This window comes from Microtus oregoni, unplaced genomic scaffold (assembly GCF_018167655.1).
Source record: "Microtus oregoni isolate MIOR12 unplaced genomic scaffold, Mior012 000016F_ref0000370, whole genome shotgun sequence".
Classification (NCBI taxonomy): domain Eukaryota; kingdom Metazoa; phylum Chordata; class Mammalia; order Rodentia; family Cricetidae; genus Microtus; species Microtus oregoni.
Window position 1 is genome coordinate 35,426,311 of NW_024543075.1, and position 54,217 is coordinate 35,480,527.

General features: G+C 42.1%; 1 protein-coding gene across 1 annotated transcript; it reads left to right on the top strand.

Moving 5' to 3' along the window:
• The first annotated feature begins 13,824 nt into the window (after positions 1–13,824).
• Positions 13,825–35,980, top strand: Tmem41b (transmembrane protein 41B). Its single transcript, XM_041666611.1, has 7 exons — positions 13,825–14,164; positions 22,854–22,971; positions 25,384–25,512; positions 26,801–26,894; positions 27,770–27,874; positions 30,062–30,200; positions 33,194–35,980. The coding sequence occupies exons 1-7, from the start codon at positions 14,044–14,046 to the stop codon at positions 33,361–33,363; spliced, it is 876 nt and encodes a 291-aa protein (XP_041522545.1). The 5' UTR covers positions 13,825–14,043; the 3' UTR covers positions 33,364–35,980.
• The last annotated feature ends 18,237 nt before the right edge of the window (positions 35,981–54,217 follow it).

A 54,217-nucleotide genomic window follows, 5' to 3' on the forward strand; every position in this document is an offset into this window, starting at 1 on the left:
CTCAACAAACGAGATATATCCAAAATGTGCAACAATTGACAGAGACAACTGACTACCTGGGCAATCACCCAAAGTCTTGTTTGCAACGTTGAGTCAACCAATTTTGGCTAAGGCCTAACATAACTGACATACCATTATTAAAGGCAAGGAACTTTTCAAAACTATCTTACCCTGTCTTGGCAGGATATGACAGTTCTGTTTTATCCATTGATGCATGCTCTGTATCTCTGTCAGTGGTTGAGGTATGGGCATTTCTTTGCCCAAAGGCCAGTTCTGCCAAATAGAAAGGCTCCAGATGGAGTGTCTTTGGTGCTCAACATTCTCTCGGGAATAGAGCGGTGTTGCCAGGAGCAATAGTGTCTCACTATCACGAAACTCTGAGTTAGATTAAAGGCCATTTTCTACAGCTCTTTGAAGAGGTCGAAGATTATCTATCTATACTGAGTATAATCTCTATATATCTAGAGAACCTGATTAGTCTAATTATAAATGACAAACTTAGATGACTATTTATCTATATATTTATAAAGAAATGTTTAATAAGACATATATATATATAAATTAATACTTACAAAATATGTCCATCCATCAGTAATTAAATATTGAGGGTCCCTCAATTTCTTTGAAGATGAGTATTTTCCTGTGGAGATAAGAAAAGAACCCTGCCTCCAACCTATCTGTATTTCTTACCATCAGTATGTTCGCCATCCTTATGAAAGAATTGTTATTTATCTTTTCCAAGTGGCGTCCAATGTGGGCTATTTTGCCCCTGACTCAAGCGGGTAGCCCGCTAGCTAACACAGCTGTTTTTTAGTTCGTGACTCCGGCCCCAGTGCCGAGTCCGAGACATACTCGGCCACACAGGCCCATTCTGCCTGCCTTGGCTAAGTTTGCAGCGGAACCCCACTGCCTGAATTAGCAGAAGCTCAAGTACCTGCGGTTTTGCAACAAAAGCTGCCACTGAGCAAACACTACGTACAACAGAGTTAGTATAAGGGGTTTACTCGGGGAGGGGAAGCAGAGGAGTGAGAGGGTAAAAGGGCAATAAGCCTTCCATCTATCAGGACCACTAGCAGAGCGCTGCAAAGGTCCCGTTCCCGTAAAATATCAGGATATAGAATGCTGGGAAGCAGATTTTTGCTCTTATTCCCCACAAGCAAGGCAGAACAAGCAAGCGAGGATTGAACGAGAAAGGCGCAAGCGGCTCTGGAAAGTCGTCACTTAGGGAGCAGGGGCTGTAGGACAAAGCCCGAAGGACCAAGAAAGGCAAAGGTCACCCAGTAAGTGAGGGCTAATGAGGGGTTCCCTTCTTTATGCTATGAATATGTTTTATTACCAGTGGTTATTAAAAAAGCTGTTACGGCCAATGGTTTAGTACAGTAAAGCCAGATGAGAAATCCAAACAGAGATATAGAGAAAGTAGGCAAAGTCAGAGAGACACCACATAGCTGCTGAAGGAGAAAGATGCCAGCCGCCAGCCAAAACCTTACCGATAGGCCACTACCTCATGGCGATACACAGAATGATAGAAATGGGTTAAGATGTAAGAGTTAGCTAGAAATATGCCTAAGTTATTGGCCAAACAGTGTTGTAATTAATATAGTTAGTGTGTTATTATTATTATTTTTTTTCGAGACAGGGTTTCTCTGTGGTTTTGGAGCCTGTCCTGGAACTAGCTCTTGTAGACCAGGCTGGTCTCGAACTCACAGAGATCGCCTGTCTCTGCCTCCCAAGTGCTGGGATTAAAGGCGTGTGCCACCACCGCCTGGCAAATGCTGTAATTTTTAAAAGTAATGTGAGAGGGACTGGAGAAATGGCTCAGCAGTTGGGAGACTGGCTGTTCTAGAGGATCTGAGTTCAATTCCCAGCACCCACATGGCATGGCAGCTCACTACTGTTTGTAACTCCATGATCTGACATCCTCACATAGACACATCCACACCAATACACATAAACAATAATATTTATTTATTTATTTATTTTACAAAAAGTGGTGTGAGCGAGAAAGATGCCATACAACAGAGTTCACATGGAGGTGTTTTTACTGGGGGATAGAGAATGAGAAAAGGAGGAAGGGAGGGGAGAAACCAGCCTCTGGGGACAGGAGCAGCAGAAGAGAAGAGAGAGGGAGAGAGAAAGGGAAAGACAAGAAGTGGGTAAAGCCCACCCTTTAAAAGGGCACATAGAGGGCTGGAGAGATGGCTCAGTGGTTAAGAGCATTGCCTGCTCTTCCAAAGGTCCTGAGTTCAATTCCCAGCAACCACATGGTGGTTCACAACCATCTGTAATGAGGTCTGGTGCCCTCTTCTGGCCTTCAGGCATACACGCAGAAAGAATATTGTATACATAATAAATATTTAGCCGGGCGGTGGTGGCAGAGACAGGCGGATCTCTGTGAGTTCGAGACCAGCCTGGTCTACAAGAGCTAGTTCCAGGACAGGCTCCAAAACCACAGAGAAACCCTGTCTCGAAAAACCAAAAAAAAAAAAAAAAACATAATAAATATTTAAATAAATAAATAAGTTTTTTAAAAAAATAAAATAAAAGGGCACATAGAGAATGTGCACAGGAGGTGCTCTTAGTGGCCACAGCTGAGGACGGATCCTGCCAGGAACCTAGGGGAAGGCTAGTACAGATGCCTGAATACTAACAGCAACTGACCAGAGAATGACGTTTTCCTCCAGAGTTATAGTTGGATCTGTGTGCTAAAGTTCCCAGAAAAGGCTGCGTTAAAGATTCGACAAAGCAGGGTTGGAGAGATGGCTCAGTGATTGAGAGCACTGGCTGCTCTTCAGAGGACCAGGGTTCAATTCCCAGCACCCACGCAGAAGCTTACACTTGTAAGTTCAGGCCCGGTGGATCTGGCACCCACATTCAGACAATTCTGCTCCTGTAAGTAACCCCAACAAAACTCACTAGGTAACCAATTTCGACTTTGGTGGTATCTATCTGTGCTTTGGTTTGTCCTGGAATGCATATCTGGGATGAACAGACATGTTTTGCATCTCTCCAGGTAAAGTTTTGTCACAGAACACTGATTGACTATAGAATTTATGTGACTGCAGAGAACAGGAATGTTGTAGGTTGGAGCTCAGACCCTTAATAGCCATTTATTTCCTACTTCAAAGTTTGACCTAACATCCTGATGAATAGAAGGTAAAATTCTTTTTAGAATGCACAAACAGGTCGGGCGGTGGTGGCGCACGCCTTTAATCCTAGCACTCGGGAGGCAGAGGCAGGCGAATCTCTGTGAGTTCAAGACGGCCTGGTCTACAAGAGCTAGTTCCAGGACAGGCTCCCAAAGCTACAGAGAAACCCTGTCTGGAGGAGAGGGGAGAAAAAGAAAAAAAAAGAATGCAGAAACAGGTCCCTGCTTCCACCCTAAGGCTAAGAATCATCAGATAAGATCTGAGGCCTGAGGTAGAAACTTCCCTTTTCTGTTGTAACCTCCCTGCTGTTCTCGCTGATTATTTTCAGGAACATCTTTTGTTTTACGACTTTCTTTGTTCTGTTGATAGAGAACTTTCATGAGCATGGTGGTGCACATCTTTAATCCCCACACTAAGAGCCAGAGGCTGGAGGTTCTCTGTGAATTTGAGGGCTAGCTTGGTCTACACATAGTGAGGCTCTGTCCCTAAAAAACAAAGCACCAGCAAACCCTTTACCTAACTTGTTACCATGTTGGACATGGTTTCTGGAGTAACCTAAATCTGCTCATCTTGGGCCACTGTCACTCCTATCTGGATCTGCCCCCCCCCCCCCTTTGAGAGAAGCACTGTGTTTTTGCACCAACAGGTCACTGGGAAGCACTTAGGAAATAACTGCCTGGGAGAGTACAGGATGCTCCTGGGTACCTGAGATGCAGAAAGGAATAATTAGCACAAGGAATCTGTCCTTTCTTAAGTACTTTAGAATTGACAACCCTGGCCCCTTTTTAAATTTTTAAAAAATTATATCTATGTATGCAGGGTGAGTGCAGGTGCATGTGTGTTAGTATATGTACACACCTGTAGAGGGCAGGAGGTGCATGTGTGTTAGTATATGTACACACCTGTAGAGGGCAGGAGGGCCTTGTACTCACAGAGGAGCAATAAGAGAGTCAGGAATGTTGGCCGGGCGGTGGTGGCGCACGCCTTTAATCCCAGCACTCGGGAGGCAGGTGGATCTCTGTGAGTTCGAGGCCAGTCTGGTCTGCAAGAGCTAGTTCCAGGACAGGCTCCAAAAACACAGAGAAACCCTATCTCGAAAAACAAACAAACAAACAAACAAAAAAAAAGTGGAAAGAGAGTCAGGAATGTTAATCATGCAGAGTGTCTCCTCAATGGAGGAGATAAAATCAAATACCTGCATTCCATCCAAAAAGCTGGGAGTGCAGGTTGTTAATGACCTGGTGACGTTTTTTCTATCTGTTGGGACAGACCACACTCTAATTACCCAGAATGATTATTCCAGATTCCTCCCTCCCCAGACCATTACTCACCTTAGGGGATGTGTAACATGCAGTTTTTGTGGGCAGGGATTGTATGTGTGTCCCCATGTAAAGACCAGCAGTCTGTATAGTTGTCTTCCTCTATAACTCTCTTGCTAGGTTACAGACTCTCTAGCTCAGTGGCTCTCACCCTTCCAATGCTGTAGCCCTTTAGTGCAGTTCATGCTGTGTGTTCATGTTCAGGTCAGACAACTCTTCTGACCTTTGAGGAAACTGTGATGAAGGAAGCACAGCAATTATCCTCTCCTGGGCTCTGCATTCCAATCAGAGAGGCATGACAAAACATACCTGTATGCTTTATGAGATAATGGGATAATGGGGGCTGAAAATATGTTTGACAGAAAAAAACCAATATAAGTATAAAACAAAGTTTTTCTTTCTCTCTTGGTTTTTTGAGACAGGGCTTCTCTGTGTAGCTTTGGTGCTTGTTCTGGAACTTGCTCTGCAGACCAGCCCTGGCCTTGAACTCACAAAGATCCTCTGCCTCACCACCTCACCAAGTACTGGGATTAAAGTAACCACAGTTAATATAAGGCAGGTGAAACTTGAGCTTTTTTGTTTGTTTGTTTTTTGTTTTTTCAAGACAGGGTTTCTCTGCCTTGCTTTGGAGCCTGTCAGTCCCAGAACTAGCTCTAGTAGATCAGGCTGGCCTTGTGGCCTTGAACTCACAGAGATCCACCTGCCTCTGCCTCCCGAGTGCTGGGATTAAAGGTGGGTGCTACCACCACCTAGCTAGGCAGGTGAAACTTGAAAGGGGAAGGCAGGAGGATCAGAAATTCATGGCTGTCTTTTGCTTCATAGCGAGTTTGAGACCAGCATGGAATACAAGAAATGGTGACTCAAACATACATAAATAAAAACAGGACAACACAGTCTGATCTGCTCAGATAAACTGGTCTCTTTAGAGATCTTTTTGATGGGGAGGAGGAGGACGAGGTTCTCTATGTAGCTCTGGATGGCCTGGGACTCCTTATGCCCACCAGGCTGTCCTTGAATGTGTGAAGATCCTCCCTCATTGCCTCTAGAGTACTTGGAGTGTCGACTTGAGCCACCATGCGAAGGAGACAGACCTCTTCACTGACCTGAGCAAATTACAATACTTATAGAAATGGTCCAGAAGTACATACACATCAAAGTTTGAATAGCTTTGTTCAAAAAAATTAAAAAGAAATAGTTTTCTGTTTTAGTTTGCTTTTTTTTTTTTTTTTAAAGATAGATTCTCCTTCTGTAGCCTCAGCTGGTCTTGAAATTCATGGCAGTCTTCCAGGTTTATCCTCCCAATTTTTGGAATTGCAAGCATGAGCCACCATATTTGGCCCAAAGCCTGAACAGTTTGGACTCTTGTCCAGCATGCTCCCTACCGACATAAATGAAAAGGCAGCTGGAGCTGCCTGTGTTCTTTTCACACACAAGTGATGTCAAGCCAAAGAATTTGGCTTGGCTGGTTCCCCTTAACTGGAGCTGTCATTCTCCTCTGTACAACGCTGTGACCATATTTGAAGGTGCCAACCCTGTCTGCGCTGTACCCATAGTGTAACTTCATTCCAGCTTCACCAGCTGCTTTCCAGGCACCTGATCCCACTGGCTTCTGGTCAGCCTCGCCTGATGCTGTCTGGATACTGGCACTTAAAACTGCGTTTTGAAGTCAGACTTGGTGGCATATGCCTGTAATCCCAGTACTCTGGATGTGGGGCAGAATCCTGGTGGCGAGGAGCAGACACTGACTCTTTCTAGATGCTTGGCTTGGGCCACCACATTCTTGTCTATTTTTAGGACAACATCCTTTCTTTGGCTTCCTGAGAAACTGTTCTTCTTTTTCTGTTCCTAAACTGTTTCCACTCCTACTTTAGACTGAGGCATCTGTACATGGGAAGCATGAAGCTCAGGGCTCCAGGGTTTTTTTTTTATTTAATTTAATTTATTTATTTTTCACACAGCTAAGGAAAAGGTACAAGTTATACTAACTTGTTCTGACCAAAGATGTAAAACTGGATATCAATAACACAACAAAACTTGCATGCACTGTAATATTACAAAATTTAAAAAAAACTTAGTCTGTGTAGTGAAAGCTGGCCTTGAACTCTCTGTTCAGTAGAGGATGATCTTGAAATATCAATATTCAATATCAATATTGAAATATCAATGACACCACCGTCCGGCCCCTTTTACTATTTTAAATGTAGTGCTAGGACTTGAACCCAGGGCCTTGTGCACGGTAAGACAAACAGTATGCCACTGAGCTATCTTCCTACCCCTTGGCCTTGACCTCTCTATGCAATAGATGCAGTAGAGGCTGATCTTCAACAATAAGAGCTTTCTTTTTAGTGTGTGTATGTTTGGCTTTGAGTCTTGCTATAAATCTAGGGCTGGATTGGGCAGTTGTGGCGCATGCCTTTAATAATCCCAGCACTCAGGAGGAGAGGCAGGTGGATCTCTGTGAGTTCCAGGCCAGCCTGGTCTACAAGAGCTAGTTCCAGGACAGGCTCCAAAGCTGCAGAGAAGCCCTGTCTCAAAAAACCAAAAAACCAAGAAAGTCTAGGACTGGACTGGAACTCACTATGTAAGTTGGGCTAGAGCCTCAAACGCCAGACAATCTTTCTGCCTCTGCTTCCCACATTCAACACTTCTCTCCCTTTTCATGTTTCTAATTCTGTGATCGCAAGCAAATCACTGGTCCCTTAGCAGGAGATCTTTCTACAGCCTGCAGTCTTCGGCCTGCTGTAATAACTGTATTTACATATTTGGTGATAAAGGTATTCTTGGGGATGATCAGATCAACGCAGACTTCAAAGTCAACCAAAGAGGCGGAGTGTGACACATGCTTAATAATCCTGGCACTTCAGAGGCTGAAGGTCAGAACAAAAATTTCACGGTCAGGCAGGGCTGCCAGGATAGACCCTGTCTCAGGAAATGAAAAACAAAGCCAATGTAAATGAAAAGAATGTCAGAAGAGGACAGTGATAACTTAGACTGATACAAGCCAAAACTAGGTGGAAAGGGGCTGGGGACGTACTCAGTTGGCAGAGTGCTTGCCCAGCATGCCCTGGATTTGATTCCCAGCACCACACAAACATGGTATGGTGGCATACAGCTGTGACCTCAGCACTCAGGATGCGTAGGAAGGAGTGACAGAGGTTTTCAATTATCCTCAGCTACACAGCAATTGTGAAGTCAACCTGAGCTGCATATGACCTGCTTCAAAACAACAAAACCTAGGTGAAATGTAAGTTCGCTGAGGCATCTTGGTGCAGGAGAAAGAAGGATGAAGAAATAAAGAACTGAAAGGCACTACCACTCCTAGCTGGGAAAACATTTTTTCTTTATTGGTTTTTTTCAAGACAAGTTTTTTTTTTTTGGGGGGGGGGAGGTTGTAGCTTTGGCTGTCCTGAAACTTTCTCTGTAGAACAGGCTGCCTTTGAACTCACAGAGATCACCTGCCTCCGAGATTAAAGATGTCTGCCATCCACTGCTGCCTGGTGGGAAAACTTTCTTTTAATTCATTCTTTAGCACTTTGGGTTTCTCTACTCTGTCATGAAGCTTCATTTTCTTCTGCTACCATCTTTCAACAGTTCCTACATTCCATGTCTACTCATGACAAAGCTCTTAATTTCATTGGTCAGTAATGTCTTTATTTCACCTTCACTTATAAAAATATTTCTGCTGGAGTTAGAGTTCTTGGCTAGAAGTATATTTCTCTAGCTGGGCGGTGGTGGTGCATGCCTTTAATCCCAGCACTCTGGAGGCAGAGGCAGGCGGATCTCTGTGAGTTAGAGGCCAGCCTGGTCTACAGAGCTAGTAATAGGACAGGCACCAAAAACTACAGAGAAACCCTGTCTTGAAAATAAAAAAAAAAAAGTGTTTCTTTATACTTTAAAAATATTGTCCTAGGGGAGAGATGGCTCAGAGGTTAAGAGTACTGACTGCTCTTCCAGAGGTCCTGAGTTCAATTCCCAGCAACCACATGGTGGCTCACGGCCATCTATAATGAGATCTGTGCCCTCTTCTGGCATGCAAGCACATATAGAAGGAATGTTGTATACATAATAAATAAATAGTTTAAAAAATTGTCCTATCCTCTTCATGTTCATGCTATTATTTTTTTTGAGAAGTTGGCTCTGTATGTGTGTGTGTGCAATTTCAAGTGTGTGCATGTATGTGGATGTTCATGTGTCCTCTAGTCTCTCCATGGTTTGTTTTTGTTTTGGTTGATTTTGCCTTTTTCAAACTGGGTCTCACTATGTAGCCTTGACTGGCCTAGAACTCACTACATAGACGAGACTGGCTTCTGAGTCACAGAGATCTGCCTAGCTGTCTCTCAAATTCTGGGATTAATGGCCAGGGCCATCACAACTTGCTCCACTTCCTGTTTTTTTAAAGTGTGTGTGAGTGTGTGTGTGTGTGTGTATGAATATTTGCCTGCACATGTGTGAACAGACACTAGGAGAAGGTGTTGAATCTCCTAGAACTGGAATTATAGATAGTTGTGAGCTACCATTGGGTGTTAGGAACTATACCCTATACTATGAAGGAAAAGCAAGTGCTTTTAACTGCCAAGGCATCTCTCCAGGTTCATGCACCTTATTTCTTGAGATAGAGTCTCTCACAGGACCTCGAGCTCGCAGATTTGGCAAGACTAGCTGTCCAGCAAACATAAAACACCCTCCCATTTTTGTCACCTCAGCTCAGTGCTAACACTACAGGTGAGCTTGTTTTTTATTTGGGTGCTGGGGATCCAAATGAAGGTTTGATTTTTGTTTGTTTGTTCTGATTTTTGAGACTGGGTTTCTCTGTGTCGTCCTGGCAGTGCTGGAACTCACTCTGTTGACCAGGCTGGCCTAACTCACAGAGATCCTCCCTCTGTTTCCCAAGTGCTAGGATTAAAGGTGTGTACCACTTCCCTCCCATGGCCCAGATGAAGTTTTTTGATCAACTTTTCTACCTCCCCATCCCAGGGTCTCCTGAACTACAAGTTCAGGACAGTCTTGAACTTCTTTTGTAGTTTTTCTTTATTTTTGTTCTACTTGTGGTTAATTGCACTTTTTGCTATTTGGGCTTATTGTCTCCTTTTGTTTTTTGTTTTTTTTTCCTTCAGTGCTAGGACCAACTCTAGGGCCTTGTGCTTACTAGATAAGTGGTCTACCATTGACCTAAATAATCAACTCTTCCTCCTCTTTCATTGCTGCTTTGCAGTACTAAAAATTAAACCTTGGGCCACACACTTTAGTCCAGCACACTACCATGATTTTTCTTTTTATATTTACCTCTTGTATATGTGCACACTCAGGGCACTACATTAGTGTGGAGGTCAGAGGACAACTTGTATGAACTGGTTCTCTCCTTTCACCTTGTGGGTTCCGGCTCTCCAACTCAGGTTGCCAGGCTTGGCAGTAAGAACCTTTACACACCGAACCATTTCACTCTTAATTAGAGCAAATGTTTGGACCCAGAGACAGGCCTTATGATCGGAGATTCCAGCAACAGCATTACACAGGTTTTCTCAGACTCTACTCTCTCCCCACCAGCCTGCTCCCCTCCAGGAACTCATCCATTCCTTAGCCCTGGCTGGCCTTAACCTCACCCTGTAGATGGAAACGGCCTCTAACTCCTGAGCTGTGATGACAAGGTGGGGCATCACACTTAACTCTTTTGTTGCTGTTTTATTTTATGGCAGTCTCATGTAGTTCAGGCTAGCCCATAACTTGCTATGTAGAAGAGGACAATCTGGAATTCCTGATCTTCCTGCCTCTACCTTCCAAGTGTTGAGATTACAAACTTAAACCACATGCTTGGCTTTATGGTTTTAAAGTTTATGGAGACTTCAAAGGAAAATGAAGAGCCACTTCTTAAGAGTGGTCATTAATGGAAGGCCTTATTAAAAGTAGGTAAACAGTCCTGGTTGGGACTGGGATATAGCTCCCTGGTGAGTATAGGCCTATTATGCAGAAGACCCCTGGATTCAGTTCCCAACACTGAAAACAAAATACTTCCACTGAATGGATTTTTTTGTTTTTGTTTTTGTTTTTTCGAGACAGGGTTTCTCTGTGGTTTTTTGGAACCTGTCCTGGAACTAGCTCTTGTAGACCAGGTTGGTCTCGAACTCACAGAGATCCGCCTACCTCTACCTCCCAAGAGCTGGGATTAAAGGCGTGCGCCACCACCGCCCGGCTCTGAATGGATATTAAAGAATTTACTTAACCTAAAAAGTTTTGTATGTGTGTGTGTTTTGGATTACAGCTTGTTCCCATGTTTGTCATGTGAACTGAAGAGTCAGAAAAAAAAAAAAAACCCAAACCAGCAGGCTGTGTGTGGATCCAGGGCCAAGTTACCTTGGGCTGTCTTCAGTCTCCTTAAGAGCCATTTACTGAAGCCATTCACTAGGCCTGGTGGTGAATGCCTCTAATTCCAGCACTGGGAAGGCAGAGGTGGCAAGTGGATCTCTGAGTTTGAGATAGCTAGCCTGGTCTATAAAGCAAGTTCTAGGACAGCCAGGACTACACAGAAAAACCATGTCTCAAAAAACCAAAAAAGAGGGTTGGAGAGATGGCTCAGTGGTTAAGAGTGTTGCCTGCTCTTCCAAAGGTCCTGAGTTCAATTCCCAGCATCCACATGGTGGCTCACAACCATCTATAATGAGGTCTGGTGCCCTCTTCTGGCCTGTAGGCATACATGCAGACAGAATATTGCGTACATAATAAATAAATAAATAAATAAATATTTAAAAAAAAAAGAACATTTCACCTGTTTTTGACCTAACATCTTTATGATTATCAGGTAAAACTTTTGGAATAAATTAACTCAATACATAAGCTTCCACCAATCAAAAGCTAAGAAAATCATCAGATAGTATTTGAAACTTAAAATAGATTTCCCGGGGGCTGGAGAGATGGCTCAGTGGTTAAGAGCATTGCCTGCTCTTCCAAAGGTCCTGAGTTCAATTCCCAGCAACCACATGGTGGCTCACAACCATCTGTAAAGACGTCTGGCGCCCTCAACTGGCCTTCAGGCATACAGACAGAATATTGTATACATAATAAATAAATAAATATTAAAAAAAAAAAAAATAAAATAAAATAGATTTCCCCCACTCTGCTGAAACCAATACATACATACATATATATATATATCATACATATATATGTATGTATATATGTGTATATATGTACATATATATGTATGTATATATATATAGAAAGATTAGGTAAAGGGTAAATACATATATTTAAATAAATACATATAATTTATTTGGCTGGGCAGTGGTGGTACATGCCTTTAATCCCAGTACTTGGGAGGCAAATGCAGGTGAATCTCTATGAGTTTAAGGACAGCCAGGGCTAAACAGAGAAACCCTGCCTCAAAAAACCAAAACCAGGAAGAAAAAAAAAACCACCAAAAGACTTTATTTATGTTTATGTGAGTGCCTGGATGTCTATGCCTCATGTGTGCACAGATGGCAAAGTAGTTCAGAAGTGGGCATTGGATTGCCTAGAGCTGGAGTACAAGCAGGTGTGCACTTCTGTCGTGGGTGCTGAGAATTGAAGCTGGATCCTCTGGAGGAGCAGGCAGTTCTCTTAACCACTAAGCCAGCACTTCAGTCCCTGTTTGTTTGCTTGCTTTGGTTTGTTTTTGCTTTTTTGAAACAGGATCTCACTGTGTAGCCCTGTCTGTTTTGGAACCTGCTACTTAGACCAGGCTGGTCTGGAACTCACAGAGATCTGCCTGTCTCTGCCTCCTTAATGCTAGGATTAAAGGCGTCTGCTACCACCAACCACCACGGGCTTGAATAAACTTATTCTCTTCCAGGTGACAGTTGTTTTTGTGTTTTCAACTACGATACCAATGTTAATAGAAATGACTGTTTTCTTTTCATGGAATGATTTTTTAAAAATTTTATTAGTACTACATTTATTACTGTATGTGTGAACGAATGTCATGTAGAAATCAGAGGACAACTTGCAAAGATTGGCTCTCACCTACCACCATGTAGGTCCTAGAGATCAAACCCAGACTGTCAAGTTTGCAAACACCTTTACCCCCCCTCGAACCGCCATCTCCCGGGCTGTCAGATTGTTTCTTTTTTTTTTTTTTTTTTGTTTGTTTTTTGTTTTTCGAGACAGGGTTTCTCTGTGGCTTTAGAGCCTGTCCTGGAACTAGCTCTTGTAGACCAGGCTGGTCTCGAACTCACAGAGATCCGCCTGCCTCTGCCTCCCGAGTGCTGGGATTAAAGGCGTGCGCCACCATCGCCCGGCCAGATTGTTTCTTATAAACCTTATAAACGTAAAATGTAATTACTGAATAGAAAAAATCCAATTTTCCACCTTTTGGTCCAATTAAAAAAAAATAAAATGACAAGTTGGTTTCACGAAGAAAGTCCCCAGTTTTACTTTCTTTTTTTTTAAATATTTATTTATTTATTATGTATACAATATTCTGTCTGTGTGTATGCCTGCAGGCCAGAAGAGGGCACCAGACCCCGTTACAGATGGTTGTGAGCCACCATGTGGTTGCTGGGAATTGAACTCAGGACCTTTGGAAGAGCAGACAATGCTCTTAACCTCTGAGCCATCTCTCCAGCCCCCCAGTTTTACTTTCGATACCTGTTTTTAAAGACGCTAACGAGGGGGAAACCAGTTAATGTGATGGGGGATGCTCAGTAGCAGATGTGTACTTTGCCTGCCCAAGGTCTCGGGTTAAATCTGCAGCAAAACCAAAACCCTAAAATTTAAAAGCGGGGAATCTAATATACTTACCAGTGAGAAGCTGGATAGCTGTCCTGAGGGGCAGGAGTAGAAAAACTGTCAAGAAGATTGTCTGGGTTTAGAAAATGCCAAATACAATGAGCTAGGGTGTATTTGCTTGTGACAAGAGGGTGGACGGCGGGAAAGCTTGTTTTGAACCAGAAAAGCTAGACTCTGATCTCATTTCTGTCGCTCTGTGACCTTCATAAACCTATGAAACCTTGTCTCTGAATCTGGGTTTTCACGTCTCATGTTTTAAATTTTCCACGATCTTCAGACTAGGCATGCAGCTTCCATGGCGCTTGTGACCCACTTGCAGAGGAACCTTCGGAATCTTAAATCCGGAAGCGCCAACTAAACGCGTGCCGGCACTTCCGTCGGCGGGAACAAAGAGTCAGAAGTCCCCCCCCCCCCCCCCCAGGCCTCACTTCCGCGTGACGAAAGCAGCGCAGAGACGTCGACCCGCAGACTGCAGACCCGTGACTCGGCACTCGACTGCTCATGCGCCTCGCTGCGTGAGGTTGGTAGGCGTGGCCCCGAAGGAGGCGGGGCCCGCCCTGACACGTCTCGCGGTCACTGGGCCTGCGGGAGCGCGCGAGGCTCGTGGGCGGGGCTGGCCGGGGCTGGGCGGGCCGTCAGCCGAGCTCGCTCCGAGGCTCGGCCCAGCGTCTCCCTGCCGAGGTCGTCTCGGGTGAGGGGGTCGCGCCGGAAGTGGCTGTGCGGCGCGCCTCAGTGTTGGTAGGAAGCTGCGGGAGTAGTTTAGTCATTCAAGGGGGCGCGGCAGCATTGGGTGTTCTTCCTAGCCCCCTGCCACAGCCATGGCGAAAGGCCGTGTCGCCGAGAGGACGCAGACGGGGGCGCGGCACTCGACCCCAGTGGGGGACCGGGCAACGGGGACGCGCGGTTCCGCCACGCCAGGCAGCGGAGAGCACCTGAAGGGTGAGTGGACCTGCGGGCCGGACCTGAGGCTACCCCAAAGGCCGGAGGGGCGAGCAGATCTCAGGGAAAGACCGACCTTTCAGCTCCCAAGGACTGCAGCAGGAGAGTAGTGTACTTTGACTGGGGGACCTGTGTCAAGCTGTACTTTCTCAATAGACTCCAGTTAAAAGAAGCAGTGACGCTGACTTGTTGAAGCTCAGAGAGACAATGAGGTTGGTTACCCTGGCTACCTTCCAGGCAGGTGTTAAAGAGACTTGAGGCTTTTTTGCATTGTTTTCCAGGTGAACAAACTGAGGGATATGCAGGTACATGACTTGTGCAGAGTCACCGAGACAAGCTAAGGTAGTGATTAGAGCAAGGACTGGACCTTCCAGGTGCCACTTGAAAGTCTTAGATCCCATGCTTCTGTTTACTGTTCTTTGTAACTTTTTTTTTTTTTTTTTTTTTTTAGTTTTTCGAGACAGTGTTTCTCTGTAGCTTTGGAGCCTGTCCTGGCACTAGCTCTTGTAGACCAGGCTGGCCTAGAACTCACAGGGATCCGCCTGCCTCCGCCTCCCGAGTGATGGGATTAAAGGCGTGCGCCACCACCGCCCGGCTTGTTCTTTGTGACTTTGATTTTTGTTGATGTTTTTGGTTTTTTGAGACTGGCTTTATCTGTGTAGCCCTGGCTGTACTGAAACTTTCTCTGTAGACCAGGTTGGGGTCGAACACAGATACCTACCTGCTTCTTCCTGGCGTGCACTGGGACTAAAGGTGTGCGCCTTCTCCGCCCAGCCCCAGACCCTGCCTTTAAAAACTAACAAACAAATATTATCCAAGCTGGGCGGTTGGTGACACACACCTTTAATCCCAACACTTGGAAGAAGGAAGCAAGCGGATCTCTGTGAGTTTGAGGCCAGCCTGGTCTACAAAGTGAGTTCCAGGACAGCCAGAGCTGTTACACAGAGAAACCCTATCTCAAAAATGGAAAAAAAGACAGGGTCTGACTATGTAGGTCAGGAACTCACAGAAATCCACTAGCCTCAGCTCAAGGAGTATGCCATGTCACCACGCAGAGCTGGATTTATTAATTTTGAAAAACTCAGTAGCTAAATTATTAAACAAGAATAGTAATAATAGGATCTGGTAAAAGTTACTAAGGAAACTCATTCAGAAGCTTTTTTTCCTACGATACTCACCATCTTGAAATGTCTTGGAAGCCGGGCGATGGTGGCGCACGCCTTTAGTCCCAGCACTCGGGAGTCAGAGGCAGGCGGATCTCTGTGAGTTCGAGACCAGCCTGGTCTACAAGACCTAGTTCCACGACAGGCTCCAAAGCCACAGAGAAACCCTGTCTCGAAAAACTAAAAAAAAAAAAAAAAAAGAAAAAAGAAAAGAAAAAAAAAAGAAATGTCCTGGAGCTTTAAATATTGTAAACGTAGAAAGTAAATGCTTTGATTTTTGTCCTGGCATGAAATTATTCGGTGCTTCTCAGCAACTGAAATTATTACATTCTTTTTTGTTGTTGTTTTTGTAGGTTTTTTTTTTTTTGATACAGTGTTTCTCTGTGTAACTTTGTAGCCTGCCCTGATACTCACTCTATAGATCAGGCTGGCCTTGAACTCAGAGAGCCACCTGCCTCTGCCTCCAGAGTGCTGGGATTAAAGCATTCTTTTAAGTGCTTTTGAAGCGCAAACGCCTGGAGTGATCCTTTAAGATGTTTGCAGCAAATTTACTGCTGTCTTCACCACCACTAATGGCCAAAATGGTGGTCTTGTGAGACTGTGTAGTGGGAGGGCTGGAAAGATGGTTCAGTGGTTAAGCACACTGGCTGCTCTTACAGAGGACCCTGGTTCCATTCAGGGCACCCACATGTCAGCTCATCACCATCTGTAACTCCAGTTCCAGGGTATCTAGAACCATCCTCTGGGTAACATGCATCCCCTGCCCCCCCACACAAATAAATATTAAAAAATATATTTTAAATATGCTCTCAGCTGATTTTAAATGTATATTGTAGTCGAATAGGTTTATGTATTTGCATATAGAGTGGAACTAAATAATTTTGTATAAATAAAAGAACTCTTAGGGGGCTGGAGAGATGGCTCAGTGGTTAAGAGCATTGCCTGCTCTACCAAAGGTCCTGAGTTCAATTCCCGGCAACCACATGGTGGCTCACAACCATCTGTAAAGAGGTCTGGTGCCCTCTTCTGGCCTTCAGCCATACACACAAGACAGAATATTGTACACATAATAAATAAATAAATGAAATTAAAAAAAAAAAAAGAACTCTTAGGGACAGATGATTGCTAAAGCCTAAGTCTCCTCTTGGTTTTTGAGACAGGATTTCTCTGTGTAACAGTCCTGGATGTCCTGGAACTTGCTTTGCTTTGTAGACTAGGCTGGACTCGAACTCATTAAGATCTATCCGTCTCCCAAATTCTGTGATTAAAGGAGGCGTGCGCCACCACTGCCCAGCCCTAGATCTGCTTTAAGTGAAGGGAACACTGTTTTGAAGATTCAGCTGTGGAGAGAGAATAATCCAAGCTCTAGGTAATTGTAATTTGGCTTGAGATAGTTAGCCTTCAGTTTTGTGGGTTTGTTTTGTTGCTGTTGTTTGTTTTGGAGTTACTAAATAATAATAATGTCTCAAAACTTCCAGAATTCTTTTTGTGGTGTTTTCTTTTATTAAATGACTTGCACACTATACATACATAAGCCAAAGGGCAGAGATTTTTCTTTTTTCCCCTCTGCCGTTTTCTAATGTTAGGAATTTTTTTTTGGGGGGGGGACTTTTTCGAGGCAGGGTTTCTTTGTAGCTTTTTGGTTCCTGTCCTGGCACTAGCTCTTGTAGACCAGGCTGGCCTCGAACTCACAGAGATCCGCCTGCCTCTGCCTCCCGAATGCTGGGATTAAAGGCGTGGGTCACCACTGCCTGGCCTAGGAATTCTTTTTGTAGCAGAGAGTCTATGGTCCTTTCACATGATAGGATTTAGTTTACTTAGTATTCTGCTGCAGTGGTGCCATTAGTAACTAGTTAGCAACCAATTTCCTAGGATTGGAAAAACAACTTTTATTGATTGTAGATAGCAACTTGCCATTCAAAGAAAAAAGGCAAAGAAGTAAAGATTCTAATAACCTTTGATTGAAAACTACTTAGTGATAGAATCTTCTTACAAATTCTGTAATACTTCAGTGTTTGGTTTTTGTTTTGTTTCGTTTGTATCCCAAGCTGCCCTGGAGATCCTACCTAAAAATGGGCCACTATATACCAGGGATGACACTTTTTTGTCTGTATAGACCAAGCCTGTACCAGGCTGGGTTCCATCTTTTGGCAGTCCTGTCTCTGTCTTCCCACTACTGGGAGTGCAGACAGGTGTCACCATCACTGACCTTCTCTATGAGTGAGGTTTTTGTTTTGTTTTTTCTTTCTTCCCTTTTTTTCTTATTTTGGCGTGTGTGTGTGTGTGTGTGTGTGTGTGTGTGTGTTATATATGCATGTCTGTGGGTGCCTACACTTGGGAGATGGATATAGGATACAGGAAAGGAGTTCAAGGTTGCCTTTAATTACATCTTTGAGTTGGAGGTCAGCCTGGTCTATATGAAACCATATAGCAAAACAAAAATATAGAAGTACAATATGATTAATATTTTTTTTTTGAGCCTTCATTCATGTGTTTTTACTTACTGAGAGGGATTCTCACAGTTGACTTAACTGGAACTCACTGTGTAGACCAGGCTGGTCTCAAACTTACAGAGATCCATCAGCTTCTGCCTCCTTAGTGCTGAGGCTGTATTGAAGATGTTGGTGAATGGAAACAATTCACAGAGCAGGGTCTAGAAGAAAGTCTGTTAACATTTAACAAAAAGATAATGATAAGACTAGGGAAGGTGATCTTGTGAACAGACTTGGGATAGAATGGGAGGGTTCACTAAAGTAAGAGGCAGAGTCCTTGGGTACAGGGACAGTGTTGTGACAGGATTCCTGTCTGTCAGTAACCCAGATTGAAGCAGGGAAAGTATATGGACTAGTAGGTTGAAAAAGCATGACCATGACTCTTTCTCAAGAAGTACCTTTGACCTGGGAGAAAGCTAGATAGGCAGAGAGTTGGATAAGAGTATGATGATATTAGATTACAGTATTAACGAGCATAATGGTAGTATTGGAGAAGATCTAGAAGCCAATACATTTCAAGTGCAGGCATGGTGGCTGCCAGAGTCAAAGCACCCCCCATTTAACATGGTTGTACAAAGAAGCAGTAGTAGTATGTGTGGTACAGATTCAGATGAAAACTATATTTATAATTGAATTATGCTCAGAAGTATAAATGGATTGTATTCTAGCCTTTAGGTTTACTAGGATTATGCAGAAGCACTATTGGACCATAATTATCAACACTGTTTATGACGTGTAAAAATAGAGCCTCAGAATTGAATGTCACTCAAGTGTTTGTGCACCTCTTGTTTTCTTTTCTGGTAAGCATAATGCTAATATGGGTGGAGGAGACTCAGTTTCAGACAGTAAAGAGAATAGGTGTCAAGTTAAACCTGAGAAGTTACCTCACTATCAGCTGGATGGTGGTGGCACACGCCTTTTTTTTTTTTTTTTTTTTTTTTGGATTTTTCGAGACAGGGTTTCTCCTGTCTGGAACTAGCTCTTGTATGGCGCACACCTTTAATCCCAGCACTAGGGAGGCACAGGAGGGGGATCTCTGAGTTTGAGGCCAACCTGGTTTACACGAGCTAGTTCCCGGACAGGCTCGAAAGCTACAGAGAAACCCTGTCTCAAAAAAAAAAAGAAAGAAAGAAAGAAAAAGAAAAAAGAAAAAATTCCTGTTAGTGCTCTGTAGCCCAGTTAGCCGTTTCTGAAACATGTCCCAGTTGTCCCCTACTGTAGGACTGGTGAATTCTTAGTGCAGAGAAAAAAAATTTAGTTTTCCAGATAATATAAGTTTTAACTTCAAAGCTGAGCCACAGGGCAGTATGTTTTAGAAAAAAAAAGTTTTGAGCCGGGCGGTGGTGGCGCACGCCTTTAATCCCAGCACTTGGGAGGCAGAGGCAGGCGGATCTCTGTGAGTTCGAGACCAGCCTGGTCTACAAGAGCTAGTTCCAGGACAGGCTCCAAAACCACAGAGAAACCCTGACTCGAAAAAACCAAAAAAAAAAAAAAAAAAGAAAAATAGAAAAAAAAAGTTTTGACTTTAAAAAACTGTTGGCCGGGCTGGAGAGATGGCTCAGTGGTTAAGAGCATTGCCTGCTCTTCCAAAGGTCCTGAGTTCAATTCCCAGCAACCACATGGTGGCTCACAACCATCTGTAATGAGGTCTGGTGCCCTCTTCTGGCCTGCAGACATACACGCAAAACAGAATATGTATACATAATAAATAAATAAAAAAAAATAAAAAATAAAAAAAAATAAACTGTTGGCCTTAAAATGTATTTAGGAGCATACAGTACAGGTTAGAAGGTTTTTTTAAACCCCTATTTTAATCTTCAACTAAAAATTGCCTTTATCATGTCCACCTAGTAATCTGCCGTTCCTATGAAGTCTTTAAGCCCTTTGATTTCATATTCATTTTCTTTTTCCTTTGGTTTTTTGAGACAGGGTTTCTCTGTAGCTTTGGAGCCTGTCCTGGAACTAGCTCTTGTAGACCAGGCTGGTCTCGAATTCACAGAGATCCTCCTGCCTCTGCCTCCCGAGTGCTGGGATTAAAGGCATGCACCACCAACGCCCGGCTGATTTCGTATTCTTTATGATGGTTTTGCCTGCTTCTTGGAAGCAGAGATTGAACATAGTAGGTGCCGAGCATACAGAGAAGTATGCTTTCAGTCTGTGACTTATGTAGAATTGCCAGGAGTGGGGAGAAGATCTGCTGTTTGTTCTTAGAAATCATAGTGAAAACTAATCTAAAGTTAATGTTAAATCATGTTACTATTGCTGGGCAGTGGTGATGCATGCCTTTAATCCCAGCACTCAGGAGGCAGAAGCAGACAGATCTGAGTTTGAGGCCAGCCTAGTCTACAGACCAAGTTCCGGGACAGCCAGCGCTACACAGAGAAAAAAAACCTGTCTCAAAAAACAAATTGGGGCTGGAGAGATGACTCAGCGGTTAAAAGCATTGCCTGCTCTTCCAAAGGTCCTGAGTTCAATTCCCAACAACCACATGGTAGCTCACAACCATCTGTAATGAGGTCTGGTGCCCTCTTCTGGTCTGCAGGCATACACACAGACATAATATTGTATGCTTAATAAATAAATATTTTAAAAATTCTTTAAAACAAACAGATTATATTGCTATTAAACACTTTGAATTCATAGACTTTCTTCTCAATGTAATAAGCTAAAACTTTGGACTGGGACAAGTTAATTCTAGATGGTAGGTTAAAAAGTTTTACTTATTTATTTGAGGGTAGATGTGGCATGTGGGCTGGGACAAGTTAACTCTAGATGGTAGGTTAAAAGGTTTTTTACATTGATTGATTGATTGATTGATTTGAGAGTAGATGGGCATGTGCGTATGTGCCAGAACACAGTATTCCAGGGCATGCATGTGGAGATCGAAGGACAGTTTGCAGGAATCTGATCTACCTTTGCTTTTTTGTGGATGTCAGGGATGGAATTCAGGTCACCTGTCAGGTTTGGTGGCAAGTGTCTTCACCTGCTGAGTCATCTCCTTAGCCCTTCAGGTAGATTTAAAAGACAACAGGCATGATAAAAACTGCTTGCGTACTACTTAAATGAATAGCGTGTCTTTGCTTTGATGACAGCCCATTAAAACTGTTTCTCTGAACTCAGTATTTATGTGTTCTTCTTATTAATCTTTTGTTTTGTTTTGAGACAGGATTTCGGGGCTTTTCTATGTAGCCCTGGCCATCCTAGTACTTGCCTCTGTAGACCAGGCAGGCCTCAAACAGAAATTCACCTGCCTCTGCCCCAAATGCTGGGATTAAAGGCAGGCGTGGGCTACCAAGCCAGGCCCTCTTATTTATCTTCTAAGACTACTTTTTTTTTATGTGATGTAACATGAAGGGGGCGTGCTTGTTGGAGGTTTCTGTCCTGCCTTCTGCCCCCAGCTGTTTAGCCCCAAAGAAAATCACACAGAGATCTCCATAAGTTATAAAACTGATTGGCCCATTAGCTCAGGCTACATATTAGCTCTTGTAGCTTATATTAACCCATTGTTCTTATCTATGCTAGCCGCTTGGTTCAGTACCTTTCTCAGCAGGGCAGCTCACATCTTGCTTCTTGCATCATTTCTACTTCTGGTTTGGTTTTCCTGCCTATACTTCCTGCCTGGCCAATCAGCATTTATTTAAAACATGATTGACAGAATACAGACAATTCTCCCACACCAATGTGACAAGAAAACCAAAACAAATTGTTTGAGTGTGTGTGTGTGTGGTTTTCTTTGAGGTGGTTTCCTTATGTAGCCCAGGTTTATCTCCAGTTCCCTATTTTCCTGCCTCAGTTTCCTAATTGCTGGGATTACTTAAGTGTATGCTGCCTGCCATATCTTACCTAGTCTTTTGTCCTAGGAACGAAAGTTAACTTTTTTTTAAAGATTTATTTATTTATTATGTGTACAGCATTCCTTCCATGTATGCCCGCAGGCCAGAAGGGGGCGCCGGGTCTCATTATAGATGGCTGTGAGCCACCATGTGGTTGCTGGGAATTGAACTCAGGACCTCTGGAAGAGCAGTCAGTGCTCTTAATCACTGAGCCATTTCTCCAGCCCCCAAAAGTTACGTTTTTGATTAAGTTGTTTTAATACATACTGATGTTTTTGTAGCTTGTTTTGTGTGTTGTGTGTATGGTGTAAGCATGTGAGTGGGTGGATATGATCACTTAGGCTCATACAGATAGAGCCCAGAACACAAAGGTGCCTTCCTTTATTGTTCTGTGCATTACTTAGTGAATATGAAGCTCCCTCTTTGGACTAGGCTGGCTGAATCTGGGGATCAAACTCAGTTCTCATGTTTGCATATATGCACTCTTACTTGGCCATTTCCCCATCTCCATAACAACTGTTTTGTTTTTAAAGGTTAGTTTTATGTATGAATGTTGGCTGCATGTATGTATATGCCCCACTTGCTGGCACCTGTGGAAACTAGAAGAGGGAGGGCATCAGATTCCCTGGAACTGGAGTTTTGGATGGTTGTGAGTTACTATGTGAGTGCTGAGAACTGAATGAACTTTTCAGAACAGCAGCTGCTTCACCAGTCTCTGCTGCCCCATAGCTATCAATCCTTGAGCAGAAATCTTGTTATCTATCCCAGGCTAGCCTCAGACCTTCAGATCTTGAGAGTTGGGTTTACATGTTTGAACCGTCATGCCAAAAGTAATTTATGTATGTGTGTGTGGTATGCACATGTTTGTGTGGGTGTGTGCACATGTAGAGGCCAGAGGTCAATGTCAGGTATCTTCCTCAGTCTTTTGTTTGTTTGTTTTCTGTTTTAGATGGGACCTTACTATGTATCTCTGGCTGTCCTACACTACGTGCACAAAGTTGGCTTTAAATTTAAAGAATCTAGCCTGCGTCTGCCCCTTGGATGTTGGAAGATGGCCAATAAGTGGTTCTTATAGCAGTTGAATTAATTGGTTTAATGTCATAGTTTTAGGCAAAAGTATGAATGGCCTTTGGGAGAAAGGGTTTGAGGAAGTTATTAGCTTGAAATACGGTTTATTTTAATTACACTTTTTCTCTTTCAGACAAACCTTGTGCAGAAGCTGGCTCAGCAAGAGTGTCACTCCTTATACTGGTGTCCATTTTCTCATGTGCAGCTTTTCTCATGTATTTGGTATATAAAAATTTTCCTCAGCTTAGTGAGTAAGTATACAAAAGAGACTAAAAATGTCTATGTATTTTAGAGGTGAAGTAAAAATTTTTTTTTTTTTTTTTTTTATTAGTTTTTCAAGACAGGGTTTCTCTGTGGTTTTGGAGCCTGTCCTGGAACTAGCTCTGTAGACCAGGCTGGTCTCGAACTCACAGAGATCCGCCTGCCTCTGCCTCCCGAGTGCTGGGATTAAAGGCGTGCGCCACCACCGCCCGGCGAGGTGAAGTAAATTAAAAACTACACATTTCCTTTAGCAACAGAACTATTTAAGGTGCTTGTGTATCAGCTCTCAGGATTATAGAATCCAGGAGTACCTTCCTCCCGTTTTGTTTTGGTTTAAACTCCCTGTTTTCACAAAGAATGACCTTGAATTTCTAGTTCCGCCGCCTCCACCTCCCTATGCCACCATACCAGATTTTCATCCAGGTTTTCTGTATCTTAAGTAAGCAGTCTACCAACTGAAATATGCCCCCCCCGCCCCTCTCCTCTCCTCTCCTCTCCTCTCCTCTCCTCTTTTCTCCTCTCCTCTCCCTTCCATGAAACAAAATTAGAATTTATTAAGAAAAGGATGGGACAGGTGTGGTGGCACAAACCCATAATCCCAGCAAGCACTCTAAGGACAGAGGTTAGTCTCTAAGACTAACAGAGGTCCTCTTGTTTCTGCCTCCTGAAATGAATTTGATTTTAGATCCTTTCTGGCTTTTTATAGAGGAATAGGAAATAAAGAGCTGATTTAAAGTAATTTTTGCGTCCAATCTGTGTACTAACATACTTACAGAAAATAATGTAGTTCGGTGCCTTTTCTAGTCTGCTCTTTTCTGTGTATTTGTGTATACATGTGTACACACTGCTCTAGAATCTTTCTAGTTTTAAATTTCATCAGCTCGAAGCCGTTTTAGTTAGGTATTTTTATAGTACTTAAGAAAGGTAGCATGCAGTTAGGTGTGGTGGTATAAATCTGTAGTCCCAGCAAGTTAGCTACTCAGTCTGAAGCTGGAGGGAGCATCAGTTGATCCAAAAGCCCTAGATTAGCTTAACATAAAAATATGAGAAAAATAAGAAAGTATCATTCTGTCATTATCCTGCAATGGAAATGAATGAACATAAAAGTACATTAAATTCAAAGGTAACTCTAATTTTATTATTTATTTAATGATTGTTCTTTTGAGTTAGGGTCTCACTATGTAGCCTTGCCTGTCCTGGAACTCACTAAGTAGACCAGGGTGACCTTAAACTCACAGAGATCCACCTGCCTCAGCCTCTGGAGAGCTGGGATTAAAGGTGTGCACCATCACCTTCTAGTTTATTTAACTCTTTTTCTGAGACAGTTTTACTATGTAATCCTGCTGCCCTGGAATTGTGTTGACCCTAGCTAGATTCTTACTTTGCCTCCCTCTGCCTCCTAGTGCTGGGATTAAAGGCATGTACTACTACATCCTTCTTACCCCATTTGGAGACAGTGTCTTCTAATGAAAACCAAACTGTCTTCCAACTCCTGCCTCAGCCTACCCACTAATTGAGGTTATCTTGTAGCTGGTGTTATGGTCATGTTTCACCTCCCCTCACTTTTTCCTTTTCCTTGCTATTAATTTTGTTTTCTATCTGCCGCCTTGTTAAGGTTTGAATGATTTCTTATAAAAATTTCAACTGGGCATTTGAGGTCATCCTGGTCAATGTAGGAAATGGTAGGCCAACTAAGTCTACATGATGAAGCCCTGGCTCAGAAGAGGTGGAAGGGTAACTTTCCACCCTTTTCTTTTTGGTGGTTTGAGACAGGGTTTTTCTGTATAGTTCTGTCTGCCCTGGAACTTTTCTGTAGATCAGGCTAGCTTAAAACTTACAGTGATTTGCCTGCCTCTCCATGAGTGCTGGGATTAAAGGCATGCACCATCACTGCCCTGCAAGTATGTTTTTATTTATTTTTATTTTTTTTTAATTATTATTATTTTTTAATATTTACTTATTATGTATACAATATTCTCTGTGTATGCCTGAAGGCCAGAAGAGGGCACCAGACCTCATTACAGATGGTTGTGAGCCACCATGTGGTTGCTGGGAATTGAACTCAGGACCTTTGGAAGAGTAGGCAATGCTCTTAACCGCTGAGCCATCTCTCCAGCCCTGCAAGTATGTTTTTAATATGTTAATATCCATGGCTCATTTCTTAATATTAAAATTAAAGCCAATAGTGAAAGAAATGTTTTTAATCTTTGGTTTGTATCATTTTGAATTTTAATTTGTATGTGTGTATGTTTATAGATTATTATATCTAAAAAATGTGAATTTGTCCTTATTACAGATCAATTGCATTGCATCATTTTGGTTTAAAACTCCATGTTTTAAATTTGGCTTTGATTTTTATCATGGAATTATGGTTTTTAAATTTTTTACATTGTTTTCTTTAGAGAAGAAAGAGTGAATATAAAGGTCCCAAGAGATATGGATGACGCCAAGGCTCTGGGAAAGGTCCTCTCCAAGTACAAGGATACCTTTTACGTACAAGTATTGGTCGCTTACTTTGCTACATATATTTTGTATCCTTTTACTTGAAAAATGTTTTCTAATTTGCTCCAGATGAGGTTCTAAAGGTCTCCTGTTTAAGTAATGACTGTTTTCCTTTTAAAATGTTAATTCAAGGGCCAGTGAGATGGCATAGCAGGTAAAGGCGCTTGCCAAGCGTATCCTGGATTTGATTCCTACGACAACAGGGTAGGAGAGAACCTGCTCCTGAGAGTTGTCCTCTGACCTCCATACATCCCACTGAGGTCAAAAAACACACACAAATAATTTAATTTAATATTCAAAAATGTGTTTGCTACCATGCTTAGCTATTCATTTTATTTTATTTTTTTGGATATAATTTTTAAAGTTTCTTATTTTAATCCTAGTGTTCATTCATTTAACCAGTTTTTTTGTTTGTTTTTTGTTTTCTGAGACAAGGTTTCTCTGTAGCTTTGGTGCCTGTCCTGGAACTAGCTCTTGTAGACCAGGCTGGCCTCGAACTCACAGAGGTCCACCTGCCTCTGCCTCCCAAGTGCTGGGATTAAAGGCATGCGTCACCACCGCCTGGCTTAACCAGTTTTTTTTTTTTTAAAGCAATACGTCTATACTAAGTATATATTTTATGTTTGAATATTGAGTATTAAAAAGCAACATTACTAAGCAGCTGAAAGAATGAGAGAATGATAGGTAGAGACACAGCATAGTTGTTAATACAGCCAGTCTGCATTAGCATGTATTAGCATGCCTTTAATCCTAGCACTAGGCAGCAGATGCAGGTGGATCTCTTGAGTTTGAGTCTAACCTGGTCTACAAAGAAAGTTCCAGGTCAGCCAGGGGCTACAAAATGAGATTGTCTCAAAAACAGCAAAACAAAAACCCTAAAATAAAAGCATCACAGAAGACTTTGGCTGCTGTCTGATTTGTTTCTTCCCAATGTCTACTGGGTGTTTGTTCTGGAGTTCCTCTTAGCATACTCTTACCAACATTGCATTTATTTGCTTGCTGAAGTTGAGTATTATTAGTCAGTGGTAGCTTGCTTAGAGCTGGAGGCATCCATTGTCCTTTACTACAAGTCCCCAAACCAATATCCAGAATCTCCAAAGTATGCACCTTGTTTTAGTGTGAATATGATACTACAGGTAGAAAAATCCACCTGAACTGCTGGGGCAGATTTCATTCCAACACAAAGTAATAAGACTACATAAGATTACTTTGGGGTTATTGACATAATTTCTGTATTGTAATTTTCCTCAGATGTTGAGTTTGTCTTGTGAAAATTCCACTTCTTGATGTTTTGATCCTTAACTTAGAAGTTAACAGTCTGCAAACATTTGCTATTCCAGGCTCCATTTTCCTCAGCATACTCTCGGGGTTCCTTTACCCATTCCCACTAGCCTTATTCCTTGTTTGCTTGGTAAGTATGGGCAATGAATTGGGGTGAGGGTGATAATGGCATTCTAGCCACACCAGTGTGTCTCATTCATCAATTTTCAAGGAGTTGTTGTTAGTTAACTTGTTAATTAACAGGAATGTGGTTCCTATTAAGTCTCTCATGAGGAACTTTTAAGAGTTTTTTGTTTTTTTTTGTTTTTTGCCAGGCAGTGGTGGCGCACGCCTTTAATCCCAGCATTCGGGAGGCAGAGGCAGATGGATCTCTGAGTTCAAGACCAGCCCGGTCTACAGCTAGTTCCAGGACAGGCTCCAAAACTACAGAGAAACCCTGTCTCAGAAAACCAACAACAACAAAAAAAAGATTTTGGTTTTCTTAGACTGGGATACTATAGACTTGCTTTTAATTATATAGCCTTTCGTTCCTATTGTTTTTTGCAGTTCATATGGAGGTGTCTTTATGCATAGGTATAGGGGAGGATGGGAAGGGCTACTTATTCTTTTGTTTTTTGAGACAGGGTTTCTGTGAGTAACAGCCCTGCTATCCTGGGATTTGCTTTGCAGACTAGGCTGGCCTCAGACTCACAGGGATCTGCCTGCTTCTGCCTCCTGAATGGAATGCTGTGCCACCACACCAGCTAAGGCTCCTTATTCTTAAACTAAACAGTAATTACTGGATATGGTCACAAAGTTTCATTGCAAGTACCAATTTGTTTTATCTGATCTTGTTTTTAGAGTTTGAGAAAGGACTAGATCAAATGGGTTCTTCTTTTCTCTAAATAAGAGATGTTATTTAGACTGTTCTGCCTGGCCCTGAGAGAGGTCAACTAAGTAAATACATCTGCAGGAATGAGATGGGAGGATACAGAGTGCATTTTGTTTGTTTGTTTTGTTTTCCAGTGTTCTGGACTTGGTGCCTCCTTCTGCTACATGCTCTCCTATTTAGTTGGAAGACCTGTTGTATACAAATACCTAACAGAGAAGGCAATAAAATGGTCGCAGCAGGTAGGCATGTATTTTTGGTTTTGTTTCTTTTTGATTTTTTTGGTTTTGTCATCATGTGATAAGAAATTTTTAAAACATATTTTTGTTCTTTGAGAATTTCATACAGTGTATTTTGATTATATTCACACATGCCTAATTTCTCATGTAGCCCTGGAGGGCCTAGATCTCAGTTTGTAGACCAGGCTAGCCTCAGATTCACCTTTAATATATGCTCTCCTCTGCTTCTAGAGTCCAGGGATTAAAGACTTCGTACAAGAAGTTTATTATAAAGCATGTTATGGTTAACTTAAGTTGTTGACTTGGGAAGAGAGACTCAATGAGGAATTGTCTAGACTGGATTGGCCTGCGGGCTTTTGTTAGTTGAGTTATTTGAGATGGGAAGACCACCCTGTTAGTGGTCAGCACCATTTCAGTGGCTGAGTCCTGAACTGTATGAAAAGTAGAGCAAGCTAAGTAGTAGCTATGCATTAATTCATTGCTGTCTTCAACAGTGTATCTTGATTATATTCAACCCCAATCTGACTTTACTCTCCCCATTCCTTCAGTACTTACCCTACTATAATCTCTGTCTCCACCCCACCCCCCAACCTACTAAGTCTCATTAATGTTGCCTGCATGCTCATGAGATAGGCGCATCCACTGGAACGTAGTGACCCCTTCTTCTAGCAGCTACCAACTACCAGTAGTTAGTTTCTTAACTAGGGGTAGAACCTCGTAAGTCCCTTTTCATCCATGCTGGAATGTTTATTGTGCAATTAAACATTGCTTAATCTTGTGTAAGTAGCCATAGCTGCTGTAATTCATGAGTGAAGTGACCATGTTATTTCCGACATCATTTCAGTGTTCCTTCCCATCCTCCAGCTCTTAAATTCTTTCCTTTCCTTTCTGTGATGTTTCTTGAGACCCATTTAGGTCTGAGCACTCAGCAGCCACTTACTGTCAGCACTTTGCCCAGTTATGACTCTGCATTGCTGCCTACTGCAAAAAGAAGCTTTTCTGAAAGCAGCACTAATCTACAGATAGAAACATGAAGATTTGGAAGGCATCGACAGCATACACATTTTTAGCAAGACAGCAGTAGTGGGTTCCTTTCTAGCCATAGGCTTTGGTCAGATATACAGTGCCACAGTTTGAGTTCTTTGAGATACGACCTTGTTATATGGCATTTCATATGTGTGTACATTGTATTTTGTTCATCTCCACCCCCTATTTCTTTTTAATTCCCTCTAGATTCACTTCCCAACACATCCCCTCCCCAGTTCCCAGTTATGTGTCCGTCTTTTCTCTCTCTCTCTCTGTCTCTGTCTCTCTGTCTCTCTCTCTCCGTCCTTCCTTTTTTTTTTTTTTTTTTTGAGACAGGTTTTCTCTGTATAACAACCCTAGTTGTCCTGGAACTCACTTTGTAGACCAGGCTGGCCTTGAGCCCACAGAGATCCTACCTGCCTCTGCCTCCCAAGTGCTGTGTGATTAAAGGCGTGCTCTACCACCGGCAGGGCTAAGCAATTTTTCTTAATATATTGCGCTGAGTCCAGTTGATGCTGCTCATATATATGCCCATGGATGTGGAGAACCCTGGTTTATTTTTAAATTGTGGAACATAGCTTGAATCATAAGTAGGTAGGTCATTCCTATGAAAACGATTTGTATAGATTATATACATTTATGTATAATCTTACATATGAAATTAACTTAAAATTTATCTTTTGACAAGGATAATACTATGCTTGTCATGATTATGTTCTTCTCTTTAGTTGGTGTTGCTGAGGATCTAGACCCTCCCTCATTTAAAGCATAGCACTCTGCAACCCCTGACTTATGTGAATTTTTAAAAAATTAAACTGGAGGCTAGCATGAATGAGTTCCTAGGATCACCCATAATTGTAAAAACTAAAATAAGGGCTGGTAAGATGCCTCATTCTATAAGGTCATGGCCCAAAAGCCTAACAACTGAATTTGATCCCTGGAACCCATGTAAAGGTGAAAGGAATTTTTTTTTTTTAACTGTGCATGTCTGTGTTTTTCTGGGTATTTAACCCTGGGCTTTACACATGGTAGGCAGATGCTGTATACACATTGTTTCTGTTGGGAAAATTGAAATGTATCAGGGATGAGAATTTAAGGTATTTTATATTAGCAGTTTACTTTCAATGTTGGTCTTAACTTACACTGGTTCTTTTCTTACAACAGGTAGAGCGTCATAGAGAACATCTCATTAACTACATTATCTTTTTGAGAATCACACCATTTCTGCCTAATTGGTTTATTAATATAACATCTCCTGTGATAAATGTGCCATTGAAGGTGTTTTTTATTGGCACTTTTCTAGGTAAGACCTCTGGTTCACCTGTGACAGCTCATCGTGTGCATGTCCAGCTGGCCTAGATTGTCTGCTGTGTGCAAAATCACCAGTATCATATATAACTCAAACACAAACCTGGCCTAGAACAACAGCTTTTTCAATGTGTTGTAATGTGTTAACGTCTGTAAAGAATGATCACTTTCTATTATGTGTTATTTTAATAACCTGAGATTAAGCAGAACCCTCACCACCTCTTTTTTTGTATCCTTTTTTGTTTTGTTTTGGTGATATTAGGGCTCAAACCTGGGAACGTTTTATTTCCACCCCAACTCTGGCCCATTGGCCGTTTCTTCCTTTGCCAGCTGGAGTCAGCCACAAACTCTTCTGGCTGAGAACTCTTCTCATAAGCCTGGACTGCATGTTGAGCATCCCAGGCTCCAGGTGCCCTCTGGCCTTCCAAAGACAGCTTTTTCTTAGTACTTTCTCGGCTGCACAAACTTCACTGCGTCCCCAGCCTGAACTTTTCTTTTCTTTTCAGTTTTTTGGTTTTTTTGTTTTGTTTTGTTTTGTTTTTTTCGAGACAGGGTTTCTCTGTGGTTTTGGAGCCTGTCCTGGAACTAGCTCTTGTAGACCAGGCTGGCCTCAAACTCACAGAGATCCGCCTGCCTCTGCCTCCAGAGTGCTGGGATTAAAGACGTGGACCTCTACCACCTGAATTTTTTTTTAAACTCACTGTCTCTCTCAGTAGATAGAAACATTTAGTTTCTGTTTTTGAACTGTTTTTCAAATATAGAAATTAGATTTATTGCGGATATCACCAGAAGTCTAGGAAAAGTGAGATCAATAGACATCAAAAATTGATACCATATTTTGAAGTTAATAAGTGGACACAGCAATTTATTAGAGGAGTTGAGTGCTTGTCTAACTACCGTACACAAGGGCAAAACCTTAATTTTGAGAATTCCGCCTTTATTTAGAAAGACTGTTGCTTTTATTTGCAGTTTAAATTGCTTGGATTCTGCATGTGTGGATTTCATGTATTGAATATTTGCTAAAGTTGACTTACGAGTTCTGATTTTTTTTTTAAATTATGTGTCAGAGTGAGAAAATAGGCGTGTGAGTGTAGGTGCCTATGGAGATCAGAAGCATCAGATATCACTGGAGCTGGAGTTCTAGGTGTTTGTGAACCACCAACATAGGTGTTGGGAATTGACCTGTGACCTTCTGCAAGAGCAGCAAGCATTCTTAACCACTAAGCAATCTTTCCAGCATTTACTTCATATTATAAACTGCTGCGTCTACTTAGACTTTGAGTATCTTCCCTCCTTCTACTGTTTTTTTTTGTGTGTGTGTGTGTTTGATTTGGAGGTAGAGCTTGAACCCAGGACCTTTTGAATGCTTGGATGGCATTCTATCACTGAGTTACGTTTCTAACCCTTACCATTTTAATTTTAAAGTCTGTTCTATACACTATATTCAACCTAGTTTCTGTGGGGGTTTGGGGGGTACTGGCAGTATGTGAGCTTGAACCTAGGGCTTCATGCATGCTAGGCAAACATTGCCATTGAGTTAGCTTCCCAGCCCGCCCACCTTTTTTTCACTTTCTACTTTGAGACATCGCTTAGGCAAAGCTTGGTCTCTAAAGATTTTCCTGCCTCTCCTCCCTAGTAGTAGTTGGAATTACGGGACTCACTGACTTTAAAACATACTAAAGTTGTGAAGTTATTCTCTAGATGACATTGCTTTTTTTGTTTTCATTTGCCTTCTCAAGTTTCCTGGCTTGTAAAAATTTCATTAACCTGCGTCTGGAGAGATAACTCAGGAGTTAAGAGCACTGGCTGCTCTTCAAAGGTTCTGATCCTAAAGGTCAATTCCCAACATCCACATGGTGACTCATAACCATCTCTAATGAGATCCGATGCCCTCTTCTGTCCTACAGGCATTCATGAAGGCAGAACATTGTATGCATAATAAATAAATAAATCTTTTAAAAATGTTTTTCAGGCCGGGCAGTGGTGGCGCACGCCTTTAATCCCAGCACTCGGGAGGCAGAGGCAGGCGGATCTCTGTGAGTTCGAGACCAGCCTGGTCTACAAGAGCTAGTTCCAGGACAGGCTCCAAAACCACAGAGAAACCCTGTCTCGAAAAACCAAAAAAAAAAAAAAAAAAAAAAAGTTTTTCATAATCCTTAGGAGGTGATTGAAAAACTGAATTTCTTTTAGGGGTCTACACTTATGGAGCTTGAAGTTTTCTACCCACTGAGCCATCTCGCTAGCTCTTCTTGTACTTTGGAATATTAAACTCTCTATGAAAAGGCATACTTGTAAAATTGAGTAAACAGCTGGGAGAGATTTGATCTTGAGCATATAATAAAAGATTTTATTTTACTAGCACAGGGCCATGAGGACTGGGTGAGCCATCTAGGAACATCAAAAAAAGGAACACCTGAAATTATTTTTTTTTTTTAGAATTTTGCTTTATTGATATAAATTTTAATCCTGAATTAATTTTATTTCCATGTTATACTTGAGTCTGTGTCAGATAATTTTATCATTTCAAAATGTAATCCAATGATAATTTGATAATCTGCTTGTGTGTGCTGGGATTGATCCAGGGCCTCCTGTATGCTAAATACCTGCATTAACTTCTTAATCCTTTATTCACAATGCACATGGCTGTGTTCCTAAAAGACTATATGCACATAGAATTTTAACTTTTAAAGTATGATTTGGGGGTCTGGAGTGATGGCTCAGTGGTTAAGAGTACTTGTGCTTATAGGGAACCTAAGTTCAGTTCCCAGTACCTATATGGAGGCTTATACCGTCTTGTGTTATTCTTGTTCTAGGGATCTGATGCCACCTTCTGGCCTCTGTGGGCATGCCTGCACATAGTGCACTTACATACATGTGAACAAAACATGCATACATGTGAAAAATATGAAAAATGGTGGTTTTTACTTTTATTTGATTGCCATTGCCACTCACTCACTGTTTTTTGTTTTTTGTTTTTTTTTTTTTTAGGTGTTGCACCTCCCTCTTTTGTAGCAATTAAGGCAGGAACAACTCTATATCAGCTTACGACAGCAGGGGAAGCTGTTTCCTGGAACTCAGTATTTATTCTGATGATTTTGGCTCTTCTTTCTATTCTGCCAGCCATCTTCCAAAAAAAACTAAAACAGAAATTTGAGTAAAAATCGTGGGTTTTTGTTTACCACTACCACCACCAACGTCACTACCACCACCACCACCATCTCAGGAATAGCAGGTGTATTCATTTTATGTTTTGAAATCAGCTCTTCAGTAACTGAAAGAAGGGTTTGTAAAGTAAACTGTCCTACAAAGATTGTCAGACTATGAGAAGTGCTGTCATCAGATTTGTGGGTGTAACCTAAACATCACTGTTCCAAGAGTAGCTCTGAGATAGCATCCATGTGCCTTGTCTTGGGATTCTTATTTAAAATGATTCATTGAATTGAGTGGTTTTGTGTTTTGTTTTTTCTTTTCTTTTCTGTCTGACTAATAACTAAAGTAGTGAACTCGGGTACAGTGGCACATACATGTAATCCCAACTGCTGAGGATTGTCGTTTGAGACCAGCTTGAGCAATGCCACAGACCCTATATTAATGTAAAATAAGGAACAGTGAAATAAAAAAAAGTTTAGAGCAAAAACTGAATACTTGATGCAAATGGGAGGTTTTAAATTCTTTCAGACAGCACCTTACATAGACCAGAGAATGTAGCAAGGATAAGTATTTAAGTTTATAGAGGTTTATCATGAATTAGTTTGATAATTTAAACTGTTTTCATCCTTTTTACAGTATTCCACCATACATATATAAAATGAGACTTCTATGCCTGTATCATATTGGTGTCAATAATGTATATTCAGATAATGATATTTTGTTACAGCGTCTTTATTATCTCAAAAGGGTTCTGAAAGTAAGTACTCAAAACATAGAGTTTTTAGACATTAATTATTTTATAATGAAACATCTGGTAGAAGCATTAGTGTTTAAATCTAGTTTGTTTCAATAGCTGTAAATTTTGCCACATTAATATATTTGCTCATTAAAGAGTGTATTGTGTAATTGCTTTTCATGCATGATACATCCGTGCAATTGCTTGTTGCCTTTCCTCTGATGACTTCCTTTTGGGACAGCCCTTGATTAGTACAGTTTCCCAGCTGTAGAGCTTTTATTTTCTCACCTCATGAAGCGAAACAATTTCTACATGGTGATTATCATCTCTACCATTTCTTGGGAGAGACTCCTTTTGACTTCTTTGCTTACCAGGACAGAGTGATCTAAAGCACTCTAAGATCCAGTTGGTGTGTTCAACGATCACTTTAGCAGTGTGCAAACCCTTGTTTTTATTCGTAGTCCGATTATCGAAGTCCGTTTCTCCTGCATAACCTTTTTCTGTCACAGTATTAACATGTGGATATATTACAAATATAAGGAAAATAATTGATTGATAGTGTAGTCTTGTGTCCTTTTGTGTGAAATTGTTATGTCTAGCAAAGGTCTTGCTGAGTGATAAAGCTTTTGTTATTTTTACTAATGAATTAAACACATAGCTGTATAGGACAAAGTTTACTAATATTATTGTATAAATACCATTGAAGCTAGACATGGTAACATGCTTACAACCCCAAGACTTAAGAAGTAGAAGTTCAGAGTTAACCTTGACTGCCTAGTTTGAGGCCAACCTGGTCTACACATCATTCATATGTGTGTGTGTCTGTGTGTGTGTGTGTGTATTTTTATCAGGCCTTTAATGGGAAGACCCTGTTGCTTATTTTGGTTTGTATATGGTGCATAGTCTATGCTGAGAATATTCTCTTCATCCTCTAGCATATAAATTCTTTCCCTTTGCTATATTTTTCCCTACATACAACAGGAGCTGCCATCTTAGTTGGATATACTTTTTTCTCCCTAGAGAGAGTAACCATTGTTTTAACATTTCACCCTTGACTGTCAAGAAAGAATTTGGGAAGGCTGGTGAGGTTAGCTCAGCAGTCAAGAGCACTGACTGCTCTTCCAAAGGTCTTGAGTTCAATTCCCAGCAGCCACATGGTGGCTCAAACTATCTATAATGGGATCTCTTGCCCCCTTCAGGCTTGCAGGTGTATATGCGGACAGAGTACTCATGCATAAAAAATTTATAAATAAGTAAAAAAATTAAAGAAAAATTCTTGGGAGTGGAGAGATGGCTCGTAGGTTATGAACACTGGTTGCTCTTCCAGAGGTCCTGAGTTCAACCATCTTTGAGATTTGGTGCCCTCTTCTGGCTTTCAGGCAGAACACTACATCTTTAAGAGATTTCCTAGTGCCGGGCAATGGTGGCGCACGCCTTTAATCCCAGCACTCGGGAGGCAGAGGCAGGCGGATCTCTGTGAGTTCGAGACCAGCCTGGTATACAAGAACTAGTTCCAGGACAGGCTCCAAAGCTACAGAGAAACCCTGTCCCCCCCCCAAAAAAAAGAGAGAGATTTCCTAGTGATAACCATAAAAGAGCATACTATTGGAACAGAGAGACAAATAGGCTAACTAGGCAGTCCATATACTTGAAACTGTTTCCTTCTTAGTTTTTGGCTCTTTAATGGAGCTTTGTTACTTTGAGTATTACATATCTATGATGCTTAATAAATGTAAACTAAAGTGTAGATTACGCTGGAGAAACATTGTCATACTTTGGATTCATTTCATCAGAGTACATATATGTATATAATATATGTATATATATATATTTTTAACAAATAACATTTTTTGATTAAAAGAATTTTGATTTTTGTTTGTTTTTCAAAACAGGCTTCTCTATGTAACAGCCTTAGCTGTCCTGGAACTCACCCTGTAGACCAGGCTGGCCTCCAGCCAGATCCTCCTGCCTCTGCCTTCCAAGTGCTGGGATCAAAAACATACAGCACTACTGCCTGACTTTTTTTAAAAAAACTTGGGACTTGACCCAGGTCTTTGCACGGCAGGCAAGAATTCTATCACTGAGTTATATTTGTGCTTCCCTCAAAGATTCTAACATACATTTTACCATTCGGAACAAAGAACATAAGGGCTGGGATGTAGCTTACAAGTTGGTGCTTACCTCGTATATTTGACACTCTAAGGTTCAACATCGCCACCCCCTCCCTAGCTAGCACCTCATAAATCTGGCACAGTGGTGCAAACCTGTAACCTAGGCACTGTAAGTTCAGTAAAAGGATCAGAAGTTCTTTGGCTTCACATCAAATTCTAGGTTAATGAGTTAGCCTTTGTCTCAAAAAACAACAAAATATATGAATCTTAATATAAATCAAAATATAAGAATTTTAATATAATTCTTCATGAAGCCTTGAGAATAAGGACCAGGAGGCTAGACTGCTCTGGCTCTTGGTATCGGTGTCAGTATCTTGGTGGTGATGTACTATATTCTTTACAAGATGTTGCCTTTGAGTGAAATTGGGTACATAGGATTTCTCTATTTCTTTTTTTTTAATTAATTTCATAAACTTTTTTATATTTATTTATTTATTATGTATACAATAGTCTGTGTGTATGCCTGAAGGCCAGAAGAGGGCGCCAGACCTCTTTACAGATGGTTGTGAGCCACCATGTGGTTGCTGGGAATTGAACTCAGGACCTTTGGAAGAGCAGGCAATGTTCTTAACCACTGAGCCATCTCTCCAGCCCAGGATTTCTCTATTTCTTAGAACTATTTAAATATTAGAATTGTCTCAAAATAAAAAGATTAAGATTAGGGTGTGGTTGCATATTCATTAATTCCATCACTCAAGAGGCAAGTAAATCTCTTTGAGTTCTAAGCTAATTAAAAACAAAATTTGGGGTTGAAGGGATGGATCAATGGTTAAGGACACTGACTGTTCTTCCAGAGAACCCAGGTTCAGTTCCCAGCACCCACATGGCAGCTCATATCCGTCTGTAACTCCAGTTAAAGGGTTTTTGACACCCTCACACAGATACACATGCAGGCCAAAAACCAATGACCATAAGATAAAATTAAATTGGCTAGGCAATGGTGGCGCACATCTTTAATCCCAGCACTCGGGAGGCAGAGGCAGGCAGATATCCATGAGTTTGAAGCCAGCCTGGTCTCCAGAGTGAGTTCCAGGATAGTTAGGATTGTTACACAGAGAAACCCTGTCTTGAAAAATCAAAAAAATGGGACTGGAGAGATGGCTCAGAGGTTAAGGGCATTGCCTGCTCTTCCAAAGGTCCTGAGTTCAATTCCCAGCAACCACATGGTGGCTCACAACCATCTGTAATGGGGTCTGGTGCCTTCTTCTTGCCTGCAGGCATACACACAGACAGAATATTGTATACATAATAAATAAATAAATAAATATTTTAAAAAATAAATATAAATTATATTTAAAAGATTGGAAATGATTTCCCCACCAGTGATGTTTGAATGAATGATTGTTTCACTTTTTAGCAATTCATAATAGACCAAAAATGGAAGTAATCCAGATGTCCTTCAGTGAATGAGTTTTTAAAAAGAAACCAAAATTAAAACATTAAAGAGGAGATGGGTGTGGCATCATGCATAGAATCCCAGCCCTCTAGAAGCAATAGAAATTCAAGGCCAGTCTAAGCTACATAATGAAACCCTATCTCTCCAAAATACAAAGCAAACAAAATTCATTTTTTTTCTAGCATCTCTTAATTTCTTGCCTTGATATACAGCTCAGTAGTAAAGTGCTTGCCTGGTATGTCAGACTTTGGGGTTTAACTTCTAGAAAACACACAAAGAATAGAAATGAAAGAGACCGAGTATGTTAGTCACCTGTAATGCCAGCTGTAATGTGAGAGACACATTGAGTTCAAGGCCAGCCTAAGCTAGTAGCAAGAACCTATCTGGAAAACAGACAGGCGCTGTGAAGATGGCATTTCTGTCTCAGATAACCATGGTCTGGATGGAAACTGGACCCATGAGAAATAAGGTTGATTTAGTCTCACAAACGAAGAAAAGAAAGAGTAGCTGGGACTATCTAACCCAGCATGCAGTGTCATCCTAGGTTCTATCCCCAGTCATGCAAAAGAGAACAAAGAGTAGAGGAATGAGGTAGGGGTGTTTGCTGGATAGTAGACGGGATGGCTGTCAGTTTATGTGCCTACTGGATTCAGAGAGAAGCTGGGCCTGGAACTCCCCCATTTCTCCATCTGAAGCCTCGTAGCATTGCTGAGCTCCAAGTTCTCAGTTTTCTATACTGACAGAAGTACTGTTGAAGACATTCTAAATATGAAGCCCAGAGATCAGAGTTGGAACAGTGGTGGGGAGTTTGTGTCTTAAATTCCAGGTTTGTGTATTGCAAATAAAGATTTGGTGAACGTCTGCAAGGTTTGTATTGTGGCTTTTATCTATCTTTTCATTTAACTTGGATTTTCAGAGACAAGATATCTCTATATAACATCTTATTCTGTAGTGCAGGCTGACCTCGAGCTCAGAAATCCACCTGCCTCTGCCTCCTGACTGCTGGGACTAAATGTATGTGCCACCACCTCCTGGTTATGCTGTGACTTTTAAATTGACCACAGGTAAAATTTAGTCCATCATTACTGACAGTATTATAGTGGGACAGTCTGTTCAGTCTGTTGTGTGATGTTTTGGAGTTGATTTTGAACAACTGTATTCCAGATTTATTAAGGAAAAAAAAAGGACTTAAGGTAGTAATATCGGGGTTGGGGAAATGACTCATAGCTTAAGAGCACTTGTTTCTCTTGCAGGGGACCAGGGTTTGATTCCCAGCACTCACATGGTGGCCCACAACTATCTGTAACTTCAGTTCCAGAGGACCCAATGCCTTCTTGCGACCTCAGTGGGCACCAAACATGCATGTTGCATATACATACACAAAAAGGCAAAATATGCCGGGCGGTGGTGGCGCACGCCTTTAATCCCAGCACTCGGGAGGCAGAGGCAGGCGGATCTCTGTGAGTTCGAGACCAGCCTCGTCTACAGAGCTAGTTCCAGGACAGGCTCCAAAGCCACAGAGAAACCCTTTCTCGAAAAACCAAAAAAAAAAAAAAAAGGCAAAATATACACATAGAATAAGTCTTAATCATTGTGAGTTAGAGAGAACTCAGCAGATGTTCAATCATGAGTACTAGAGTTTGGATTCCAGCAGCTATATCCTGCAAATACCTGTAATTGTAGCTCCAAGGGACACCTTACCTAGACACAAAAACACAAGAAAGTAAGTCTTTAAAACGATTATACATGACTGAATCCTGAAAACTGAGGCAGCAGGTTTGTGAGTTTCAGACCAACTGGACTACAAAATAACATCCTGTCTGAAGACTAAATAGGGGCTGTGGAGCTGGATCCCAGGGTGGTGTAAGAAAACTGTGAGCATGGGGGTAGAGAGTGGTATCCTACACCTTTAATTCCATCTCTGAGGACCACAGGCATGTGAACTAAGGCTACCAAGTCCATAGCACCCATGGCTACAAAACCTTTTCCCAAAACACACACGCAGTCTTCTATAACCCAGACTAGCATTGATCTTACTTTTGCTGAGAATAACCTTTGAACTTGTGATCCTCTTATTTGTACCTCCTAATATACCAACACTCTTTTAAGTAATGCTGAATAAGGAAGTATTAAAGGAAATAAGAACTAAAGAGTCACACAGTAACTGAAGTGTTGGGTTGTGGCTCAGTTGGTAGAGTGCTTGCTTGGCATACACAGAACCGTGGGTTTAGTTCTCAGCACTACAAAAATCCATCGTGTTATCCTAGCATTTAGGAGGTGTAGACAAGAGAATTCAGAAGTTGAAGGTCATCCTCAGTTACATTGTAAATTTGAGCTCAACGTAGTATATTGTGCCAACGAGCTATGACCCAGCCCTTAACAGACTGGCAGACATTTCTTGTCAGATGTTCAATACTCTGAGGGGGGGGGGCAGTTGAGGATGTGGATGCTCATCCTGTACTGACGTTATGTCCTCTGAACTCCCACATATACTGGTGCTGGAATTCTCAGTTTTAAGAATGTAAAGGAATGAAAGCAAAAAGAGTAGATACTTGGGGCTCACAGAGCTTCAGTTTCTATGTACAAGTCTTTCTCATATCAATTTTTTTGAAAGATTAGCATTTTAAGATAGCAGTAAAACACCAAATGTGTGGCTATCGATGGACTTTTCTTTTGGTCACCAGCTCACAAATAATGACACAGAGACTGATTTATGGAAACTTGGCCTTAGTTTAGGCTTTTTCCTAACTAGTTCTTAGAACTGAAATTAATCTTTTATCTACGTTCTATTTTGAAGCTCGGTTACCTTTACTCTGTACTGCCCACCCTGCCTCCTCTGAGTCTGACAGACAACTCCCCTTTTTTTAAAAAAATATTTATTTATTATGTATACATTATTCTGTTTGTGTGTATGCCTGCTGGCCAGAAGAGGGCACCAGACCATGTGGTTGCTGGGAATTGAACTCTGGACCTTTGGAAGAGTAGGCAATGTTCTTAACCTTTGAGCCATCTCTCCAGCCCCAACTCCCCCTTTCTTATTTCCAGAATCCTCTCTGTCCCCAGAAGTCCCGCCTAATCTCTTCCTAGCTGTTGACCTTTCAGCTCTTTATTAAACCCATCAGAAGGTGCCTTAGCAAAGACCCAGTGTAAAAAAATAATTCAACCACGTGGCCTCTTGTGAGGGCAGTGATGATGGAGTGGTGTTGCAGGCGGTCTTGGGCATAGAGGAAAGAGACACTGCCTTCCCACTGACCATAAACAGCTCTGTGCCTGCAACCAGATGACAAGGGTCAAAGGTGAGAGGAGAAGGGAGCAGAAGCACAAAGAAAGCCGTGGTGGAAGAGCACAACTGATGTTGACTTTTTAGCTCCCAAACCTGTATTCTGTTACCAGTCGCGTACTAGCAAATATCCAGCAGCCCTGCTAGTCGCCAGATTGTGTATGTGGAAAGGACGCCTCTTCAGATGCTTTATTGCCACCTGTTGGAAGACTGTAGATAGCTATGCAAATTAATGCTGCCCACAACGAGGTCTATCTGATGGAACAATCTGTACAAAAGTTAGTAGGCAGCCTCTTACCTTCAGCGTGTTAGGAGCCAGAGTCACAAATAATAATTTACATGAGTTGAGTTTGAAGCCAGCCTAGGCAATATAAAACCCTGTCTCAAAAGACAAAACAGTTGTAACACATGCCTTTAGTCCCAGCATTCTGGGAGGCAAAGGCAGGAGGGATCTCTGTGAGTTTGAGGCCAGCCTGATCTACAAAGCCAGTTCCAGTACAGCCAAGAGCTACATAGAGAAACCCTGTCTCGAAAAACAAAACAAAAAACAAATCCTAAAATAGTCAATAGTAAGTTGTATATGAAAAGGTTTTTTTGGGGGGGGGGCGGCAATGGTGGCGCACGCCTTTAATCCCAGCACTTGGGAGGCAGAAGCAGGCAGATCTCTGTGAATTCGAGGCCAGCCTGGTCTACAAGAGCTAGTTTCAGGATAGGCTCCAAAGCTACAGAGAAACACTTCTCGAAAAAAAGAAAAAAAAAAGTTTTTGTGCCCTGATAAATCTCCCTGCCTACGAAATAATCCAAATCAGATCATATCAAACTGAATTAGACAAAGCTCAGGTTTAATGAATACCAGCACTCCCAGATAGCATTGCGCTCCCCAGAGAGGAGATAGGAAAAGGAAGGAAGACTGGAAAAACCACGAGTTTGTTCTCTGGAGAGCAGTTTAAATACCCTGTGGGAGTGGCCTTGAGCATCTATGAGGAGGGATTTGGTGGGCTTTCTCGAAGATGGAGTCTGGACTGAGGCAACTCCCAGGGGAGAGGGCTTGGGATGAAACTTCCAAACATTCCAGACTCTTTGGGTATATGGATGTCAGGAGCTGGGGTGAAGCCTTAACTTAAACAGTATGCACTTCCATATTAGTGAAATTAACTATTTTTAGTGGGTAGGTCACAGTTTTGTCTATCATGAACTATGATGTAACCAACTCTATAATCAAAATGACAATTCTAGCACCCTGTCTCAAAATCTTTCCGAAGTGAGATGTGGTGCCATGTCTTTAAATCCCAGCGCTCTGGAGACAGAGACAAGTAGATAGCTATGAGTTTGAAACCAGCCTGGGTTATGTAGAGAGTTTGAGGCTAGGCCAACCAAAGATAAATAGTGATACCCTGTCTCAAAACAAAACAAAAATTATTCAGAGCTCAGCTACAGCTAAATATATCTCCCATTTGGGATCCAGTCCAAGGGCCTCTCATTTCTCCCTCACTAGACCATCCGGCCTTTCCCAGGAAGCTCTTGGCCCCAGGATGATGAGAATAACAGTGCCACTGTGTTCACAGTCTAAGGAAAAAGGCTGGTGCAGCACACAAGAGGCCATCTGGTCTGATTCTGCAAAGCTTTCTAGTCCAGTGGGACATGGAGGAGGGGAGAGGGGCTGAGAGAAGGAACCATTCAATGTCTCCTGGGCTTGGAGAGCCAAAGATACTCGTCTACCTTTTGGGTCTGATCACCCCACCTTACATTAGTCTACACACACACATGCAAACACACACACACACATGCATTTACATACAAGATCAGTCCTGCACCTGAATATTCACTCACACAGAAAAAAAAACTGACATACACTTATATAAACACATTCACATGTTCACACACTACAGTAAGAAAGGTTGCAACACTTGGGATATTATCAGTATTTACTTCTGTTCCTCAACTTCATCCTTCCTCTTTTGCAGCATCAGATATGGGTTGAAGCTGCCTGGTTTTGGAGGCTTCTTTGTTGCTGTCGGTTACGTGACTAAAAGGTGATGTCTGTTAAATATAACTGGAGCAGAGGTGGTTGCTGCTTCCGAAAAGCAGCTGACACATAATTGCCCTCCAGGAATCAGCTTTGTTAAAGGAAAGCATCTCCACTTAGACTGTGACCAGACTGTGGGGGTGGGAACCATTAGAAAATAACAACAACAACAATAGAGCTAAAGAGAAGACTCATCATTTAGGAGTGCTCTTCCAGGAGTTGGGCTTCTAGTCAGGAGCTCTAAGATGGCTCAGGAACCCCAGCTCCCGACTTCTACACACACACACACCATATCAGAATTGTAGCATGAATGATAAAAACCCAGAGACAGATATTGGGGTTCAATTTGAAAAGCAGAAAAGCAAAGCAGCCAGCCACTAGAGAGCTTTTTCCTATTGAAGGAGACCGAGTTCCTGTCTCATCCTGCCTTATATTCCTCTCTACTGCTGGGATTAAAGGCATGTACCCCTACTGCCCAGCCTTTATGGCTAACTAATGTGTCTTCTGGGATTAAAGGTGTGTGCCATCACTGCCTGGCCTGTACAGTTGACTAGTGTGGCTGTTTTGTGTTCTATCTTCAGACAAGCTTTATTTATTAAAATACAAATGAAATATTACTACAAGAAATAGCGTAACAGAGACTTCAAAGTTTCTCTTGAAACTGTCCTTTAAAAATGGCAGAGATGGTGGTGCACCCCTTTAATCCCAGCAATCAGGAGGCAGAAGCAGGTGGATCTCAAGAGTGTAATGCCAGTCTGGTCTACATAGCTATTTCCAGGCAAGTCAGAGCTACAACTATAATTCCAGTTCCAAAGACTCCAACACCCTTTTCTGACCTCTACAGGTATCAGGAACACATATAGCACACATATATGCAGACAAAACACTCATAAAATAAGTCTTTTAGAAAAACTCAAGAGGAGATTCACTAATAGGCTTAGTTCAGAATAAGAATAAGAGTGACATAAACAGAGCTGTCATCATAAGGATGACAGAGAAAGGCTCCCCCAAAAGGCTCCCTAGAAATCAGTGAACAAATGAAAATATCTGGCTGTGTACATCTGGGGCTCACAGGAAGTTTTCCATCATGAGAGTTAGTCTGGAATTATATATCTGACAAAAGAACATGGAGGATCCAGGCCCTGGCTAACGCCATCAATTAGAGATTCATAAAACCATACATAGCTGCTTAACTTTGTTCTGAGAGTTTTGGGAGTGTAGCCTGATTTCAACTCTTTCAGAAAGTGGGTTGTTGAGACAGGAGGGCTGTTTATAAGCAAGGTAGGACAGAACGGTGTGAGAAAGTCAAACAGGTACTGCTTCTTAGGTGGGAATCAGTCGGAGATGGCTAGGAGTATTGAGCATGATGGCACATGCTTATAACCCTAACGTTTTAGAGACTGTAGCCTGCCAGCCTGGGTTACATAGTGAGACTCTGTCTCAACAAGCGAAAGAAACAAAACACCGCACTGTATTGGTGAAAGGTCAGTGGAGTCCTTTGTTTACACAGTAGAACTTTTCATTGAGCAAAGCAAATACTTTTTTTTTTTTTTTTTTTGGTTTTTCGAGACAGGGTTTCTCTGTGGCTTTGGAGCCTGTCCTGGAACTAGCTCTGTAGACCAGGCTGGTCTCGAATTCACAGAGATCCGCCTGCCTCTGCTTCCCGAGTGCTGGGATTAAAGGCATGCGCCACCATGCTACTTTTTTTTTTTAAGACAGAGGTTCTTGTGTCTGGAGAGATGGCTCAGTGGTTAAGAGCACTGACTGCTCTTCCAGAGGACCTGGGTTCAATTCCCAGTACCCACATGACAGCTCACAATTGTCTGAAAATGGAGTTCCATGAGATCTGACACCTTCACACCAATGCACATAAAATAAAGTTAAATAAGTCATTAAAAATATTTTTAAAAAAAGACAGAGGGGCTGGAGAGATGGCTCAGAGGTTAAGAGCATTGCCTGCTCTTCCAAAGGTCCTGAGTTTAATTCCCAGCAACCACATGGTGGCTCACAACCATCTGTAATGGTTTCTGCTGCCCTCTTCTGGCCTGCAGGCATACACACAGACAGAATATTGTATATATAATAATAAATAGATATAAAAAAAGAAAAAAAAAGACAGAGGTTCTTTATGTAACAGCCCTGGCTGTCCTGGAACTCACTTTGTAGACCAGGCTGGCCTCGAACTAACTGAGACGTGCCTGCCTCTGCCTCCCAAGTGCTAGGATTAAAGATGTGTGCACCACCACACCTGGCCAACAAATATTTATTTTTTATTTTATTTATTTATTTATTTATTTATTTTGGTTTTTTGAGACAAGGTTTCTCTGTGGCTTTGGAGCCTGTCCTGGAACTAGCTCTGTAGACCAGGCTGGTCTTGAACTCACAGAGATCCACCTGCCTCTGCCTCCCGAGTGCTGGGATTAAAGGCGTGCGCAACCATCGCCCGGCTTATTTTTTATTTTTTTAAATTTTAAAAAATTTTGATTTTAAACCGGGAGGTAGTAGCACATGCCTTTAATCGCAGTACTCGGGAGGTAGAGCAGGTGGATCTCTAAGTTCAAAGCCAGCCTGATCTACAGAGTTAGTTCTAGGACATCAAGGACAACACTGAGAAACCCTGCCTTGAAAAATCAAAAATAGACATATAAATATAAGTAAATAAAATCTGAACACTGAGCTCACATCTCAAAATGTCAACTCAATAGAAATGTATGTTTTAAGCAAATGATTTCCTTACTCAAGTTAGTGTTTGCTTGTCTTCCTGTTTTGCAAGATACATAACAGTAACATCCTAGTTCACCACCTATTTCACTGAAAGCACTAATTTAGTAGAAAAGTACTTTAAAATTAGGCGTGAAAGAAAGTGAGGCAAAGTGCTTCCTCTAACACTATTACCTGATACAATGAGCTTTCTGCTAGTGCCATTCAGTAAGTGAAGAAAAGATGGACCCCACCACTCCACTGGAGTTTGACTCTTCAAACTTACTAGGACTCATAGGGACTATGAACATTTGTACTACACTGGCAGGGCAGTGGTGGTACACACATTTAATCCCAGCACTGGGGAGGCAGAGGCAGGCTGACCTCTGAGTTTAAGGACACCTGGTCTACAGAGTGAATTTCAGGACAGCTAGGGCTGCACAAAGAACCCTGTCTTGAAAAACCAAAAAATATATTTTTTTATTTTATGTGTATGGATGTGTACTGTCTTGTTTTATGTCAACTTGACACAAGCTAAAGTCATCTTAGAGGAGGGAACCTCAATTATAAAAAAAGCCTCCTCAAGATCAGGCTGTATGCAAGCCTGTAGGGCATTTTCTTAATTAGTGATTGATGGGGGAGGGTCAAGCCAATTGTAGTTGGTGCCATCACTGGACTGATGGTCCTGGTTCTATAAGAAAGCAAGCTGAGTGGGCCATGTGAAGCAAACCAGTAAGCAGCACTTCTCCATGGCCTCTGTATCAGCTCCTGCCTCCAGGTTCCTGCCCTGTTTGAGTTCCTGTCATCACTTCCTTCAGTGATGAGCAGTGGTGTGGAAGCGTAAACCAAATAAACAGTTTTCTCTCCAAGTTGCTTTTCATCAGGGTGTTTCATGGAAGCATCAGAGACCCTAACTAAGACAGGGTGTTTTGTCTGCATATATGTGTGTACATTGTGTATACAGTGCCCATGGAGGCCAGAAGAAGGGGTTAGATCTTCTCAAACCGGAGTTACAGCTGATTGTGAGTCACTGTGTGGATGCTGGGAACTGAACCCCGGCCCTCTGAAAGACCAAGTGCTCTTAACTACTGGCCTATCTCTCCAGTCCTTAAATACTATCTTTTCTTTTTTTAATAGAGTCTCACATAGCCTAGCCTGACCATGAACTCCCTATGTAGCTAAAAATAATTTTGAATTTTTGATCCTCCTGCATCTACATCCCAAGTGCTGGAATCACAATCATGTCTGACGGGCATTGGTGGCACATGCCTTTAATTCCAGTACTCTGGAGGCAGAGACAGGTGGATCTCTGTGAGTTTGAGGCCAACCTGGTCTTCAGAGCAAGTTCCAAGACAGGCTCCAAAGCTACAGACAAACCCTGTCTCAAAAAACCCAAACAAAACAAAACAAAACAAAAAAACCCAACAAAATTTAGCTGGGTAGTGGTGGCTCACACCTTTATTCCCAGCACTCAGGAGGCAGAAGCAGGTGGATCTCTGTGAGTTCAGGGCCAGCCTGGTCTACAAGAGCTGGCTGGTTCCAGGACAGACTCCAAAGCTACAGAGAAACCCTGTCTCAAAAAATAAATAAATAGGGCTGGAGAGATGGCTCAGCGGTTAAGAGCACTGGCTGTTCTTCCAAAGGTCCGGAGTTCAATTCCCAGCAACCATATGGTGGCTCACAACCATCTGTAACGAGATCTGGCGCCCTCTTCTAGCGTGCGGGCATACATGGAGGCAGAATATTGTATACATAATAAATAAATCTTTAAAAAAAAAGAAAAAAGAAAATGCCCTATAGGTTTGAAATAAATAAATAAAAAGAAAAGAAAAGAAAAGAAACAAGCATGTTCTGCACAGCTGTCTCATTCCTGCCATGCTGAGGGTAGAGTGCTGGGTTTTGTTCATGCTGAGCAAGTATTTTACCAACTGAGCTACAGTCTGACTTCCCTCTTTTTTAAGGGTTTAATGATATTCTATTGTAGGATATATTACATTTTGTTTATCCACTGTCCATTAATCTGCCAGTGGATACATGGATTGCTTCTATGTTTCAGCTTCTGTGCATAATTCTGTAACTTTTTTTATACTTCTTTTAGTGCTGAAGATTGAACTCAGGGCTTTGCGTGTGCTAGTCAAATGTCTACCACTGAACTCTACCTCAGCCCTTTGTGTGCTTTGAGGCAGAGTCTTGCTATGTAGCTCAAGGTGACTTTTGTAACATGGGGGCCAGGCCTGCTTGTTTGGGTTTTTCTGTCCCGCCCTTTACCCCACAACTGTTTAGCTCCAATTAAAATCACACATAGGTCTCCATAAATTATAAGCTGATTGGCCCATTAGCTCTAGCCTCTCATTGGCTAACTCTCACATCTTGATTAACCCATTTTTCTGATCTATGTTAGCCATATGGCTTAGTATCTTTTTCAGTGAGGCAGATCACATCCTGCTGCTTTGGTGGTCTGGGCAGGAATGGGAGGAATCAACTTCCTCCTTCCCAGAATTCTCCTGTTCTCATTACATCATTTCTACTTCCTGTCTGGTTTTCCTGCCTATATTTCCTGCCTGGCCAATCAGCATTTATTTAAAACATGATTGACAGAATACAAACAATTCTCCAGCACCAGACTTTGAACTGGAATTCTGCTCCTCTCTCTCTGATTATAGGTGTGTACCACTATACTCAATGTACCTTGCCTGTGTGTGTTCGTGTGTGGGGGATCTTGTATAATTCAGGCTGACCTGAAACTCCCTATATAGCTAAGGATGTTATTGAACTCCTAATCTGAGCTTCCTAGCTCTACCTCCTGAGTGCTAGAATTACAGATCTAAGCCACAACACTTAGTTTCTATGATGCTGGGATTGAATTTGGAGCTCTCTTCTGTCTAAACTATATCCTCACTGTAACTGGAGGCTTTTTGTTCCACCTGGTCCCACAGCCACTTTTAAAATAACTACTCCGAGGCTTAATATTAATTACAAACTGTTTGACATATTAGCTCAGGCTTATTATTAACTAGCTCTTACAGTTAAAGTAACCCATTTATTTATTTTATTTTATTTGTTTATTTGTCTGCCTGTCTGTCTGTCTGTCAATCTATCCTTTTTTTTTTTTTTTTTGGTTTTTCGAGACAGGGTTTCTCCGTAGCTTTTGGTTCCTGTCCTGGAACTAGCTCTTGTAGACCAGGCTGGCCTGGAACTCACAGAGATCTGCCTGCCTCTGCCTCCCGAGTGCTGGGATTAAAGGTGTGCGCCACCACCACCCGGCAATCTATCTATTTATTTTATTGTACAGTGGTGGTTTTTGCCATGCGTATTGGGTCCTCTGGAACTGGAATTACAGACAGTTTTGAGCTGCCATGGGGTGCTGGGAATTGAAGCTGGGTCCTCTGGAAGAAAAGTCAGTGCTCTTAACCCCTGAGCCATCTCTCCAGCCCAATCTATTTTTATTAGTCTATATTTTACCATGAGGCTTGTGACTTGTTACCTCACATCTTGCTTCCCTGGGAGCTGCTGGTGTCTCCCCTGATCCACGTTCTTTCTCCCTGTATTCAGTTTGGTTTTCCCACCTAGCTATATTCTGCCCTGCCATAGGTCAAAGCAGATTTGTTTATCAACCAATAAAAGCAACACATATTCATAGCATCCAGAAGGGGCATCCCATATCACTTAATCCCTTATCTTTTTTCCCTAAGTGAATTTGTTTTGTTTTAAAGTATTTGTTTTTGAGCTGGGCTGGCGCATGCCTTTAATCCCAGGACTTGGGAGGCAGAGGCAGGTGGATCTCTGTGAGTTCGAGGCCAGCCTGGTCTACTGTTGTACGGGTTTCTGTCCTGCCCTGTTCCCACAGTCATTAAGTCCCAAAGAAATCACATAGAGTTCTACAAACTGACTGGCCCATTAGCTCAAGCTTCTTATTAACTCTTATAACTTATATTAGCCCATTATTCTTGTCTATGTTAGCCACGTGGCTCGGTACCTTATTCGGCAAAGCAGTCACATCTTGCTTCTTCTGTGGCTGGGTCAGGATTGAGGACCAAGCTTTCCTCTTCCCAGAATTTTCCTGTTCTTATTGACCTCTACTTCCTGTCTATATTTCCTGCCTGGCTCTTGGCCAATCAACATTTATTTAAAATATAATTGACAGAATATAGATCATTGTCCCACACCACTTCCTCCTCTTTAAAAGAAAAACAAGAACTCTGAATCTAATATCCTTTGTTTAGCTTTTCTCCTGACCATTATTCATAACAACTTGTAACCGGCATTCTAAACAAAGGAAAATATCCATAGTCCATTTTTTGGGAATATGGGCATAGTTTTCCAGGCTACTTCCTACTGGTTGGGGCACTGATAATCTTATGGGGACCTAAAGAAAATTTAAAATTATGATCAAGTCCTGAATGGAGTATCCTTTGAGGCTTGATCATTTCAGGTAGCAGTCTTGAATCTGTTCTGGATGTAGAACTCAGCCATCTGGGCCATCTGTTCCTATTGGAAATTTCTCAGGTGGTCTTCCTTGATCAAACCTGATTTTTCTTAGCCCAGAAAGAATCCATAGCCTCTCATTTTCTGTGGAAAGAAAAGCAAAACCTCTTCTCCAAAGTAACTTATCTTTTGACTTCAATTTTTAAAAAATATTTATTTATCTATTATGTATACAATATTCTGACTGTGTGTATGACTGCAGGCCAGAAGAGGGCACCAGACCTCATTACAGATGGTTGTGAGCCACCATGTGGTTGCTGGGAATTGAACTCAGGACCTTTGGAAGAGCAAGTGTTGTGATCCAGCTGCCCTCACTCCCCCTGACTGACAGCGGAACTTCCTTGTGCTCTGTAATTGACAAGGATGTTTGTGTTCTTTCTGGCCAGTGGGTCTCCACAGAAGGAGTAGAGGTATAAAAGGTTGCTGGGCAAAATAAAGGTTGCTGTTCTTCCACCTGAAACGAAGCCTCCCTGTCTCAATCCCGGCACCCCCGCCAGTCTATCCAGGCTGTGCTGGGTGCAGCAAGCAGCAATGCTCTTAACCTCTGAGCCATCTCTCCAGCCCTTGACTTCAATTTTGAAGTCAAGGCATTTACAAAATATTTATATTTTATTAATCCAGCAGCATTTATATTCAAATGTCTTTTAGCAGCTGTTGCTCCTTCCTCAGCTGTCAAGCAATTCAAAGATAACATAATATACAGTATCCAGAATCTCCATGTATTTTCTTTCCATCTTTACATGACTTTACTTTAAATTCTATTTCTTTTATTTTTACTTTTAACTTATGGCTTTTGAGACAGGATTTCTCTGTGTATCTTTGGCTATCCTGGAATTCATTCTGTAGACTAGGTTGTCCTTGAACCCATAGAGATCTGTCTGCCTCTGCCTCCCAAGTGTTGGGATTAAAGGAATGTGCTACCACAGCTTGAACTCACAGAGGTCTTCCTGCCTCTGTCTTTCCAAGTGTTGGGATTAAGGTGTGGGCCACCACAACCAGTAACTACTCTCTTTCTTTCTTTCTTTTTTTTTTTTTTTTTGGTTTTTCGAGACAGGGTTTCTCTGTGGTTTTGGAGCCTGTCCTGGAACTAGCTCTTGTAGACCAGGCTGGTCTCGAACTCACAGAGATCCGCCTGCCTCTGCCTCCCGAGTGCTGGGATTAAAGGCGTGCGCCACCACCGCCCGGCCCTCTCTTTCCTTTTTATTTTAGGGACTTTAACCTTTTTTTTCTTTTATCTCTCAAGCCTACATATACTTTTTAAACACACTGTAACCTGTGTAGAGGCTTTTTCTTCTGAAACTCTCTTTACTGTGTCTCTCTTTTTCTGACCACATGAGTCTTTAATTTGCTAAATGATATGGCTAGGATTAAAGCCTTGGCTTTGACGGCTGGATCCAGCCCATTCTTTAGCTTTCTGAGATTCTGGACTCATGGTGGAGGTACCTGCTGTAGCCACACCACTCTATGGCATTTCAAGGTCCCTGCCAGCAAGCAAGCTGCAGCAGTGTGCTCATAAACCACACTCAAATGCTCTGTAGCTGGACCGCCTGCATGAAAGAGTCAGAGTTTGTGCTGGCAGAATGGCCCAGAAAGCAGGCATTTTAAAATGGCTCGGCTTTTTTCCTGCTATGGCTGAAAACCAAAAAGCATGTGGTCAGCTTTTCATCAACATCATTTAAGTGTTTCATGGCAGGACCTCTTAAAAGAGCTACAAGGTTTTACAGCTAAAGCTGAGTCAGGAAACCTCTCTTAAATGAGAGTCCTTGCTTGCCTCTAGCAAGCAGATCCCACCTGAGAAAATGCTGCTATCAATAAGCCATGCCTAACTCTATTGTTTTCTGTCTAGAATAACTTCCCAAGCTCTCTCAGGCTTTATGTGGATGCAGTTGACCACGTGGGGACCATTTGTTGCCTGAAGTTTTTGTCCTGCCTGGTCCATGCTTTGGTTTTCAGCTGTACCACTTATGTGCTGATCTCCTGAAACCGGAGTTACAAACAGTTATGAGCTTCCATGTGGCTGTTGGGAACTGAACTCTGTTCCTCTACAAGAGCAGCAAGCATACTTAACTGCCGAGTCATCTCCTCAGTTCCTGGGTTTTTTGTTTGTTTTTTATTTTAAAATGTATCTGTTAAGTGGTAAGAATGACTGGATGACTGTTCTTAGGGCCAGAGAGGTGGCTCAGCGGGTAAGAGCACCTGCAAGGCAGTGCACACCTGCCTGGAACTCCAGCTTCAGGGGTTCTACACCCTCACACAGACATACATTCAGGCAAAACACTAATGGACATAAAATTTTTTTAAAAAGTAACTTTAAAAAAAAGAATGACAGTTCTTGCCCAGGAGCTATTAAGAGGAGTGGTGGCAGAGATTTAATCGCTAACCAGCGACTTCTGACTCACTAAGAAACAATTATTCTGCCAAGCATATTTCCTACCGGGAAGGCGATTACTTTACAGTTGAGTGTTCTGGGCCTCTGAGCAGCTACCATTTCTCAAGGTAAATGAATACAGTCATGGATTTGACTTGAGTCTTATGGGTTGAATTAGTGCTATAGAGGTCTTCTAGGAGCTGGCTGGTCTGGATACAATATTTCTGGACTTGTAAACTGAGGTCATTTATTTTTTTTCCAAATCTCTTCTTTATTTTTAATGGACCCCTCCCCCCATCTCCCCTATATTCCCCCTAAGCGATCCTTAATTTTACCTGCTCTGTACTCCTTCTAGGGTCAGTTTTATACCTGGCACTTGAAGCCTGTCCTTTTGCCTGGCCTCCAGAATGCTGGGTTACAGACTTGCTCCATCATACCTGGCTTTCCTACCTTCCCTATTAGTGCGTTCCTTGATGCCGCCTAAATGTGCGGTTTCCCCACTCTTTGTTGTGGCACATGTTGAGAATTTCCTGTTGATCTGGAAATCGGAAGCCTTCCCTGACCATGACCCAACATCAACAGACTTCCTTTTCCTTGCTCTGTTCAGCTCTCTGAGCTCCCTGCAGTCTGGGTCCCAGGCCAGCATGCAGGATAAAGTGGCATCACCTCATATGGACTTTATAAGGTTGCCCTCTCCTCTCAAGGTTTCTTCCAGCTGTTCAGGTAGGTTAGATCCAGGGAGCAGATGCTATGGTTTCCAGTGATGATGGTTGTGACCTCTCGGCCATGCTCCCGAAGGGATCCAGTCCTTGAGAGAAATACCAGAGACAGAACCCAGGAGAGAGCCCAGGTTCAGCCCTTGGGAACACCAACTGCCTTCTATAGTCCTTACTTGGCTGCCTGCCAGAGCCAGCCTTGAGCACACCGTTCTGCAACAACAAGGATGATATTTCTGGAGTGTCTTCTGTGTTCTGGATATAATCCTCACCACTTTACCTATACATGCGTTTGTTGTAGGTTTCACAAAAACATGCCTGCTGGCACCTACAGATTACATAAATAGCTTGCCAACATCACACTGTAAATTATAAGAGCAGGGATTCAAACCGGAGAATTGTTTCTAGAGCCCATGCTAGCAACCACTACAGTGTATCGTTTTCTTGGTCTCTGATGTTCCAGTAAAGATCCTCTAGAGCCTGGTGTGTCGGTGCAGGTCCGTAAGCCAGCACCAAGGAGGCAGAAGTAAGAGAATCACTACACGTCTGTACAAGCACATAGCGAGTTCTGAGTTAGTCGGGGTTACACAGTGAGACCCCGTACAAAAAACAAAAGAAATGACACATCTGTCTAGCTTCTGGGAAAATAAAACCAAAGGGTCTGTTGTTGAGGTGAGAGACAAGGACCAGGAGGTTTCACTCTAATGCACTGTTTTCCTCCGACACTGGAAGGCCCGCTGGAAGGAAGAAAGGAGGGAAGGAGAAAAGAAGGAAGGAAGGAAGGAAGGAAGGAAGGAGAATTCTGACACTGTGAAAAGAAAGTACTTCTAAGTGGCAGGGGCCTCTTTGAAGGTGTAGAAACAGTTTGGTGCACGGACAAAGCCAGGCTTGTGGGGTGCGGGGCGGTGAGCTGTCTGCGAATACGGGGTTCTCTAAAGTAGGTTTTTTCCCCCTAAAGTAGGTTTTGTCTCTTGCTTTTCTTTG

What these genes read in the sequence shown, in the direction of transcription:
- Tmem41b (XM_041666611.1), top strand. Translation starts at nt 14,044, where the DNA reads ATGGCGAAAGGCCGTGTCGCCGAGAGGACGCAGACGGGGGCGCGGCAC. An exon ending in CAGCGGAGAGCACCTGAAGG is followed by an intron (nt 14,165 to 22,853) that starts GTGAGTGGACCT and finishes TTTCTCTTTCAG; the next exon opens with ACAAACCTTGTGCAGAAGCT. An exon ending in TACTTTGCTACATATATTTT is followed by an intron (nt 25,513 to 26,800) that starts GTATCCTTTTAC and finishes AGAAGTTAACAG; the next exon opens with TCTGCAAACATTTGCTATTC.